This window comes from Talpa occidentalis, unplaced genomic scaffold, assembly GCF_014898055.3.
Source record: "Talpa occidentalis isolate TD23 unplaced genomic scaffold, MPIMG_talOcc4v2.1 talOcc4.9, whole genome shotgun sequence".
NCBI classification, from domain to species: domain Eukaryota; kingdom Metazoa; phylum Chordata; class Mammalia; order Eulipotyphla; family Talpidae; genus Talpa; species Talpa occidentalis.
In genome coordinates, this window is record NW_023605305.1 from 23,389,082 (window position 1) to 23,461,170 (window position 72,089).

Below are 72,089 nucleotides of genomic sequence, written 5' to 3' on the forward strand. Positions count from 1 at the left end.
ATGGGGTCTGAAAGAGCAGACCTAGAGCCAAGAGGTGGGGAAGAGGAAGTGGGGAGAGAGAGGAAGAGAGAGAGAGAATGAATGCAAATAAGGTCTTTACCTGTTCAAACTTTGGCGTGAGACAACCTGAATTTCTGGATTTCAATCACCCCTTAGCTGTTACTTAACCCCGTTGTGTGTCAGCTTCCTTGTCTGTAAAATAGGATTCATGAAAGTGTCCACTTGTAGGGTTCTTGAGAGGATTAAACAAGATAAGCCATGCAAAGCGCTCGGCCTTGGCACATGGGAGTGCTCTGTGGATGTTCTGTGTGATCACCGTCCTTATAGTGGTCCTGTACTGCTATGCCAGGTCCTGTACTGCTATGCCAGGGCATCAGAGACCTGCTGCATTAGGGAGCACACACACCCCTCCCCTGGGCACGTGTAAACAGGGGTTCAAGGACATGACACATGGTGAAGATGTTGCCAAATAGATTCAACAGTTGGGCTCAGGGAGCACTACAGACTCTCCAGAGGCCCTGGATTCTGCCTCTTTCTGCCCCTCAGAGGACCACCCCTAGCCTAGGTCCTCTCAGGTTACTATAACAAAAGGCCCACAGATTGGTGGCTTGTAAACAATAGAAGTGTAACTCTCATCGTTCTGGGAGGTCTAAGACCAAGACGTCTGTTGAGTCTGTTGAGATCCCAATTCCTGGTCCCTGCAGTCATGTGTCACCTAATACTTCAGGCCAAGATGGACCACAGATAAGACAGTGGTCCCAACAGGCCATACCACGCACCTAGGTGGGCAGGCGGCTGTATCCCAACAAAATTTGTGTGATCACGCTCTATGACCTTAGCACAACAGTGAAATTGCATATTCACACCCAGAGGCCACATGTGCCCTGGAAGGGTGGCTTCTGCCTGCACCCTCACATGGTGGAAGGAGTGTGGGGTCTCCCTGGCGTCTCTTCTATAAGGCACCAATCTCATGCACAGGACTCCACCTTCATGACCTTGTTGCCAAAGACTCTGCCTGCCAATACCACCATCTTGGGGATTAGGTTTCAACATTACAATTTTGAGGGGACACAAACATCCATTCTATAGTACCCCATTCTCCTCTCCGGTGTCTGGGAGGAGTGTTGCTTACCTGATGCTGCACTTTCCAGTGAGAGTCGCCTAGCCAGTCTCCAGGCTCAGCCTGGCCTTGGTCCAGCAGAGACTGGCAGAGACAGCCCTTCACCTACAGAGGTGAAAAAACAAAGCACTCAGTAGGGGCCCCACACGAGGTGTGACCATGAGCCCACAACACTGGGGGTGCCTTGAATGCAGACATAAGCATCAGGCAGAGTGATCTGGCCCTGAGGCTCTGCTGACACTGGATTCATATGTTCCGTGCATATCTATGGAAAAGTCAAGGTTAGCATAAGCCTGATGTTGAAGGAGCTCATTACAGCATCTTGTGGAGGGTGGATTAACAAGAAGGGGGTGCCCTGGATGGAGAAATGTGCACCCCGAGTGGGAGGGGATTAGGAAGAACGGTGTCTCTGAACCAGTCTTGTGGAGGTATGCTGGCCCCCCTCCTCCAGGCAGGCCTCAGCCCTGGAGAGCATGGCAGTGCAAAGGGCAAAATGGTTTTTAGAGAGGATGTCAGTGGGCTGATGGGCTGCCCTCCCTGGGCCAACACAAGCAATCCACGCACAGCCATGAGCCATGACTTCGGGAAGGAGTTGTGCTCACTTCACCAGGGCAGCTTCTGAAGGGTGTAAGGTTGGCCCAGGATGGCCTCAAGGCTGTCGGCAGGAGACTGGGCCTCTGGAGACAAGCGACCTTGCAGCAATGACGTTTCTACCCATTAATAAATTAGTTAATTAATAAATGAAATGGACTACCTACCTATTGTGACTGTCAATTTTATGTGTAAAGTTGACTGGGCCCCGGGGTGCCCAGAAATGTGGTCAAATATTATGCTGGGGATGTGAGGGAGGGGGTTTTGGGTGGGGTGAATGTTTGAATGAGTAAATTGAGCAAAGCAGATGCCTCCTCACTCCCCACCCCCAGCATGATGGGCCACATTCAATTAACTGGAGACCAGAATAGAAGAGAGAGGCTGAGTAAGAGAGGACTTCTCCTGCCTCACTGTTGAGCTTGGACCTTGGTCTTCTGCCCTTAGACTGGACTTAACACCACCAGCTCTCCTGGGACTCCAGCTTGCCAGCTGAAGATCTTGGTACTTGTGTGTGTGTGTGTGTGTGCATCCTATTGTTTCTATTTCGCTGGAGAATCCTGATTAATGAGCTTGTTATGTGTCAGGCCCTCTGCTCTATGTTTAGAAAGTTTCAATCAACGACCCCTTTAGCAGTGGACATCAGAGAAGAAAGAAATAAACTACATATCCGAGTGACTCAAGTTGTTCTTAAGCATATGTAAGGTGTCCAGATATAATTTGAAGGGTGGGGATGAGCAAGAGGCTAAGCACCCTAAATAAGAAGCCAAGACCAGAGCCAGTGAAGGGCAAGTTAATTACTCCTGCTGAGATTACATTTAAAGCCCCAGAGTGCTATAGGCTGGGAAACGTGTGTGTGTGCGTGTAGCTGAGAGCTGAATCCAGACAATCAAATGCCAGTTCCGAGGCACAAACTCCAACAGCATAGACCACCTTTAAGAAAAGTGAAGCACAGGCTTGAATTTTCATAAAGGATGAGAAAACGTGCTGACATATCATGTTTATACATGCTTGTCTTTCGTATGTGCACAGAATGGTGTGGATGCAATTACACAAATACCGACATTTGCAGAGATGTTACATTTCTTTAGGAATTGAGTCTTTGACCAGAGCAGAATCCTGGGCCCCCTGTGGCCCATCACACACAGCCCTGTGGTGAGGATGAGCCCGGATGTACCTCTGCAGACAGGACTAGAGCAGACTCCCTGGCCAAGGTGTATCCAGGGCTCTTTCTGTTGGTAAGGCTTTTTACAGAGCCCCGGAAATCAGTCATTGCTTCTCAATCATTAGAAAGCAAGAAGATAGAAGGGCTGGGAAATCCAACACTAACCTCATGAGATGGGTCATTCTCTGAAGTTGGATTTTTGGAACGATCATTAATCCCACCATTTCCTGCTCTTCCCTTAGTAGATCTGGAACCAAAATATCATTTTTGAAGGATGATTTGAAGAACAAGGTTTAGACCTATGGCCACAGTAGTCTCCCCTGCACTTCATTTCGGGTGTCAATTTACCCATCCAGCAAATGGGCTGACCACACTGTGCCTTCCTGGAAAACTTAGGTCTGAATACATCCTCCCTGAAGGTGGAGCCTAGAAAATACAGAGAAAGCTGCGCCTTGCATGTTCAACCTTCTCTGAAACTAACCCATCTGATTAACCCCTCCTCCTCTGAGCACTGGTTAGTGAAGGTGCATAAACATCAAAGCGTTACTTCTGCTGGGACAAAGGGAATGGAGGTTCTCCAAATACCTGGTACACCCCACTTTTATGCTGTTAGTTCATTTGAGTGTTTAATTCTTCTTAGGTTTCTGTAATAAAATACCATAGAATGAGTGACTTGAGCAACATACATGTATTTCTCACATTTCTGAAAGCTGGGAAAGCCAAGCTCAAGGGGCCATTAGATTTGGTTCCTAGTGAAAACTCTGTCCCAGGCTAGCAGATAGTTGCCTTCCTCCTGTGTGTTGACATGATGGAGGAGCGCTCTAGTTCTTCTCTTTCTCCTCCTCCTTCTCCTCCTCCTATCTTCTCCTCTTCTAATGGTTCTAATTCTGTCCCGGAGGCTCTATCCTTATGGCCTCCTCTAAATCTAATCACCTCTCAAAGGCCCTATCTTCCGACACCATCATATTTGGGGTTAGAGCTTTAACATATGAATTTGGGGAGAACAAGATATTTAGTCCCTAAGATTAAGCTTGAGATGCGCTGGCTCTTAGTTCCAGTGCAAGTGGCAATGGAAGGAGGGAGCACTGGACCTGGTGCCCAAATGACGAAATTCAAATCCCAATTCTGCCACTAACTGACCAGGCAACCTTGGACAAAACGTCTTATCCCTCCAGGTCTCTGGTCTGCCCCGTGAGGAACAGACTAATGGTTCTCTGTGTACTACAGAGGGTTGTTGGGAGGACCAACTTTGAGCAGGGGTTTAGGCACATGAGAGGGTTGTGTTTGTTGCTATTTCTGATATTCTCTGTCCCTGGCATTTCTCTTCCTGAGGGAGGAAGTACAGTATGCGAAACGGCCTGCCTGGAAGCCCAGCAGGGACATTACCTAGGGGCCGGGCTCACTGACCTTGAGGAGAGGAGTCAACTTCCAACCACAAGGTCCGTAGAATCCCCTCTTTAGAAGGCCTATCATGAGCCTGGTGAGGACCAAACCAGAGGATGCTGCACTGTCCACTCTGCTTCCTTCCAGCAATCTCTAAGCTCTTGAGCAGCTCAGGGAAGGTTTTTGTTCACCCTAAACCAAAGTACTTTCTGTCTCAGTCTTCTGGTCTACCACACCACATACACCACACCACACCATGCCTCACCACACACACCATACCACACCACACCACACACACCACAACACACCACATGCCATGCCTCACCACACACACCACACCATGCCACACCACATACACAACACACAACACCACATCATGCCTCACCACACACACCACACCACGCCATACCACATACACAACACACCACACATCATGCCGCACCACACACAACACGCCATGCCACGCCACCCACACCATATCACACCACACACACCACATCACACACCACAAACACACACACACACCAGGAAGCCATCTCAGCTCTAATGGCTTAGTTGTTTTTCCAAGAACAGAGAGAATTTATAAACAATTCCTCAGAAGTTAAAGGAGAGAGAGGAGGGGAAAATCTTGTATCTTGCTCAGAATGGATTTTAAAAATCTAAGAGTCAAGCTTTCTCTTCCCCTGAGATATGATTATGATTTCTCTCTTCTCTCAATGGTTTCCTGTGCATGAAATACCCAATGTGGGCCCTGCTTATGCTGTGCTGACAGCTGCTTCTCCTTCCAGGTACAGGTTAGGCCACTCCCGGCTCCTCATGGCAATGCAGCCAGCTGATCGATCCTGGTCAGTGAGCGGTGACCCATATTGCTTCCAGGCCTGGCGATTGACTGTCCAGCTGCCATGGAGTCCCCCAGAACTGCCCTGGAGTGGCAACATGTGCAAGATGGTGGCCGCCCACTGTGTAGACCAGGTCTCTTTTCTTCAGAGGAAACGCCCACAAACAAAGCCTTCTGACAACCCATGAGCCACATGCAAGTGAGCCAAAAAGTAACCTTATTGTCCTGAGACATGAGAGTCTGAGTTGTATGTAACCGCAGCCTAATCTAGCCCAAAGGGGAAAACCAAGCCGGATATCCTGACATCGCGTTACGCCCCCCAGAATCCAAGGCTGCCATGGATGACGCCAATGCATGGCTGAAAGTGTCCTAAGTCTGCAGTGTCCACTTTCATGGCCTGACTTAGAGAGAAGACCTTGCTTCCCAGAGAACTGATTTAGCCTTTGCATTAAACATCAGGCTGCTTCCTCTACCGCATGGCAGGTTTTCATCTCCTCTGAATAATTTTTTAGCAACTTGAGAAACTGCAATCCAAACATATAGTATTTTTGGCTGGAAATTAAAACACGTCACTTTTAAAACATAAGCAGCATGCCCTGAATGTTTATGGTAAAAAGCTCACTCCTGGCCAGACTGCAAAGCTCACATTACTGAGAGGCAAACCCTGGAGCCTGCTAGCAGTTTGCCTCCCAGCTCGTCCTTCCTACACAGTGCAATGACTGTGAATCATTTCTCCTCTGGCACATGGACTCCCAGGCTTTATGGCTGTGTTCATATCAAAGAGCGACAGGCTAGAATTTCCCCCTGCGGCTAGGGGACAGCTGTGGCTCTAAGGATGAGTTCTGGCCACCACGCTGACCCTTTTGAGGAGCCAAAGCTGCCAGTAGAGTTGCCGGTGACTCCCCCCCCATGAAGGCTCCATTCTGGGGCTACCTGCTGGGGGGCACCTTATTCCTTTGTTCACACACTCCTTTATTTCATTTATTTACACAGTCATTTGTTAATGCCTGCAAATGAGCCTGCTTCTGTGAAAGGTGAAGTGAGGGCTACAGAGACTAGGATAACTGTCACTGCTGCCACTTAGGGGGCTGGAACCTAACATTTGAGGGGGTTGGTAATACAGGTCATAAAAAGACACGCCATTTGGGAATTTAAAGGAAGGTCATGCAGCGCTGGGCCCACGAGAGGAGAGGGAAAACTTTGAGCATTTTTGACTATGTATTACTCACCTTCTTCTGCTCCATTTCTCCACATCCTAGGAAGGGGGTGAGCCATAGTTGTGAACACTGAGCTTCAGAGATACTAAGGGCTTGTTTTTCAAGGTCAAGAAATAGTTGGAAGCCTCTCTGGTGGTGCAAGGGGTTAAAACACAGCACTATGAAGCTATCCACAGCCACTGCTGCATGAGTTTGATCCCCAGCTAGGGAGGTGACCCACATGGCACAGCAGACCTCTCCTAACTTGCCTGCTGCTCCCCTCAGCAGTGTATTTCAGTAGATCTGCCTGTTCTGCTCCCCACTCTGTCTCTGGTGAATCATCTCACCCTCCACACCTCTGGCCTGTACCCCAGTTCTTGTATGCATAAATAAATCTTAAAAAAAAATAGTTGGAAGAGTTACATTTCACACACAAGTTCATCTGACTCTAAAAACCTTGTCTGTAAGTAACTTCATCTCTCTAAACCCATCTTTAACGTGGAGATGAAATAGAAGTAACCTCGTGGAGTTGTTTTGAGGATTAAATGAGATAATCCATGAAAATCAAGTTCTTAATCTAGTACATGATAAAACCCTAGTAACTATTAGAATATTATGATTGCGTGCCTACTCTATGGGGCACCTGTTCAGTATTTCACAAGTATTAGTTTCCTTTTGAGGATAAGGCAAGTGAAGCACAGATAAATGAAACTATTTACCAAAGGTCACCTGAAGTTTGATACATAATAGTGCTGGGGATAGGACAGAGCTCACCCTGACTTGACACCAATACTCTGTCTACCTTGCCAAGGTGCCCTTCAAACTAATGCAAAAGATCAAGAACCCCCAAGAGAATGCTCTGAGTATAGGATTTGCCCTGGCAGCTCTGCATCCTACCAACCCTATGACCTTGAGGAGCTATTTCATCTCTCTGCATCCATTCCCCCTTCTGTAATAACAGCACCCACTCCATCGGCTGTTGTGAGGATTAGACAAGACAACACATATGAGGTGCTTAACAAGACATGCCACACGTGGATGGTCTCAGTGAAGGTGAATGTAGATGATGGTGATGAAGGTTCTGGCATTATTGACAGAATCTGTGTGACACACCCATACAAGCTGCCCCCCAAAAAAGGGGGAATGGCATTTACTCCAAGACGATGGCTCTGGCCAGCTCACACTTCTGGTTAAACAAAGAATGTTAAGGATGCAACAAGTTAAGTAACTATAGAGACGATGATGCCTACTAGGATTAGCATGCTAAGAAAATGCATTTTAAGGCATTACTTTCTTTATGTGACTTCTTAAAATGTTGGTTGGCAACAAAGCCAGAATTCTCTTATCAAAATGAAATCTGTAGAATACAATTTTCAGTTCAAACAATGTGGTTTATACAAAGCGCCACCCTTTCAAGTCAGATGAGAAAATATAAAACTGCTTTATAATGGCTATATTGTTTGCACACAAAAAAACATCTGAATCCATGTCTCATGCCAGGCCTCATTTGGCATCTTCAGCAAGAGGGGAAAACTCTCTTTTCTCCAGAGGAAACCCCCCAGGAGAGCTCAACACCACATTAACCATCCTCTTTGTGTCTCACAAAAAGTCAGAAAACCACACCTATCCCTTTACTCATTGGGGTGCCAGGTCCCTGGAAGACAGGACCACATCGGTGTTTTTCATTCCATTGAGTGGACCATGGATTGGTCCCCTCCATAGTGGGTTCAATTCCATAGAAATGTGCTGAGACTCTAATAAATGCTCAGCACTGTCCAGGCACCACGAGATTGCCTTAGAAAGGTGGGCAAGACCTCCCTCGGGACCTGAATGCACTCAGCATCTAATAAGGTGGGAAAAGGCAAGTCGATGAAGGCAAGACAAATCTTTACTGTCACAAGACAATCACGTACACACACCCCACAGGCTTTCATCACCCCTTTACAGTGTGTGCTAAGTGCCAGGCATGGTGCTAAGCTTGGAGCAGAGAAAACCAAGTACTTCCTGTCCTTGGGGAGATCATAGCCCTGGTGCTTCAGGAACTCAGAGGAATGAGAGAGAACATCAGAGTCAGAACCAGAGATGTGTCTGGAAAGGTATTTAAAAGAATGGTAAAATTCAACACATGGCAATGCTTTCTGTCTCAGCACCAGCCCCTAAATTCACACTGCAAGGTCTGATCTCTAAGTTGCAAACACTGACAGGACAGTGATTGGGCACTTGGGGATGTCAGCTCGCAGCCTTCTCTTCTTTCCAGCTCCTGGGTTTCCTATGAGAATTCCCTCTTGTCTGAAGTCTTCTTGGGAGAGAGCACAAGGAGCAGAGGGGGCTTCATCATCCCTCTTCCAGCCCAGGCTCAGCCTCTCTGGAAAGGCTCATCTAGAAGTGACATTGGAAAGATTCCAAGCAGGTAAAGAAGAGGAAGAGTCCCCAGGGCCAAGAAATGGGAAGCCAAAAGGCTTGAGGTGGGAATGAGCATGTTGAGTTCCAGGACCCCAGGTTCAGGGTGGACAGTAGAGAGAGAGCAGAAGGGTGGGTTGGGGCCAGATCTCGCAAAGCCTTGCAGGGATTGGGGTTTGACCTGAAGCTATTCAGGGTTATAAGCCGGAGAGTGGGATGCTGTTGCTTGTTTTGTAAAGCATCCTTCTGGCCGCTGGGTGAAGGCTGGACCGTGGACAGAGACAGTGACAGCTGGGACCAAGGGCATGTCGGTGACTTTGGGGAGGAGGAGCTGGGATGTAATTCGCAGGTAATGTTCATTGGACTTACTCATTGATGTGAGAGGTGGGCGAAAGAGGAATCCAGAAGACTTCTGGGTTAGCAGGCTGAGGAGGCAGATGGACGGTGCAGAGAATGAGTCATCGTGGGGAGCGCTGCAACAGGAGCATCTTTGAGAAGACCACGTTTGGAGGGGGGAAATCAGTTTTATTTTGAGCATTTAAGGTGTGAAATGTCTGAGACAGCCACGTAGGGACATCAAGCAGGGTAATACTGGTATGTGATGCTAGACTTGGGCCGGGGGGGGGGGGGGGGGGGGGCGGGAGGGGGCACCTTCTGATGGCTTTAGCATACAGATGATATTTACACTCAAAGAATGGATGGTCTCCTGAGGAGAGAAAAAGAAGAAAAGAGGTCATAGGGATGACCCCGAGGGTATTCCGACATTTCAAAGTCAAGTCCCCAAAATCCTAAATGTGCCTTCTCCCCACTGCACTGCAGGATAAACCTCTGCAGGAAAAAACAAACCTGGAAGACCACTTTTAACCTAATTTGAATACTGTATGTACATAATTAAAAACATTTGGCCCCAAAGATTAATAACTTCTTTTACATCTTCCTTTGACAGTTGCTCTGATTTGTCGGGCGGGACGGGTGGGGCGGGTGCTCTCCGAGTTGATTAACACCTCCATGTTGCTTTGAGCAAAGTGTGGGGCGGCGACAGAAAATGCCACATTGCAGATGCCTGGCTTGGGGATGGGACTCTGACTTCACGCCTCCCGATGGAGGCTGAGACTCACTTCTGACGGAGGGAAAGTATTACAAAAATATATATGTAACACATATTCTATTCCTGATTTAGGTCTATAATCTTATGAGCCAGACTGTAATGAATAAAGTTATAATTAGCTGTAGATGAAGAACACGCAGCCGTGTTTTCTAGGGTGCACTTTAGGGCTCCGATCCAATCTGCACATTTACAAGCTGTGCTATTTGCATCGACTTCTACGGACTCCACTCAGAGACAGAAGAGGCTGCATTATTGATGACAGTGTGTGCATCTTGCTTATCTCTCTAGTACACCCTGTGGGGTGTAGAAGTGCAAGAGGAGGGAACAGCCAGGAAATCCGGAAAACACTACCCCATCCTCACAGAATATTTCCCCAATTAGCAGCATCAATGTCTAGTCTATGCCAAATTTCTAACATTTCCCCCCTAGTTAGATCTACAGACTTGGACAGGAGGGATATAAATTGACAAGAATTGCCACTACCGGCTGTGTGACCTTAGGCAAGTCACTTTCCCTCTCTGGATCCTGGCTTTCCATCTGCAGAATGAGAAGTTGGGCTTAATTATCGTTAAGGGTGCTTTCATTGGCCAAATTCTGGGGATCTGTGATACTATCCAAAGAAAAACAAATAGGATGGTCACCAGGCAAGTTTCTGTTGCACAGGAGCCTACTTCATGGACCGAGGAACCTGCCCCCACACACCTTCTCTGTTTTATGTGGTGGGATGCAGTATACTGGTAAATATTTAACAACTGGCTCTCTAGTAAAAAAAAAACACCCTGACTTATAGTGTTTGCCAATTTCTGTGGTGTAAATACTCCCACCATGGGGGATTTCAACCTACCAGCAGGATGTCACTGAATACAGAGTTGGGAAAAGAATACAAAGTTGCACATAACAGGCTCTAGTAAGCTAGTTCTCCTGGCAATGGAAGTACAACACTCCAGGTGTGTGCTGGGAGTACCTGGAAGCCACCCCTACACCTGGTGAAAAGATTTTAAGTGGAGGCCAACACCATTGTTGTGGGTAGCTAACAGAATGACTTTGAACCTTTCATTAGTGCCCCTGCAGTGTTGCTCTTGAGATGACCATGGTCTCAAGGTTAAGGGTATAGATTCTTGCCAGACATCCATGGTCCACATTCTGGCCTTCCCACTTAACAGCTGTGTGGCCTCATTCAGTGACTTCATTCCTCCATGAAAGATACAAGGAGGCATATTAGTCAGCTTGGGAATCCATAAGAAAATCCCACAGACTAGTAGCTTCAATGACAAAAATTTACTTTCTCAATTTGGGAGGCTGGAAGTTGAGAGCAGGGAGCCAGCATAGCTGGCATAATTTGTATAGGATCAGTTCTCTGTCCTTATGACTGGATTTAATCTTAATTACCTTCTTAAAGTCCCCATCTCTGACAGTCACATGGCGGGGGTGGCGGTTAGGGCTTTCACTTATGAATTTTACGGGGACACAATTCAGTCCATAGTAATAGGGTTTTTTTTTTTTTTATAAGGTTTGAGTTCACAGATAAAGCATGTCTGGTATATGATCAGCACTCAATAGGTTGTGTGTGTGTATGTGTCTGTATTTTTTAAAAAAAGAACCATTCATTTGCACTTAACAACAAACTCAAAGATAAGACCAAAAGAAGGAAAAGGAAAGCAACTTTGGCACAAATTTTTAAGCCTGGAATTCAATTTTCGTACAAGAGCCTTGACCCCCGTGTCTAACCTGGTGGTGAATTCAGTGCAGCTGTGGGGTAGAAGCTCCACAGTTGCACTTGGTGTTGTGCTCCAGGCAAATCATCAGTTCAGAATTAGAAATTTGAAGAGTGACCTTTAGAGTGCCGACACTTTCATCCCCTCTTCTGAGCTGGTAGCTGGTAACTAGAGCAGCAGAAAGACCAGGAGTACTTCCTGCTTCTCTGACCCAAAATTCCAGAATGTCCACTGCCCACAGAGTTAATCCTTCCAGTTTCCAGAAGAGCCAGGCTCTCAATGGCATCTGAGTATGATGCAATTTGATGTGGCTGCCTCGCCACCCAGCCCACTGACTCCACAAATCTACATGAATTTTGATAAGGAACAAGGCAACGAAGAAAGTGGATGAGAGAAAAGTAAGAGAGTAGGAAATGGCCCTTTTCTTTTTGTAGCATCTCCTAGGTGTCAGGCACAGAATCACATGCCTTGTGTCCATCCCACAGCAATCCTGAAAAATAATCTACAGAATTTCGTCACGTACAGCAATTCAGCTCCCAAATGATCTAAAAAAATTGAGAGCAATCACTCAAATGTGCACAGATGTTTATAGCAGCATTATTTACATTAGCAAAAGATGGAAACAACCCAAATATCCATCAAAGTATAAATGAACAAATGAAATACGTCATACATGTGATGGAATATTACTTAGTCATAAAAAGGAATGAAGTACTGATTCACACTACAAGGTGAGTGAGCCTTGAAAACATTGTGTTGAGGGAAAGAAAGCAAACATAGACCATCACACCTTACCTGGTCCCACTTATTTGAAAAATCCAGAATAGTAAAATCAGAGATAAAAAGCAGATGGGTGTTTGCCAGGGCACAGGGGAAGGGAGTGACGGCCTAATGGGCACAGGGTTTCTCTTGCAGAGATGAAAATATTTTGGAACTTGATATATGGTGGTTGCCACCAGTGTGAATGCCCTAAAGTTCACTTAGTTGTACACTTTTGAATAATTCATTTTATGTTATATGAATTTCACTCAATTTTAAATCTTTCCATACTCTGGGTGTTTTTGAGTTTTTTCTGTGTCTTAGAAAAATTATTTCAGCTATTTACAAGAAGCTCAGAGCTCTACTCCAAAGTAGAGGCAGAAGTTGACCCCCTCCCACTTTTATTTTAGTTTATTTTTTCCCTAATCACCAAGATCCAGAACCCAGGCCTGGCCAAAGAGGAGGCAAAAGCTACAATTATCTTCTCGGTAAATGTGCCAGGAGCTGTAGTGGGTCTCTCACCTACTTACCTCTCACATTTTATCAGACATGGTGCCATGTTTGTGTTTATTACAAATCTGGCTGATTCTCCCAACAGCCCTGAGAAACACATAGTAGGGTACTATTCCCATTGCACAGATGAAGAAGTTGAGACCCTGAGTGTCAGGACCTACCTGGCTTGGAATCCAATTCTGCCCGACTCTGAAGCCTCAACCCTCACTTCACTGGGTGTCCCTGAGGGTATCAGCAGAAATCACCGCACAGCGGCCACTAGCACCAGCCCCAGGAGATGCTCAGCCATGGGCACTCAGCATCCCTGGCCTGTCCTCTCCACGGGGTAGCAGTGCAGCCTGTTAAGTATGAACGTAATCATCCTCCACAATTTGTGACTTCATCTAAGAGAGAAAACTTTCCCAGGCACAGCCCCCTACAGGCTGGGGTCTCCCCTCACAACCTTCAGAAAGGTTGGTGGTGCTTGGCCCAGGGGGTCCTGGCCCTGCATTAACTTGAGGAACCCTTTAATTGCGTTCACCGGGGTTGGGGGGAGGCATCCTCTACAGGATGCCTGACAGCTCACTGTAAAGTCGGGGTGCTGGCTTGAACCCGGTAAAGACAGACCTTTTGGTTTCTGATCCTTACTCCTCTGCTGGGGACCCCCATTATGCTCCATGAGCCTTCTCTTCTCTCAGAGCCTCCCCTTCACGGGTGTGAAAAGAGGCGGGGGTGAACTTCCAACTTGAAAATGTCGGATGATTCTCCCTCCACACCTTAACATTTGCTGAGGAACTTGGCAATGTTCTACCTATAAAGGTGTCCTCCAAAGCCGTGCGTGAATCAGATCCTGGTTATGAAACCACATGTGTGCAAAGTAGAGGGTAACGGTGGAGTGTGAAGAACCAGCTTCCAGTTCATGATAAACTGATAAATGTTTATGGAAGTCAGGAAGGCAGCGAGAGGGAGAGGAGGAAGGGAAGAAGAAGGGAAGAAAGTGTTGGGGGCAGGGAGGATGGAAGCAGTTAAAAAAGCAGGCGTTTTGCAGAGAAGTTGTCGGTTTGAATCTGCTCTTCCGTGCACTGACAGCATGACCTTGGATAAGTCACTTGCCCGCTCCAGGCGTCAATATTCTCATTTGTAAAGTGGAGTAAAAAATAACTACCTCATGGGGTGATAATGAAGATTAATGAAATAATGCATTTGAAAGGCTACTTAATGCTCAATAGAACATAAGATATTAAGAAAAGAGGGAGAGAAAAGATGAGAGAAAAGATGAAAGAAGGTATGGGAGGTGGGGGGCATCCCTGACTGAGCCCCCGCTAAGCAGTGGCCATATATTTTGATCGATATAACCTAAGGAACACAGAATCGGGGAAAAGTCTGTCATAGAAACCGAGAGACAGGGTAGCTACCTCTTTTTCTCTTTTAAAATTTGGAGGCATGAAGTTAAGAGATAGGCATCCTTTTCAGGTTACCCCCAGATTCCAGTTGCCTCTGCTTATGTTGCTTTGAAATACACACCAAGCAACCAGTGCCGTGGGAGAACAGCCCCCTCCACCTGAAACACACACACAGGAAAACACACACACACACACAGCGTGCACACCAGCATCCCCCAAAACTCACTGCACCCCCTCCCACACACTCACTTGCATCCCCAAGGAGCTCTGAGCAGCCCAAGGTCGACTCTCCTGTGAGGATCAGATGCAGTTACTCTTCTATCACTTTCAATTGATTATCTTAGCATTATTTTTCCCGTCCTCCCCTCCCTGCTGATGAGATCCACTTCCTCTCTTCCTCAAAGCCCCCGCTCCTTGCTGGCGCGCCTGGCATCAGGCAGAGTTCATCATCACACAGGGTTATTTGTTCACCCTCCTGGGTCTGTGGCTTCTGAGCTTGGGGAGCTGAGTCTGTTGAGCTCGCCCTGCACCTAGCACCAGCCTGGCTGGAATCAAAGCCTCACACATACCAGTGCCAAGGCGAAATGAATAGTACATAACAATGACCCTTTTCAAAGGCAAGGTCTCAAGCCCTCAGAGTCCTTGAAACAAACCTTGACCTTGGAGGATCCCTCAGCCCTAGTGTGTCTGTGGCCTCTGCGTCCAGGGCCTCTGCCCTCTGACTGCTCTGCAGCCTCCCAGGCCAGGCGAGGCCCACTTTCTGGGTCCAGAACAGCTGCCCCCTTCCTCAGCAGTGACTCTTTATCTTGAATAGATGGGCAGGACCCCACTCAGTGCTCCCCAGCTCAGAGCCTGGGTCTGAGTGTCCGTGAGAATTAGGATCCAGATGCCCATTTTCCTTTTTCTGCCCTTGACTCAGACCTCAGAGTCCCTGGAAAAAATATTTCCTTTTCTACCCTCTTGCAGGGTGGACTGTGTCTCTCTAATAAATAGAACATGAGCCAGAGCCCAGCCTGGAAGAGCTCTGGGGGTGTCAGCGAGCCCAGGAATCTGCCCTTCCTCTCCAGGCAGTCTCCTGCCAGACCCACCCCTCCACACCCCCCTGACACCTCATTAAATCAGTGGAGACATGGCAGAGGCCCGGCCTGGCTCCCCAGACCGGAGCCAGGTCAGGGGTGGATGAGCATGCTGTTGCGGGAGAGCGGTCTGGGACAGTCCTTTTTCCTCTTGACACTACATAATATCACCCAAGGCTCCCCACCCCTCCAGCCTCCAAAGCAGCCAGAGAAACAAGAGCCACTGAACTCCCTCTCTCCTGAACTCCATTACCCCCCTTGCCCCCCTCTCCTTTCCTCTTTTGCCCCATTTTTCTCTCTGTTCATTCCTCTCTCCTCCAAGGCTCCTGTTCTGGCCTTCGTCCCCAACTCCCCCATCGCCCCCCTTCTTCTTGGGCCCCCTCCCTCCCTTCTCTCCTCTCTCCTCCCCCCTTCTCCAGCTCACCCTCTACTTGCTCCCTTTCTCCTCACCCTCCCTCCATCTCCACCTCAGCTCCATCTTTTCAAAGGCTGTGCAAGCACAGACGTCCCCCAGGTAAAGCTTCTCTCCTGAAACCCAGACTCACGGCTGGGGGCCGTCGTCACTGGACCATCTCTTGGCTCTGCCTGGAAAGCCACCAGAATGACAAATCTTTGGACAAATTACTGATTTCTCATCTAATTTACATCCAATTAGTGTGAGTGAAATGAATCATGTGGTCAGCCCCTCAGGGGAAACATTGAGATAACAAATACCCAGGGCTTCTTTCCTGGGGAACTGACGGGCCCTTGGGGAAGTCCATGATTTACCCCTCAGGTCAGAGGCCCCCTCCCTTCCCCCAGGCAGGTTACTGGAGCCCATAGATCAGCCCTGCCCCTCCCCACAGAGACCTGGGGTGTTCAGGCTGGTGAAAAATGGTTGGGTGAGATGAGGATCAGATTGAGTGGATCCCCCACAGGGCAATCCACTTTAGGTTAGAAGGCCTAGAAGAGTCTCAGGGACAAGTGCCACATCCTCGACTCAAACCCACCACCCCATGTGGACCTCAAGAAGCAGGAGGTCCAGGGCTCTGGGGGCCAAACCAGCATTTGCTGCCATTCACTGTGAGGTCCCGTGTTCAGCAGCAGCATGGTGACTCCTAATCTGCCCCAGAAGGAGCCCCAGAAGGCAGGCATTGCTGCGGCCTCCACTTTACAGGGAGGGAAATTGAGGCTCAGAAAGGATCTGCACAGGCTACTCAGCCAGGAAGACGCAGGCAGGGGTTTTTAACCCCGCAGCTTGATGCCAGAGAGCAGGTCGTAACCAATGTGCTCTGCTGGCTACGCCCATTTTGCAGAAGAGGAAACCAGAGTTCAGAAGAGGGAAGTCTTTGGCAAGATCACAGAGCCCTGTTGGCAGGTGGGACATGTCAAGTCCAGTGGGTTTCCTTTTCTGGGGGCTTCATCCCAAGGCTCAGGGTAGGGTCGGGGCCCCTCTGACTCCTGCAGGTAGAAACCCTTTGAGGTGACCGCGATGGATTACCTGGAACCCCCTCCACTGCAGAGGAGAAACAAAACCACACGCACACCTTGCCGTGCCTGGGTCACCCCTCGCTTCTTCGTGCATGAAGAGCAGCAGACGGAATTCAGAAATGTTTTTCTAAAACAAGAAAGATTACTCTCCGAACCGTTTGAAGTGGGAAGACAGGGGCGCGGGCGGGGCGGGGTGGGGGGCACTGGCTTCTTGTCTGAACAGTGCAGGAGCTGCATGTTTGGGATGAGTTTGATCTTCCTGTGTAAACTTGTTTCTAGTCTGCTATTTAAAACCTGGCATATGGATGGGATCTCAGCTTCCAGTACTGGCAGTTCTTAACATTCACAGCGACTAAATAAAAAGGGAATTTTAAAAACCAAATGCAGTTTTACCCCATAACGAGGCAAAGAGAAAACTACTAAGAAGTTAACAACTCCCGAACTTGGGCCCAGCCAACCCTCTAAATGTGGAGGCTTTTCCAAGGCAGTGTGGGGTTAGCAGCGAAGGGACCAGCATTTTCTGAGTACCGAGTGTGGGCCGAGCCTTTTGTGCTGGGGGTTTAACTCCCAGATGGGGCTTAGGGTAAGGGAAGGACCTAAAGGCCTTTGCTGTCAGCAGCCAGAGTCTGCAGCCCAGCTCTGCCGCTCATGCTGCGTCACCTTGGACCCTCTCAGAGCTTCAGCGTCCTCAGCTGTGAGACCGGTCTAAGTGCAGGTTTCGCGAGCTAATGCTTAGAAAGCGGGTCACACGATGACCAGCACCTACCAAGTGTGCAAAGACTGCAGCTTTTATTGCACGTCTACTGGAGCGATGGGATTAACATCCTCATTTTGCAGCCTCTAGGGTTGCAGGCTACGTGGGCCATGGCAGGGGGTGTCCCACCCAGCTCTTGTAAGGGTGAGAAGCTAACCTGGGAATGTGGTGAGCAGAGAAGACTTGGGGTGAGCAGAAGGAGACAACAGAGCCTGGAGAAAAAGGAGGGGGGCTCGGGGCTACCTTGCCATGGGCAGAAGTGGAGTAGCAAGACTCTTAGTGGGACCAACCCCGATTCTTTCTGGGTCCCCATCACAGCAGCAATTAATAAGTGCTTACTATGTACTGGTACTGTTCGAAATGCTTTACACATTTTGGGTCTTTTCCCACACAAACTTCAAAATGGCTCATTGGAGTAGTTATTGTTTTTAAATGGGAAATGGAGGCTCAGAAGCTGAGGTTAGACAGTCAGTGATGGGGTGGGACACCCACCAGGCAGCCAGGGTCCAGCGCCCTATTGAGCGCAGGGGCTCCACAGCACAGGGCCTGGCACCAGGGGGCAGCCTGCAGCAGAGAAGGCAGAATTATACCCAGAGAGACAGAAACTGGCTCCTTTGGTCCATATAGACAATCAAGTCAGCTGCAAGCTTCCTACGAGCTCACTAGACACAGAGGCCCTTAAGAGCCACTTGGGTCTCCATGCACCTCCCCCTCACCCCCTAGCAATCAGACCAAGCACCTGAACTGCCGCTGCCGAGGCCCATTGCCTCACCACCCCACAGAACAGACCACAGGACGTGAGGCCAGCCCAGGGAAAGTGATGAGGGGCTCAGTAGCTTTTCATGTCCTCAGTCTCCAACTCTGACCAGCGGGAAAGTCGAGGCACCGACAGCACACACGGTGAATGAGGACTAAGTAAAACAGCTGGGGCCGCACCTGGCCCAGAGTCTTTGGTTCTGCTATTGCCACGACCAGGAGGGGCGACGTGTCCCGCTGGGCAGTGCTCACGAGGCCAGTACCAAAAATATCGAGCCTGGACGCTTCTTGGCCAGCAAAGCATAGATGAGGCCATGGGGGTATTGGGGTGCTTGATGGGGAATCCGGTGGTCCGGAAAGAACCACAACCCCATGATGTCATGGGTCATCTCTGGTTCAGTTGTCCCCAACCACAGTGACATCCCCTGCTCTTCCACGGCTGCTCTCAGGCACTTCTCATCCGGCTCCCTGTTTCGCCAGAGCATCCCCCCGGGAGGAAGAACTTTGTCTTGACTTGGAGATTTGCCCCAGGCACAGAGGACGCGCCTGCTCGGAGCGTGGGCTTCAGAGCCTGCCACTGTCAAGACTTATGGCTGCGCCTCTCCCCCTCGCTGGGGCTGGCTACATCACTTATCTCCCCGACGCTGACCTGCCAGCAGCTGCAGGAGGCTCTCTCCGGTAAGATTTGATTAATGAGGTTCAGCAGCAACAAATCAGTCTTATGGAGCAGCCCTCCCTCTCTGGACACACTCGCACAACAGCCGCTGCATACAAACCGCAGGCGGGCGGGTGTGGGGCGGCCTCCCAGCCGCCTGGCAGTGCCGGCGCCGCACCCCGGTTCCCAGGCCTCACCTGGCTGGGCCCACCTGCCACCCGCCAGTCCACAGGGCATCCAAGCAGGAGCGAGAGGCTTTGGCTTCCCCCCTAATCTCCAAGATAATATGATTATTGTGATAGTGACATAAGTCTTAATAGCTAATACTATTTTTGGACTTGCTGAATGCAAAGCACTTTGCTTGATGTGATTTCATTTAATTAGTCCTTCCTATGGAGCAGGAATTTTATTATGCCCATTTTATAGATGAGGAAAGTGAGGCGCATGTGGGCTGGCAATTTGCCCAAAGTCACTCTCCTGAAAGGGGGGAGGCCTGGGATTTGAACCTGGACATCCTGGCCTTTAATTACATGTCTTGTGTTTGAAGTCTTAAAATTCTGGAAATTTAATGAAGCTGTGGTCCTTCTCCTTGGAAAGATGCACATTCCTATACACGCATTACCACGCAACTTTAGCATGTACAAATGCACCTACCTTCAACCCCATCTATTCTGAGGACCCTCACCACCCCTCACCCATTCAGCCCTTGATCTTTGCCCCTTCCGCCCCCCACCTCTCATGTAAGCACAGAGGACTGGAGGTTTCCTCTTCCCAGGGCCCATCCCTGCTCCTACTCTCTGTACCAAATGCATGATACCCCCGAGTCCTACTTCTCAGTCTCATCTGCTCGCTCCCATTTGGAAAGCTGGTGTCACTGCAAGGCAGACTGTTTTTCTTTCTAAGTTTCCAACCACTATATGTGCATCACCCCAGCCCACCCCTCTCCTTATCCCGACTCTTATTGGAACTGTTTGCTTCTCAAGCAGTTACAGGAAGCCCATGGCTCTTGGAGGTCTGTCCGCTCCTCGCAGCATAATCTACGCATCCTTCAAGTGGGTGTCACTCCAGCCACCAGTGACCCCACGTCACCTACCAGGGAGCCTTTCTGAAGTGGGCATCCCACTCAGCTGCCCCTCAGGACCCCACAACTCCTCTTGCCACTACACCACCCAGTTTTGATCCCCACCCTTTGCTTGCATGCTGAGAGGGCTGTGGGTCTCGCCCTTCACGCCCCCCCTCTTTACCTTCCCCAAAGATCTCACATCCCAGAAACATTTGTCAGGAATTTGCCAATAGTCACTTTTTCATCTGCTGGGGCAAGAGTCATCTTTGCATATAGATGTTTTGTAATAGATGCTGCATTGATTATGTAAAGTTCTTTTGGGAATCGTCTGGCCATTTCTGGGTCTCACTGACCAGATGGATCCACCTTCAACACATACCTCGGATCTCCTGGGACAGGATGCTAAGTCACCTGAGCCAGAGGCTGGGGGAGCAGAGGGTCCCCAGGTGGCCTCCCAGGCGGCAGGGACAAAGGGTTCTGCCCATCTGCAGTAGACATGTATGGCCATTCTACTTTGGATGGATGGGCTGAGGAAGGTCCAGTTAATGTGTATGACCTGTTCCTGAGTTGGAAATAGTGATGATGAATCTGTCAGTCAACATTTTTTGTGCTTTGCAGAGTACATAGCAAAACACGCTCCTCTGGCTGGTCCCTCTGCATCTTGGCCTCAGAGCCCAGGCCCAGGCATTCTGTCCTTCAGGACTGGATGGCTCACGCTTTGCAGACAACTTGGGGATGATTATAAAACAAATACTCTACCAAACATGCTGGTCCCCTCAAAAAAAGACTCTCCTGCCAGTTCAGGATGTCCCCAAGATTTTGGAGTTGGTCTCTGGAAGGTCCTTTGGAGTTAGTGATCAAGCCCCCAGAAAAGGAAGCCGTTTTGCATAGGTGTGGGTTATGGGCACAGGAGGTCACTGAGGAGCCATCCCAACAGCACCAGGTGGCTGGGAGGAGGGAGGTGCACATGAGCCAAATCCCTGTGGGACCCAGCACCTCCTGTCAGTGTGCCCAGCATCCTGGGGAAATTTGAAGGGACACTGAGGCCATTCAGCAGGGTTGCTGAAGATCTTTGGTCCAGGGCAGGCCAGGCCCTGGGTGGGATTTGCCTACCCTCTGAACTCCTGGGAGGCAGGTGCTCAACTCTTCCTCTGGCCACTTGGTCAGTTCTCAGTCTGCAAGGTGCAGAGAGATCTTCTCCCTGGAAGGCCCCGTCATCTGCAGTGCCAAAGTCAGCTCACCAAGACCTCTGGCTCCATCAGGCCTCTGAGACTCTGCCTCGCGGTACATTGGCCAATTCTGCTGGACCCAGACACCCTGCAAACAACCCCAAGCCATTTACAGTGCTGAGCTGTGGCTGAGCAGCAAAGCCCAGTCAAATCTGCAGGAGACTCAAGGTGGCCAAGCCCTGGCCAGCAGAACTCCCTTCCTGCCTGCCCCGGGGCCGGCATTCCCTATGGCAGCTCCGGAGCGTTCCCTGGAGCCTCCTGCTCTGGCTCCTACCTGAACTTGGCATTCCCATGTGCCAATTAGAGTCACACCTCCCATTTAACCAGAAGCATATTTTCCAGCTTGTTCTTCCACCAGGCTGGGCTCCAAATGCCTCTTGTGGTTGTTTCCCGAAATCAAATCCAACCTCAAAGCATGAAGATTTGCCATTATTAAAGACGAGCAAAAGCATATGCCCGAGGCTCTGGAGAGAATTTCTAATGAGGATTCCAAAGATCACAGCCGACTCTCGAGCTCTCAGAATCCGATGGGCCCTTAACAGTCCTGGAGCTCCTAATTACACTCCCCGCGCACCTCGCGGAGCCCACCGCCAAGCCTGCACCACGCGGCTCCCGCCACAGCGGCCTGTGTGATGTAGAGGTGGCGTTTAAAGTGGGTGTATAAAGGGAACAGCCAGGCACAGTCAAAATTACCCTTACAAATCCCTTAGGAGGGAGACCAATGCACCATCTCAGTGAGACCAGCACAGCAGGCTTCCCTCCAGCATTGGAACAAATCGCTTTTCTTTGGGTTAAGCACCAGATGAGGTTATGGGCTTGATTCGAGGGACCACATTCCATGACGGATGCGTGTCTTTAAACACCAGAATCACCCTCCGGGTGATACTCAGGAAAGGAGGCTCCGAGAACCAAAAGCCACTGGGGACAGGAAAGGATCCATCTCCCATCTTGTGCTTGCTCTGGGGCACAGTTCCTTGAGTGTAATGGGGGTCGGAATCCCCCACGTTATTCTCCACACGCACACTTTGTGGTGGTTGTTATGCTGTGTGCCTATCCACAGATGAATTCAAGTATATGAATGCAATCTCCCTGGAAGACTCATCCTCTGCATTATAATATGTTTATATCTTCCAAGGCTACTTCTGCATTCTAAATGCCACTTCTTCCAGGAGGTGTTCCCTGATTGCTCAGCTGGAAGTGGTGTGCCCAGCCACGAACGCTCAGGACCTTCTCTATACCCATCTCAAGGCCAACGGCACCCTGTGCCTCTTGTCATGGTAACTATGTCATGTCTTATTTTCCTAAATGTGTCATAAAGTTCTTAAAGACAGGGACCCTCTTCTGTTTCTCCTCTAGGGTTCCCACAGTACTTGACCCAATGTTGCCATTTAATCTTTATCAATTCAAAGACTAGATGTATGCATGAATGCATGCATGAATATATGAACTACAAAATAGCTTCTCTTGGGAAATGAAAACATTTGCTGATCCAGAAATGGTCTACCCCTGACTCAGGACAGGATGAAGTGAGGATTTCCAATTTGACCTGACCCCACAGATATCACACACCTTTGGGGAATGTGTCTCTGTGCCTTTTCCTCCAAACTGCCTTCCCCCAGGCTCCTCCCAGTCTCATGCACCACACACACCACATCTGCCTGGCCACCAGGGCGGAAGGCTTTCCCAGAGCCACTTCCCCCGACCCAATAGGAAGGGTGGACATTAACACCCCCATTCCATGTGTAAAGAGACTGAGGCTCAAAGAGACATACCTGGTCCACAGTCATGGCAAATGAACAAAAAAGCCTGTTTTTTTTTCTTTTTCTACTTTCTGTTTCTTCTATGCCCCCTTTAGATAGAGAGGCCGTTCTGTGTATAATAAGTATCTGATTATTGTGGGAGCCTCACCCCTTCCAGACCAAGGAGAGGCCAGAAGACAGTGCCAGTCCCTTTGCAGTACACGGCTGGGAAATGATTTTGGAGGCTCCCTGCTAAGAGCTGAAGTCCAAAACACGCCAGGTCACCTACCTGCCCCCTCTGCCCTGGACTCTGCCCAGGACTTCCAGGACCCTGGTGCCCAACTCTGAAGCAGACAGCACCGGTTGAGACCCTCTCCATTTTCCTTCCCCCCATTCCCCTAACGGTTTCAGGTCCCCCAGGAGGAGGGCACAGCACGAGGAATGAGGCTGTGGGACTAGCTGAATTCAAATCCCAGTTCAGCTTCTCTCACACCTGTCTGGCTATGGGCAAGTCACCCTCTCTAAGCTTAGTTTCCTCATCTGTAAAATCAGGATCACAGTGCATCAAAGTTCAGCTGACATGAAGCCTGTGACAAATGGTAGCAGAGGTCTCAGCTTAGACCTCATTTAGAGAAATTCAGATCAAATCTGAGGGCATGCCACATATACAGCAGTTAGAAGCAAACTTCAAAGTCAGACCCCACGGGTTCCACTCCCTGCTCCTGCCTTTATTCACCCATTGTGTGTCTCAGGGAAAGTCATTCACCATTTCTGAGCTTCAGATTCTTCACCAGTAAAATAGGAATTAAAAATAGTTCCTAACTCGTGGGCTGCTTTGCAATGAAAGATAATTCCCATTAACAGCTGAGCACAGTGGCTGGCACTGAACTGGTACTCACTAAATGTTAACCATTAATTACTGGCCATTGTGAAAATGCCAATGGATTGGTGGGCAGGTCTGGAAGGAACTGATTTGTAGGAGGTTTGGACTTATGAGGAGGGAAACAAGACTCTGGGTGCTGCTCTGTCTGGTGTCTGAGTTCTGCTGAGAATTGACAGCAAATGAGTCTTTCAGGCACCTGGGTACAAAGTGAGATGCAGGGTGGCTAGTGCAGCAGCATCTTCAGACATCTAAGATAATCTATTTGTTGAGCAACTACTATGTTCCAGCCTGTTCTTAGTGCTGGGGATTGAGCAATGAACGGGAGACATGCAGCCCTGCCTTCAGAGAGAAAAATCTAGTGGTGTTTCTAGGCCTGTGCATGGGAGGTACCTCCCTGGGGGTGATTTTAAAGGTCTTGGGGTGGCCCTGCAGTCTAGGCAGGGTGACATGCTGGTGCGACCAGGTCCAGCCTTCAGACCTTCCTGGAGCAGGAGGAAAATATCAGGGTACTGCTCACAGTTACTCCAGGGGGCTTCCAGAAACAACAGGAGGAGATTGTGAAGGAACACGGAGGGAGCACGGGAAAATGAATCTGGGACTCAGGAAAGTGGTTGAGAGGCCACTTATTTACCTAGTAGCCAGGAACATGCAGGGAAATGGAGGTGAAGAACCAGGTGTAACAATACATCCTCCATAAGAAATAGCCATGCTCCTGGCCTGGTGTCCCCCAGGCACGGGCTTGCTCCATACAACACTACCCTCTGCACACGTGGGTTTAAAACACACTGCCAGCACATCCCTTGCTCCTGCAGAGGGACACAGCACAGGCACCTGGCAGGAAATGCCTCTGGGGTCCTGCCTGTGAGTTTCTGTCAGTCCCCATCTCTGGCACCCTGTGGCTTTGGGACCTGAGAGATCCAGACTCCTGACAGTCCCTAGGCCCGGGTCTGCTGCTTAAGTAGTTGTGCCATTTGGTCAAGTTCCTTCAACTCTTTGAGTCTATACCCCTTTTCTGTAAAACAAGAATGGTAAGCTGCCCTGTCTCACATGCTGGCTGTGCTGATAGCCCAAGACCAGCCATGTCAAGTCCTTACAGCTGGCACAGAGCAGGAGCTTCAGAAATATGAGCAGGTTGCTTACACTCCACCCCACAGACTGGGGTGCACTTCACCCCACTGTGGGTCTGGGGCCTGCTGGCCACACAGCAGCTCTGCCCACGGGGCTGGGCACCTCAAACCCAGAGGTCTCGTCCTCCACCTTGTCCACCCCAACAGGCCTCATTCAAGACTCCAGCTGTCTCCCCACCTCCCACCCCTCCTCTCTTCCCCAGCCTTTGTTATCTCAACTACTTTAAGAGAGTTCTCTCTTCTCCCCCTGACTCCTCTGATGCTAATCTCTCTCCATAAATCATACCCTCTAATCTTTTCATCACCTTTCTCTGATTAAAGCAGCCTGGGGGTTGGGAGCCACGATGATCCTCGGTGACTAAAGCGCTTTGATGTCCAACCCCAGGCCCGAGGCTGTGGCACTGGCTGGCGGTCAGGCTCCCCTGCCCCGTGGATGTCCTGGCCTGGCCCATGCCTGCTCGTGGACACGTCCCTGCGTCCCTGCGTTGTCCTGGGCTGCTAGCACAGCCGACACCTCGAGGATTTCACAGATCTCTTCATGAATATTTCTCACTACATACTGGATGTCATTATTCTATTGAGAATCAATTAGCCCAAATGTTGTTATGACAGCTACAGAAAAATGATATTTTTAGCTTTGCTTTATGCTGCTCTGTCTCTTCACAGAATTATTGAAAACCTTAAAAGTGATCTAGTGGCGACACGGGCCCCGTGGCAAGCCGGGAAGCGATTGATCTGGGAATGTGGAATTATGGGGAGTGCAAGGCTTTTCTCAATGAAGCAGGAGCTCGGCAGACATAACTTTCAGAATGGAAGGCAACGCGTGACCTGGGGCAAGATACTTACTCTGTCTGGACTTCAATCTCTGCATCTATAAAGTGACAGTAATTGTCCTTACCTCTAGTGTTGAGATGAGCATACATGGGACAACGCACAGAAGACACTCAGCAAGGGATATGCGTGGCAGCACCACGGCGAGCCCAACACGTCAGGGGCACCACTGCCGAGTAGCTAAGCAGGGGCCTCTGGGATACAGCTGCCAGGGCTCAAGTCTCTGCTCTGATGCTTTGTAGCTGTGTGACCTTAGACAGGTCACTTAACCTTTCTGTGCCTCCATTTTATCATCCATAAGATGATAATCAAGTGTTGTGAAGAGTGAATGAGCTGATCCAAGTAAAGCACTTAAATATCCCAGCTGGCTCAAAGCAGCATAAGCTCTTTTCAATGGCGGATGGTTATCCTTGTCCTCTGCTTTGTTCAGCTGACCCTTGGGCCTAAAATTTTCCCCCATCCTTGCGTATTCAAATCTCTATTTTAAAATCTAGCTCGACTGTCACTCCACTGCTATGCTCACAGGCAGGTTGGGATGCTGGTTCCAATCACCACTGGGTGGCCAGGAGTTGGGCAGGTGACCTCTCTGTCCTAGCTTCCTCAATGGTAGAAAAAGGACAATAGTTTTGTCCCCCCTCGGATGAATGGCTAGCCCTGTCCTGTTCTGAAGTGGATAGACATTTCCACCTTCCATACCAGGCCTTCTTGGGCAGCTGCTAAAATTCACGTGCACACTCCTCACCTCAACAGGACAGTTCTGCAGACTTACCGTAAACAAGGAAACAGCTTATGGCAAAAAAAAAAAAAAAAAATCCTCTTTGGCATGGAAGGAAGAGACAGTTCCAGGAACCCCTGTAGCCTTGAGCTCGGCCAACAGGAGCCCGTGTCAGGGAGGAGCCCGAACCCACCTGAACATGTCTGCGTTGGCCACAGAGCCCCACTCTCCCATCCAGAGGTGCTGACCAGCTGGAATTTAACAGCATTTGATTATCAGCATCTTTTAGCAGGGAAGTGACCAGAGGAGCAGATTATAGAAACTTCCCATGGGGATACCCCAAAAGTGTCTTGTATCCTATGCCCACTGGCCCGGCTCTGCCTGAGTCAATCCTTGCTGTGTTCTGAGGCTCAGTGCAAATCAGCCTTTATGAATGTAGCCTCCACAACCCCTTCACTTGACATTACCTTCACCCGCTCCCCCATGGCCCCCTTCACACCATCTCTGGTTGCTGCTGCAGCCCTTGTCATGGTCACTCCCTGACCCCAGCCTCTGTGTGCAACATTGTCTTCCCACTGGGCCCTGAGCCAGCAGAGCAAGCCAAGACTTGGCTCTAACGGGCTGAGTGCTTTCAGTTCTGTCTTCCTTGTCTCGTCACCACACAGTGTCCCTCCTCAGAGACTTGTCAGTCACTGCCACCCCCTCTTTGGCCTCTAGAGGAGCACCCTAGCCAAGCCTGTGTTCAGGATCCTCCACACTGCATAGCCTGGGGGCTGTTCACACCAAGCACCATGTGGACAGCGCTGCCCCACTTGGCTGCCATACTGTGCTCCTGGCCTTTTAAGGACTTTCTTTGATTCTGGACTTTTCAAGGGTGTGCATACCCATGTACTTCAGTTAGCATAATTTCTTGCTGTAGAAATATTTGGGGAAAAAAAATGTTACAAGTTGACTTTGGAAATTATGTGGCTAGGAACAACTGATTTCTGTTTGGCTATGATTTTTCAGGGATCATTCTTGAGGATTGTTGAGAAAAGAGACAATCAAATCTGCAAACAGATTTCAAATGTAAAGCTCCTTTGATGACTAGCCATGATAAAAGTTGATCTCGTGTTTTAAAGACATTTAATTAAACATCTTCTTTTTTTATTTTGCAGCTCTTTTTGCATTTTAGAGCCAATAATAATTCTTATAGAATTCAAATATTTTCCTGGGCCTTAGACATGAGCAAAGGACCTTCCCTATTCCTTCCTAGATGACAGAGACCAATCTGTAACTTTGAAAGAGAATTTGCTGAAGGATTGGTGATAAGAAGGAAGCTATGTGCACCCATTTATTTCTGCATTCTAAGCATAATTATTTTTTTTAAGATTTATTTATTTATGCATACAAGAGCTAGGGTACAGGTCAGAGATGTGGGGAGTTCGAGGATTCACCAGACATAGTGGGGAACAGAACAGGCAGATCAACCAAGGTACACTGCTGAGGGTAGCAGCGGGCGAGTCAGGAGAGGTCTGCTGCACGATGTGGGTTGCTCCCTGGCCAGCCAGGAATCGAACTCATGCTGCAGAGGCTGCAGATTGCTTCATAGTGTGGTGCTTAACTCCTTGTACCACCAGGGAGGCCCCTAAGCATAATTATTAATAGCTCCCCTTTTATTGTCCAGGGCGTGCCTACCGATCGCACGGTCACCTTGGAAGGGAAGAGGCTACCTTAGAGAAACATATGGCAGACCGTCTGGGTTCCTTTCAGGACAAGCTTGCAGTCTTTCTCCTGAGTCCCTCCCATGTGCTCCAGGGAAACTCATCCTCCACCCTCATCCTCACCTCACCAGCTCTAGGAATATTCTAAGCATCCAGAACAATCTGGCCCTCACGCAACAGATAGAGAGCTTTTCCTCTCCCCCGCCAAATGCGGGCTTGCCAAGGTCCTCATTTCCTGCACAGGAATGACATCTTTCTTAGAAGACTGACAATGCACATTTTCATTTCCTTTTGCAAGAACCCCACTCCCACCCACAAGGATTTGCTTTGGCCCTATGCCCCCAACAATACAATCGCAAAATAGTTCCATGTTGATAAATATCCCAGCGTCTTAATCTAGATATCTTCAAACCATAAATCTTTTATGGAACAAGGCAGAATCACAATCAATCGATCTGTTTTCTCTTTTAGCACCAATCAGATTGTATTATGATTGTATCCATGGGACTCCCTCCCTGAGTTGTGTGTTCTGAGAGATGTGGTTACCTCATTCATCTTTCTGCACTCCCAAAGCCAGTTCCCAGCCTAGCACACAGAAATGCTAACTAAAGCATGAGCGGATGATTAAATATGACAATCACTTTCTGTTAGATTGTGAGCTCCTTGAGAACAAGGACCGTGCTTGTTCATTTCTGTCTCCATCATACTTTGCAATGGTCCATGGCAGCTCTCTGGAAGACAGAAGCTCACGGATGGGTGGATGGGTGGCAGGGTGAGGAAGGAAGGAAGGATTAGGTAGGGAAATCCTTAGCCTGTGAGATTGGTATCAAGGGAGGAGACAGAGCTACTTTGACCTCTAGGACTTTTTCAGGCCCCAACTTCAATTCCCATGACCTCCCTATGGCTCCCATCTTGCAATTCCCAAGAAAACCATAAGTATCCTTCCAACTCCTTCTACTAGGCGCAGTGTGAATGGATCTCTCTTTCTTCTAACCAAAGGAGCATGGCTCAGCTTTGACTCTTCTCCCAAGTTGAGGAGTAGACAGGAACTGACACTTACCTCTTGCCTGTGGGTCTTAGGAGGCATGGCATATTTATTTCCTCTCATGGCTTACCCCAAGATATTGCTAGAAAGCTGGGTGTTATCAGAGCCTTGCTAGCTCAGATCAGGTTAATAAGCCTGCCCTGGGAAGTTCCTCTGCTGGTCTGTGTTGGGGCTAAAGGGACTTTTAGGAAGAACTTGTCCCTTACCTTTGAAGCGTCTTTGGGCTCCTAGTATCACCCTCAACAGTTGCTGTGTGTGGTCCAAGTAAGCCATCCCCTGTTCTGGGCCTCGATTCACATCTGTAAAATGGAAGGAAGGCATTAAGCCTTTTCTTCTTGAATATATTGAGCTATGTGACTTGTTAAGGTCACTAACATAAACCCATTGCAAATTTTCCCCATCCTTTGGATGGGATAACTAAGTTTTGAGCTCAAAACTGTTCATGCAAAACCTCCGCCCTTTACTGGCTTCCACAAAAGCACAGAGAACATGTTGTGATTTTGTCATTTTCTGAATATGTGTGGGTCTCATGCTCCTATAACTCATGTTCTTCCTGTCATCCAGAATTCCTCCCCCATTTTCACATGCATAAATCCAGCCCGGCTTTCTAGTCCAGTCTTCTCCAGGATACCTTCTCTTCTCCCCTCCTGCAAAGCTAAACACCTCCAGGCCTGTGGTTCGGGCCCCAACTCCCTAGGCTGATGGGATTTCCTCTGCAGGCTGGTGACTTCCCAGGGAGCAGAAAGGATGGCTCTGCTCACCCCTTTCTGTCCACAAGGGGCTTTCAAGGGGTTCTGTCCATAGTAGACACCACTGAGTGTTGAATGGCGCCGACAGCTTGGCAGGGACCTTTATGATGTAGTAGAAGGATCGTTTATGATCTAGTAAATGTTCACAAATTATTTTTAGACTTTCCAAAAAGCAGACCACAAAACAGAAAGTGTTATGTTTTGAAAGTGTGTGAGATGTGTGTGTCATATATAGTCATTCGTGGTGGCAGGATTTGGGGTGACTTATTTTCTTCTTTCAGCATATCTGTATTTCTAAATGTTATAATGTGAGCATGTATTACTTTCAAAAGGAGAAAGCTGTTTAAAAATAAATATGTAAGTGCTAGTCTAGTGATGAAAGGACAGGGCTCCAGTGTGCCACCAGACTCTAATTTGAGCTGGATCTTGGAGCAGAAGTCATCTCCCGGCAGCCAGGTGGCCCTGAGACACGGCCACTGCCCCGGGAAGCCCAGAGGCACCTCTAACTGCAGGACTGTTCCAAAGGAGTTTGCTATGATCATTCGACAATCAGGAGGAGTCCTAGTGGCACTGCTTTTGCTGACAGCGATGAGGACTACCCCTCCATGGACACCATGGACACAGCACTTTACAGTTTACAAAACATTTTTACATACCACCCCCAACAGTTGCTGTGTTGTCTTTTTTTTTCTTCTCAATCCTGCAAAGCAAGTATTAACATTTCCTACTAACAGATGAGTTATGGGGAGTAGAGGGACAAACTGAAGTCAGGGTCAAGGTCATAGAATTGGCAAAGGATAACACCTTTCGATAAAGCTAAGACCTTCCTCTCCCCCCACAAAGCGTACCATTCATGGCGCATGGATCAGACAGGCTGTCTGGAGTAACAAGACATCCACACATCTTTCCGAGTCTGAGTGATTCAGTCTTGAGGGAGTTAGGGCTGGGGGAATGCATATTTTCTGCCTGTAGTCTGCAACACAGATGAGCCCTCCAAGAAGTTCCCTCCAGGAGTAAACCAGCTTGAGGTGCCCCCTTAAACCAACCACTACCTGATGCTTGGAAAGCCTCTGTACATGGCAGAATTTCTGGGGCCGTGGGCTTGGGGCCAAGGAGATGAGGGGCAGGCAGTGTCTGGAGCAAGGTTGGGAATTAGAATCAGGGTTCTTGGAGTAGAATCAGGACTTAGCTGTACTCTAAGGAAAGACAGCAGGGACCCCCCAAAGCTCGGATTCCTCATGAACAGGAAGTACCCAGAAAAAACCCTCTGACCTGTCACAGAAAAGCCCCCATTAGTAATTGCTCAGTGGCTCCCACCGTTTCACCAAAAGGCCTTTATTTCTACTCTTCTACAGACCTTTGATAGATTCGTTGGGAGGATCTAAAAATTAATAACATTTTCTTTATAAAATATAATTACAATGAGAAAAAATAAAATATAGTATACTAAGGAAGATATTAAATATTGAGTTTGTATATAACTTCTAAGTTAAATCTTTTCAAATGTTTTAATGAGAAACGTGAGTTCGCTTTTGGAAGCATTTTTTAAATATCAGGTTTTACACTGGAAATGATTATACACAATTGATCAAATGACTCCACACAAATCAACAAAAATTTAATGAGGATCTTTTCAAGTTCCTGACAAGCACCATGAATGAGAAACCTTGTTGTCTTGTGGCAGCGATAAAACATTCAAAATCATTTTTAAACAAGTATTCACCACATGATTAAAAATATATTTACAGAGTCAAATAGGTCTTTTTAACTGACAAAAGTTACATTGGAATTTCTTGAAGCAAATGGGTGTACTATATAATCCAACTTGTGCACAAAGTACTTAAAATGATACATCTTTCCTGCAACCCAGGCAAGAGTGTCAGATAAGCCAGGCTGCAGAGAATGGAGTGTCTCTAGTGGATGAGGCGAGGAAAGACAGAAAGACCCCACTGCTGCCCAGTCCTTGACCCCACCATGGGCGGTGACACCTGCAGACAGGAACACACACTCCACGAGCCCCTTGGTCACCATGAAACAGTGGTGCGCCTGGAAATCAATAGATAAAGTAGGTGATGTCCAGGTAGAGGAGCTTCTTTGACAACTTCCAGCTTTCCAGCTCACTTCACTCCACCTGCAAGAATGTCAGGTTGCCTCTACCCATCCACCCCACCCACCTCCAAAAAAAAATAAAAACAACTTTCCCAAGGAACGGGCACAGGCTTTATCCCTGCCAGAAACAACCAGCCCATGACCTCCAGATGCCCCAGGATCACCTGAAGGGGGCAGTGGGGCAGCTCGGGCTTAGAAGGTCCCATCTTCTAAGAGGGGTTTGAAGGTCTAGAATTTTCCAGGAGGAATTCTAAGCCAGCTTCAAAAGAGTGGTGGAGAGTGGAAACCAGGGGAGCAGAAGAGAGAACAAAGGCCAACTGGGCTAAGGCCACTGGGGCCTTCTGCCTGGCTGGTTGCCCCAAAGTGTCACGGCTGCATAAGGCCTGGCCTGGCCCAGGGGGGACCTGGGAGCTCTTCCCTCTCCTCTCCTACTTCTCCAAGGACCCTCCGGAAGGGCCCTGAATGTACACTGAGGCAGATTAGGGAGAAACCAGCCCAGCACGAGGTGTCCACCCTGGAAATGTGAGGCTTGACCTGAGACCTGCATCTTTATTGCTTCTATTGAAGCAGCGAAGTGGGGGGGGGGGGAGGGGATGGAACAGTTGGGGACAGAGAGGACTGAGGGAGAGGGAGTTTGGGGGAAAGAAACAGATGTAAAGGCAGGGATGGGGAGAGACAGGACTGACCTTGGAAAGAGAGCTGGGCGCAGAGAGGCTGAACGGGAAGGAGCCCACAGGACAAAGGACACGGGTGCACTGGAGGAAGACGGAGGCAGACAGAAGACAAGGATGGGAGTGTGGAGAGAGGGGGCGTGGGGGCGGGGTGGGGGGCAGCAGGAAAGGAAAGAGAAAGCGGAAGCCGGTGAGACTGGGAGAGAAAGTCAGGATCCCAGCCGGCTCCTCAAACACAGGATGCAAGCGAGCGCCCTTTGGAGAAGGCGCGCTCAGCGAAACGCTAACTCCACTGGTAAGTGCAAATGTAAAGAGGCCCTGAGAGCACTTTGTGCAAATATCAGGCCGGGAAGTGCAGCGCCCGCATAGCTGCCCGACGCCCCGCGCCCCTGCGCCCAGGCCTGCTCGCTAATTCACTTTGCCGGCACCTCCCGGGCGGGGTGGGACTCGGACTGGCACGGGCAGCCGAGAGCACAAAGGGCGTGGAGCACCGGGGAGGGCCAGGGGCCGCCGTCCTACTAAGGGAGCAAGAGACAGATCAGCAGAAGCAAACGGTGCGGGTGCAGGTGGAGGCAGGAACAGCAGGGATGGAGGTAAAAGGACTTGCAGAAGACCTGAGGACACAGCGGTGGACGAGGCTGTGGCCTTGAGTCCTAAGACTTCCACCTGCATGCGGCTGGGAGACTACGTCTCCTCCTCCAGGGCATGGAAATAAAACCTTTCCTGTTTGCCTCAAAGGCTATTTGTGAGGCTGAAATGTGAAGGCGTTTGAAAGCCATGAAGTTCATAAATGGTAACTGATGAGATAATAACAGCCAACACTGTGCAAGTGTCTGGCACTGTTCTAGAGTCTTTGCAGACATTTGCTCGTGGAATCCTCTCAACACCTCCACTTCTGCCCATTTTGAAGGTTATAAAACTGAGGCACGGAAGGTGAAGTTACTCATCCAAGGTCACACAGACTGTAGCTGGCTGGACAGCCTGACAGCGTGGCCGCACAGTCCATGCTACTCTCTAGTTGTTGTCTTGCCCAGTTAATTTCCACACTTTACAGGTGAAGGAAAGGCGGGTCGGGTGGAAGCAGGACTTGACTCCCATGCACGGAGGAATTGGTGGAAAGACCATGGACTGTGGGGGGTGTAGACTTAGTCTTATTCTGCACTGTGTCATGTTAGGAGCTGATTTCCTTCTCTGTGGTCGAGAATATTGACCAATTCCACAGCTTATTGTAAAAATTATGTGAGGAAAGGTGTGTGAGAAACCTGACGTGTAGCTGGCACTCAGTAAATCCATGTGGTCAGCATTTATCAAGCAGCATGCGGAGCCCTGAGGGGAGAGCAGTGAGGAAGGCAGAGAGGAACTTGCCTCGGAGATGGATCCCAAGTAAATAAATCATTTCAGATTGTGGCTCGGAAGATGGGGAAGGAAATTAAAAAAGTGCTCTCCTGGGCTCATATAGTGAAACCCACTTGGGGAAGATCTGGAAAGGCTTATCTGAGGAGATGACAGTGAAACTGTAAGATGAGACGGAGCTAACCAGGACAAGAGCTAAAAATCATGCCCCAAGAGGGACCGTCAGTGCAAAGGCACTGCGGCAGAAAAGAACTTGGTGCAATCTAGGATTGGTCACAGTAGCCAAAGAGGGGTTCAGAGACGTCAATAGGGGCCTGACCTCACAAGGGTTTGTAAGTCATGGATCTTATTCCAAGCCCAACAGAAGTCATGGAAGGATTTTAAGTAGAAGCAACAGGATCCAATTTACACTTTTAAATATCACTCTGGCTGCCAGGTGGAGACTGGAGAGGAACAAGAGTGAAAACAGGAAGTTGTTAGAAGGTGAATAGCCAGGTTTGAGCCAAAAGGCATCAGGACAGATGGAAAGACATGGATGGATGCAAGAAGATTTTAATACAATAGGAATGCTAACTGCACCCACCCTTTTATCACCAACCAGCACCAGGTGGTCTCAGACCCAGTTTGTAGGTTCATTCGAATGGGCTCCACCAGTTCCCCTGTGGCCACAGGACTGTTGCCCCAGGAATCTTTAGCTGACTCTCCTGTTCAGCTGCTTCCTTAGCTGATTTGGGGGTGTGGTGCAACCATCCCAGATCAGGTTAGATTCGCCATCAGTTCTCAAATCCACCTGTGAACTAGCACAGCAATGGGAAGGATGAGGCACAGGAAGGCAAGGCTGAGACCACTATCAGAGGGATGACCGGCTCCATTCTCCCTGAAGAAGGGAGGCTTATCATTGCAGAGGTATTATCTTTTCTGCTGAGCAGCTCCTGCCTCTGCCTCTCAGGCCCAGTGTCTTCTGCCAGGCCCAGCATGACGTCGCCTTTTTACCCTCACTTCTAGGCCCAGGTATGCAACTTACACATGCACACGTGCTCCTTGGGCCCAGGTCCATAATCCTTGGAGGAGTGCAAGCCCGCAGGTGCCAGCCACAGAGGCTAGTGGCACGAGGGTGTAAAAACACCTGAATTTTAACTCATTTACCCTACAGGGGGGCAGGCTGGCCCACTGCCCTGTAAAAGACTGGGAAGCAACGGGCAGGTTTTGGAGTCAGTGGGCACTGACCCCAGGACCCAAGGCCAGCACCTCACCCTCATCCTCTCTGCTGTGCTGGGTCCACAAGAGGGGATGAAATGATCAGCCATGGTCCCAGTCTTCCAGGTGGAGTTTTCTGGGGCACTGGTCACTCTAGAGGAGACCTCAGGAGAACAAGCTGAGGATTATCCTGTTGTATTTCTTTAAGTATTTGTTGTTGAAATGGAAGTTACAATCCAAGCTCATTTGAATAACAGAATCATAGGAAAAACACCCTCTAACCACAAAAATGAATATTCAACATTCCCACCTTATCTTCTATGCTATGTAGGGCTGTTTCTCAGCTGCATGTTAAACGGCCCCTTCATGTGAAGCTGGCAGAGTGGTGGTTTTGCAAGACAGAATGCTCCTGGGCTAAGGAGCTAAATTCAGAGCCTAAGTCATTCTGGGCCCTCAGAATTTCAAGGCTCTTAGGGGGACAGGCCTGGAGCCCTGGGGAAGGTAGGAGAATCCAGCAGATTGACTCAAGATGGTGGAGGGTGTTGAGTGAGAACTGAGTGGTTCAGAGGCCAAGCCTGTCCTGGTTCTGGTGGGGCTCACAGGGAGCCCCCAGAGAGGAGCCTCCTAATACAAGGACATCTCAAATGGCAGTCCTGCTAAGTGGTGGGCTTAGCAGTGGCACTGCAGAAACCCCCCACTGAAAACTGGGGCTTCCCTGGACCTCTCTGACCCTTGGGAAACACTGAAGACACTGATGTTTTTTTCACTCACTATCTCCAGTGAGGCTGAGCTCCTGGGACTCAGCTACCACACTAGACACACCCCACATAGGGGTTCTCAGAACACAGGGGATCCCTTCTGTCTCCTTGGCTTTGTGTTTGCTGTGCTGACCTCCCTAAATGTCTTTCCTCACACTTGGACTCCAGTGGTTTCCTCTCGCAGGTTTTAGTTACCACAGTCAACCACAGTCTGAGGATAGGATGTACAAGAAGCTATTTTGAGAGAGAGACCACACTGGCATAGCTGTTATTACAGTATATTGTTACACTGTTCTATTATTAGTTATTGTGGTGAATCTCTTACTGTGCCTCATTTGTAAATAAAACTTTAGCACAGGTGTGTATGTATAAGAAAACACATAATGCATATAGGGCCTGCTACTATCTGGGGTTTCAATATCCCTAGGGCACCTTGGGATGTAGCTCCCCTTGGGAGAAGGAGGGGCCACTGTACGCTGTTCTGCAATTACCTGTTTTCATGTCCTCCACCCAACTATCCTGTAGATTCCCCAAAGGAATCTCTGCATTTGCACGCTTGGTGAGAATCCAGCAGAGCCCAGTTCAGCCTGGGCTCATAAATGCACAAATGAGACACAGTGGCTTGGGATGAGCCAGTGGGTGACACAAAGCAGAAAAAGAGGGAATGTGTTGGGTGACAGAACCAGGTTCTCAAAAACTCTGACTTGCTGGATCGGTGGGTTTAATCCAACAAGAAGACTTCTAGCAGAAATAAATGTCATGCCCTGTGCTTGTATTAGGCCAGCGGTCTCACAGTGGGCGCAGGGGAGAGTAGGCAAGGGAGAGCAGCGGAACCGAGGAGCAGCCTGGTCTGATGGGCATGGGCAGACTGCCATAAGAGCCAGAGTCCTCGTGGGCAGGGTTAATAGACACATCGCCCCAGGAACAAGGGGAAATCCCCTGGTAAGTCCAAACGAGACACTCCAAATGGTAGCACATGAGGAATGTCTCAAGGGAATACAATTAAGACATGAAGGAGCTTGTTTCAGGGCTCCAAGGGATTGGTCAAGAGAGACAGGGACAGATGGGTTCTGTGGGACTTCAAGAGGCAAAATAACCTGATGGTGGGAAGCGCATCATAAGGAAGAAACAGGAAAGTCAGGCAGTATCACCTCAAGTGGCCTGAGCTCCCCACCCACCAGAGGGAGGACTGGCCACTTGGCAGGGGTCCCGTGGGGCCTGTTACTTCTCAGCTTCGTTTCCTACTGTTCTCCTCCCTGCTCACAGTGCTTCAGCCACACTGGCCTCCTTGCTGCTTCCCACCCACACCCAGCACAGCCCTCCCCAGGACCTTTGCACTTGCTATCCCTTTTGCCTGGATCTTCTCCCAAATATTTTCAACCCTCCCTCCCTCCCTGCCTTCAACCATATTTCTGCCCACTTGTCATCTCCAGAGAGGCACATTCCCTGGCCACCCCTCTAAATTTAGTATCTGTTGCTGTCTGCCTCTCTGACTATACGGTAAACTTATGAGCAGAACCTTTTATACTTATTCATTGCTACAGCTCCAGGGACTGGTGGGAGTAGGGATTCAGTAAATATTTGTCAAATGAAGAAATGAATAATTTCACTTATTCTCCATCATAGCCCTTGCTCCTCATGGAAAGATGTAGTGGAGAAAGATCCCTCACCCATGGCATGTTTAATGGACAAGTCATGGAGACGAAGAAGAGGAGAGAACTCACCTGGACTGGGCGCTGTCCTGCCAGGCACTGTGCCAGGGGTTTCTTATCCATTATTTCATTTAACCTCTGCAACATTGCGGTGAGTTAGGATTATTTCCCCCAAATCTCAAAGTTCAAAGTGTTATGTAGCGCTGGACTCATGGGATGCAAGTCACTGAAACAAAACTTGCTAATGGAGGCAGAGGGGACTGAATGGAAGGCATGGCATGATTTGCAGGGTGGAAGAGACAGTGGAGAACCAAACTTCAGAACAGAGGAGAAGCAGACGAGGCTGGCCTTGGTCACAGGTGAGGAGAAGTTGGCTGACAAGCTCCCTGTCCAGCATGGGAGATGGAGTCACCCAAGGGAGATAGGTGACTGCCAGGCAAGTGGGGCATGGACTCTGGCAGGAGGATGGGGGTTGCAAAACAAGGCCAGGCCCTCACAAGCCTCAGGCCCAACTGCCCAACTCGCAGAAGCTCAGACAGGCCAGATGCTCTCATGGGTTCAGACACGGGCCTCCTGGCTTTGGGTTTGATGTGAATGTCAAGTCTCATCAGGGCTTGGAACCCAGGATCATTTCCTTCAAACAAGCCCTCAGGAATGGCTCTTGTTTTCATCCTATTTGCAGGTCTTCGCATCACGGTGGACTTTGTCTAACAGGCCCTGATTCTGGGCCCTAAGACACACCCACAGAAAGGCTTTCGTAACTCTTTCTCCACAGCTCCGATGGCCACCGGATCTCAAGTGAGAGCCAGCATTGCCGACTCCAGGAAGTGGCTGTCATAACTAATTTATTTTCATGTCTATTCCGAAGCCCTCCTGGGGTGGTATAATCCACAGATACAAGCCCGCTTCACCTCTGCTAGAAGGGTTTAAAAAATGAAATTAGACATGTTTTTGAGGCAAAATCTCTCACAGTTAACTCCCTCGTTCGGCACAAATTCTCTTAACATTCGTGACCAAAGGAGACTCCTCCAAACCATTTCCTGTCATCTCCTATGAGCTGTCAACTTTGATTATTCCTTTCCTGGTACTGTGCCTTGTCTTATACTAAAAGAATAATAAATACCTCCTTCCCCCTTCCGGAATCTAGGACTCTAACACTTTTTATTTCCTCCTTTACGTCAAACTTTTCAGAAAAAGCACAAAGGTGGTAAGAGCAGCTTTAATCAGTCACAAGGGAAGGAGACTGAGGCTGCTTCTAGGCAGTGACCCAGAAACTGGCTTATTTGTCCACCATTTGGAGAGACCTACTATGTGCCAGCCTGTCCCCTGTCCCTGCCCTGGTCCCCTGCCCTGAACCATTTGCTGTCAGCTCTGGCACCCATCTGCCTGTCGGAACTGCTGTGTGATCCCCAAGGAAGCCAGGTTAATTGGGCTCTTTTCAGCCCTAGTCCCAATTGGCCTCTTTGGCAACCCTTCTCCCCCTGCTTTTCATGTGTCTTTCTCACCAGCTGCATGAGGGGAGACTTTCTTTTGACCATCACTGACCTCAGTATTCAGAACAGCCTGGGACAAAGCAGCACACAGTAAAGAGCTGTTGAATGAACAGATGAAGGAATGAATAAACGGATGAGCAAATGAAGCCCTCATTTTCTTGAAACCTTTTGAATCCCGATACGCCAGCATCTCTGAATTCCAGCACAGTGCCTGGCACATAGTCAGTGCTTCGAAATGTGTGAGATGTTTGTATTGAATTCTCCCCCCTTTCTCAATTCTCCTTGCCCTGCTCCCCCCGCCCCCAGAATTTCTTTCTTTTCTTCCTCCCTTGTGCCCCTCATTAAATGTCTGCATTCCTTGGGGTTCTGTCCTTGTTCCTCTACTCTTCCCACTCTGCAGAGAAAGTGCTCCAAAAATTATCTCATCCACTCCCACACTTTCAACTTCCATCCCCACACTGATGCATGAAGCCAAAAGTGGGGGGAAGAAAGGAAGAAAAGTAAAATTGTGGAGTTGGAAGTCCTTAGGCACCTCAAAGCTTGGCAGGTTGAAGGTGTGGCAGAATAATAGATTGAAATTTTCATTTACATTTTGTTTTCCCTGATGTAGAAGAATCAGAGAGCTACATGTATTTTATTCTCTATGATTTTTCCTCACCAGTTCTAAGAAAAACCCAGGACTTCTTACCTTGAGGATGTTGGCTGGGTAAGCAAAAGTAGCCTCAAGTGTGGCACTCACCTTGGACAACATAAACTCATTGAGAAAGATTATTCTAGAGCAGTATTTCTCAACCTCAGTATCCTTGATATTTGGGGAGGGGTCACTCTCTGTTGTGTGTCACAGGAGGTTTAGTAGCATCCCTGGCCTGTAGATACCATAGAACCACACCCCCCCCCACACACACACACACACATGTTGTGACAACCAGTTACTCCTAAGGGCCAAAGTTGAGCCCCTAGTTGGAGAATCACTGTGCTAGATTATCCAAAAGCAAACAAACAAAAGATAGAGAGGCCCCATGGAAATTGACAAAACTGGAGCTTCCTCTACACTGGGAAGGGGGATGTTTGGGGTTCCAGGAGCCACAAGGAACACTTGCCTCTGTCTTCCTGATGCTTTGTGAGCTACAGTTTCCCAGAATTCACTGGAATAGCATTGTCCCCAAGCCTTCCAAGTTAACATCAAGGTATAGAGTAGAAGGGAGACTTGACGCCCCCAGAGGCATTTGAGGTGTTGTGTCCTTAGTACTATTCAGCCCTAAACATCTGCTTACATACTTCCCCATCCTTCCATGCATGGGTTCATGGACCAGGGAGCCTTTTCCTCCTGTTGTGTCCTGAGCTGCTCTTGGCTGCCCCCTTGCTGTCAGGAGGCCCTATGGTAGCTTGACACCCTGCTATCAAATCAAATCAGTGGGAAGCTGAGTAATTAATATTAGAGTAACTTAGGACAAATTGCCTAAATAGCCCCTGATCGCTCTGGTCATGGGCTAAACCCCAAATCAGAATCCTCCCATGTCTCTGCTGATTATATCAGACATCTTTCCTTTGGCACATGGAAGGCAAACACAGAGGAGTCAATTGTCCAGTCTCGGACAGATCTTGTCCCGGTTTTCTTTCCTGACCCCACACCCTCCATTCCCCACAGTCCCAACACGAGGTCCTAGAAGGCAGGGTGGATGCTGCACAGATGGACTGGTTGGTAATATAATCCCATAGGTTTGAAAATTGTTGAACCGTCTGTACTGATTAATGGGTTAGTGTCAACTTGGAGAATAGTTTAACAACTTCTCTTAATGTCTGTTTTTAAAATCCTAAATCAGCACACACTTTTGGGGCAGCCTCTGCACTGCATGCTGCGCACAGCACTTCCTCAGATCTGATGCCTCTGTGACCTGGATAAAGGCATCCAGGGCTGATGGGGAAGGAGAATCAGCACACAGAAAGAACTCACTGGCTGGAGTAAGTGGGTGAGATGGAGTGTACTGGGACCCATTGTGGGCCTGTGAACAGTGAACAGAGCAACATAAAAGCTCCTCAAGTCTCCCACAGCCACGCAGAAATGCTAAGTAAAATGCAACATAAAGATTCCGAATATAGAGCTAAGCTTAGAAAAAAGAACTAGAATTCCCAGGAGTCAGATAAAACAAGGGACCTCAAAGTCAAAGCAGTGGCAGAACAGATACTATGGTAGCAACAGGGGTCTTAGACCTAATGACTGGGGAGAGGCAGGGATGCTTTTAATACTCACAGGGGCAGCACAACCTCCAGCATCAAGCTCTCACAAGGGATCAGGAAATGCATTTTCCATCAGCCCAGAGGAGCATCAGGGCCATGGATGGAAACAAATTTCAAGTCATCTGTAAGAATTCCAAATTCCAGATTACTGTCACATGGTAGGTCTGAATTTAGATTCCCTGGATGGTTCAGGAGCCCTGAGCTTGGCTGAACCCCCTCACCCCACCCTCACCTCACCCCCCCACACACACACACTAACACTCTCTCTCTCTCTCTCTCTCTCTCACACACACACACACACACACACACACACACACACACACGATGATTTGAACCATCATTAAGGACATTCCATGAAGAATATCCATCAGCTAATAAATTACAGTGTCTTCTTACAACAGAAAAGTATTATGCAGCATTTAGAGTGAATGATTTATCACTATCCACATTAATGTGGATAAACTTTTTAAAAAAACATAATTTTGAGTAAAAAGAAACAAACTGCAGAAGGATTATGCTTGTTTATTTTTGCATTTGGATCACATTGCCTGCTTCCTCATTCCCTCCCCCAAAAAGAGCTATTGGGTTTGGGGATTTTTTTTTTAGGATCATGTTAAGTTTAAATATTAACTTAGGAAAAAAATGAAATTTTGAGGTCAAATTTCCCCATCCAGAAATACAGACAGACTTCTCATTTGTCCAAGATTCTCTCAAGTGTCCTTCAGAGGTAAAGACTTTTTGGGTTTTGTTATTTTTTCATATACGCCTTGGACATTTCTTGTTTATTACTCAGTACTTTTGCTTTTGGTTGATATTGTAAATACACTCATTTCTTCCATTATAACCTCTAATTGATTGTTTTTAAGTGTGTGAAAGCTAATGTTTTTGTATCTTTATCTCATATATTGCTAGCTTATTGATTTTTCTTATTCTTAGCAGTAATAGAGCATGTCTTTCTAGGTCTTTCAGGTATCTGATTTTACTCTTTTCCTAACTTTATTCCATCTATTCCTATTTTACTGAATTTTTTTCAAAATCAAGAATTTATCATTCCTTTTCATAAATGAATCATTTCAGTATGATGAACCATTTCAATTGACTTATTAATGTTAAGCCATCCTTGCATCCCTAGAATAAGTTTCACTTGGATGTAATTTATTATACTTTTAAATGCTGCTAATTCTGTTTGCTAACATTTTATTTAGAATTTAATTTTTTTATTCTTAAGTTAATCTGGCCTTTCCTTTGTGTTCAATCTTCTCTGGGATTTCGTACCAATGTATTATCTAATTCATTTTTTAAGATATGGATTTTCTTCTTTTCAATTTCTAGAACAGAAAAATAGAATATTCAAATTATTTGTCCTTTAAAACAGATAAAATTCTCCTGTGCTCTTCTGAGCTACAGCTCTTTGACAACATTCTCCATTTTTCATGGATATCAATACATGTCAAATATTTTTTGTTTTCTGGAATCAGTTTTGTAATTTAGATTTTCTTGGAAAATTCCACAATCATTCTGGTTTTCAAATTTGTCTTCATAGATTTGAGTAAACATTTCTTATACTTAATTTTGTTTCAATGTTAATTCCTCATTTTTTCTTATTCTCTATGTGTAAATTCTGTTTTTTTATTGGAGCTTCAAATTTATCTTTCTTACTACTGTCTTTTTAAATCTTTTTGGATTTTAGTTATGCTACTGTATTTTCTACTTTTTAACTCAGTACATCATTCAAGTTACAGATTGTCTTTTTGCTTTCCTTAGGCTGATTTTGTCCTTCTTTTCCTAACTTCATAGGTTGGATGTTCTGCTTGCGTTCCTCCTTGTTGGCTATAGGTGGGCATTTAAGGTTGTACTTTTCCCTCTGCACATCTAGCCTGACTCCACAGCACCCCCTCCATGCTGCAGTGACTATCTTTTTTCCAGTCATGTTGTTTCCCACCTTACTGCATTATGACTGGAAAATGATGCCTGTATTATTATCATTTAAGGGGGAAACTTATTAAGGTTTAATTTGTAGTTTTAAATATTGTCAATTTTAGAAATGTTCCAAGGACACCTGAAGAAAGACTGCAGCAGAGGAGTTCTCTCTCTCCCTCTCTGGCTCTCTCTAGCAGGTAAATATATATATATATACACCTTATTAATTATATTTAAGTCTTATTTATTCATATTTACTTTTTAGCCACTTAATCTGGCAAACAAAAAACCCCAAATTTTCTTGTAAATATTGTATTTCTTGTGAGTATTGTATTTCTTGTAAGTTCTATACTTATGCATGTAGATGTCATTTTATTTGGTTTGTAGTTTGTAGCTGTTCTATCTTCACTGCAGTTAAGTATACAACATGCCCGTCAGATTGCTAGTATATACATAGACATGTGTCATGTTATTAGAAAGTTCTCGCACCTCATTTAATAAATTTCCCCAAATTCCTCTTTTACTGAAGTTAAAATGGTAACCTAGTGCCAAGACCTTATGACCTATTAGTTCCTGGGGCTTTATCAAAGCACCACAAACTGAGTGCTTTGCAACTGCATACATGTATTGTCTCACTGTTCTGCAGGATAGAAGTGTGACATCAGTTTTTTGGCAGGTCCTTGCTTCCTCTGATGGCTCTGGGGAAGAATCTGTCCTTGTCTCTTGTAGCCACTGGTTTCTGCACCTGCCCTTGGTGTTTCTTGGCTTGTTGATGTGTCACTGCGGCCTGGCAGCCACACGGTCCTCTTCTCCCTATGCGTCTTCCACTGTCTCCCCTGTGTCTCTGTCCATCTCTGGGTTCTAATGTCTCCCTTTTGGGTTAGGGTCCACCCAAATGACCTCTTCTCCGAAGATTTTTTTAATGTCCCAGCAACAAGTCCTTTTGTATCAGAGGAATCTCCATAAAAAGTGGGGTCCATCTTTTTTCTCTTTTCTCTATGCACCCTAATTCTATTAAAGTTCTTCCACACTAAGAGTTTCTTTTTTTGTGTGTGCACATGGATGGCCAGACCCCTTTACAGTATGCAGGTTTGGGGGCCCCTGGGTACCCCTAGTTTTGCTGTTAACACTCTCACTGCTAAGATTTCTCTGTTCAGCTTTTTGTCTCTTCCTTCATTGAGATCCTGCTTGGTCTCAGCTGACTTTGGCAGCCCTTTCACATGAATTAGAGTCTGGGGATTAAACCTGCCATCTAGTTTCACTAAAAATGAAGTTTAATGGCCTTTTTTTTTCTCTTGCACTTGTTGCTTTGTGATGTTTTCCAAGAGAAGAGAACATGATGCTTTACATAACCACGGATCAGAAGTCTTCAACTGCTAACTAGTGTTCAGTTCAAATTACTCTTAAAAGATTGTTAGACCAAATCAAATATATCTGTGGGTCACATTCTGCCTTTGGTGTGGCAATGTAAGGCTTCTTTATTGGGGTGTAATTGTCAAGCTCAAAGCTCTGGAGAGAGCCAGGCCCTACAGGGTAGGCTGATGGTGCCCCATCCCACCATCAAAAATGAGATCTATCCATGCGGAATCTGTGCCTGAGACCTAAGTCAGAAAAGGGTCATTGCTCTTGCAGTTAGACTAAGGATCTAGAGATGAAATCATCCTGAATTTTCTGGGAGGAACCTAAATCTAGTAAAAAAAAAAATAATAATACCTTAAAAGAAAAGGAAATGACACACAGAGGGTAAGACAATGTGAAGACAGTAGCAGAGATTGAAGGGGGGTGTCTACAAGCCAAGGAAAGTTGTCGGTCACTGGAAGCTGGAAAAGGCAAGGATCAAATTCTCTCTTAGTGTTTCTAGAAGGCACCAACCCTGCCAACACCTTGATCTCAGAGTCCTGATTCTAGAACTGTGAGAGAATACACTTCTGTTATTTTAATCCACCCAATTTATGGTCATTTGTTACAGCTGCCACAGGAAACTAACATGCTCAGTTGAATCTTACCTCCACCAGCTTCAAGATTTGAGAGTTTAAGCAAATCTCTAGAATGCAGTGGAAGGAACAGAACCAGAAGAAAGCATGACTGGATTCAGTTCTTTGCACAGCTTATGACAGGACAGCCCCAGTACCTCCATGCTACATGCTACATGCTACGTGCTGCTGTTATGTGCCTCTGTGGCCATAGAGATCAGGGCTAAGATTGGGGAGCAGGTTGACCCTCAGGTAAGGGAAAGTCTTACCAAGAGTGAGAATAATCCAGGTGCCCAGTTCAAGTGAGTGTGGGTACCCTGTCCTGGAGGGGTACAAGGAGAGGTGAGGACGCTTTGCAACGGGAATATTAAGAGCACAAGCCCAGAGTCAGAAAGACCTTATTCTTGCTACTTGCTGCTGCTGATGTTTGGCAAATTAATTAAATTTTCTGAGTCTCAGGATTCTCTTCTATGCTAAAGGGATAAGAGCGCTGAGAGTTATTGTGAGGATTACATGAGAATTACAATCGTAAAAGCACCTACTATGTGCCAGACACTCTGCTAAGCACCTCTCCACGTGTTAACTCATTTAGTGAAGCTTAGTGCTGTAGCTGGCACCTAAGTGCTCAATAAATAGCATTTATTATGATCTTGTTGTGGTGGTTTTAAATGGCTCAGTAGAGTGTTTTTGACCTGGAAGTGTCTTGTGGATTGTATTTAGGGACTCTACAAATGCTGTCAAGGCAAAGGCGCAAGTTGGTGTGCGTGTGTGCTTTTCTGGAGGGTGAATCCACAGTTGATTTCTGAAGCTCAAAGGGAGCAGTGACCCAGAAAAGCAGAGAATATTTGGGAATTGGGCTCTGTGGCCTGTGAGATCCCTTCCAGCTTGGAACTGAATGAGATGGAGCAAAGGCTGCTGCCGCCAGATGTCTGTACAGGACACAACAAGCCTCCTTCTCTGTCTGATGCAGGGACCCTGCTGTCGCCCACTGCATTCTCCCCTCTGCTCCCTTCCATTTTTTAGCTACAGGGAAATTTGGGTGGGGGAAGCAGCGAGGGAAGAAAAAAGAAATTTGCAATTTTGATGCACGGGGGCAATTTCTACAGACAATTCCTGGTGCCCGTAAACGCCCACCACCTCCAGCGGCTCCACCTGAAGCCCGAGGAGCATCATTTTCCATTCTCGTCTCTGAGATAATAAGTTGGAGAGAAGCTTCATATTTCAAATCAAAACTATTTTCCAACTAGAGGAAAGTGGAAACTTTTCAGGCAAATTTCATATGCAGTAACACAATTTCCTCCTGTTCCATTTCTTTTTTCACCTAATACATGATAAATATTCACGATCTCCTTGAGGAAACACAAGTAGAGAACTGGGAGAGGGCGGCGTCACGGCTGCTGGGTGGAGGCAGCCAGGGGTGTACACAGAGGTCCTTCTCCTGCCTGGATACTGGTTTCAGCTCCTGGCAGTCCCACCTGTCTCTGGGAGAGCCCTGGCTCCATTAAGAATTAGCCCAGGCAGGGCTTGAGGTGATAATTAAAAATTATGTATTAACTTAATGGCGGTCCTCAAAATTGTCCTCAGCTAAAAACCATGTTCATTGGGAAATGACTTGAAGAGGCAGTTGGGGTAGAAGATAAGACCCAGCACAGAGATTATTGGATTGTTCTAGTCATTGGAAGCCTCCATTGAGTATAACCCCTGCTGGGGGTCTTAGGTCAGGGGGCTGGGATAAGAGAACAGAGAACCCTTAGCACAGTATCAGTGGGCTCCAGCAACAAGGCAGGAGGTTGATGACGCAGAAGAGTGGCCTGTGCCGGGGACACAGCACAGACACAGGAAACATCGTTTCTGCCCAGGGATAAGGATAAGCAGTCCCTCTAGGACCCACAATTCCACTCCACTCAACCAAGAGAAATGAGTACTTGTGTCCATATGCAGGTAGGAATACTCACAGCCATTTTATTCATTAAAGACTCAAATGAGGAAACTCCAAATACCCATCAACAAGTGAATGGATAAATGCCTTGGGTAGAGACATACAAGGAAAAATGAAGCAAAAAACTAATAGACACAATGTGAGTGAATCTCAAAACCAGTGTGCTGAGCAGATACAAGAGCCCATACTGCCCGTAACAGGGACAGGCTCGTGGTTGGCCAGGGCAGGGAGGCAGGCATTGATGGCGAAGAGGAACAAGGGTGATGGGAATGTTCTATATCTCAAAGGCGATGGTAGTTGCATGAGTGTAGACATTTGACAAAACCATCAAATGAACACTTATTGCACTGGTTTGCTGTTTCCCTCAACTAGATGGTACTTGATCTGGATTGACAATATGCTGAGATCTAAAACAAGCCAACCACGTAGCAGAAAATCATCCCTTATTGAATGAATGAACCAGACCTTTCTTAACCATCTTTCCTTTCCTTCTCCCTACTCTTCTTTCCCTGCAAAAAGAGGGGAATCTTTTGATGTCAAAAACATCTCTCTGAGATGTAGATCCACTCCATCGCAAAACAAGATCTTTTCTTCTGAAAATGAATAATAATAATAAAATACTTTACTTCTCAGTTTCAGTAATTTGCCTTTGGGTATAATATTCCAGGGACACTAAATGGGCATCTTGCTACACACAGGTAACTGACAACCCTTTAAAACAAAGAACCGTGTTTCCAAGGTGACTTTAACATCAGAGTAGGGACTTAAATCTGCTAGCAAGTTTTAAAAAGTACAGAATCTCTCTACAATATTTTCGTTCTGCCTCACTGATCGCCCTTCTACATGTATATGTATTTATTTACATAATTGGAATTATAGAGCATGACAACATATAGCTCAGTATCCTGTTTTTCTCTTTTAACATTAGAGAGTAAGTCTTCTTCCACACCATTAAAAATTCCTGGAAAATATAATTATTAATAACTGTGGAATGTTATATCATATAGATGTACTATAGTTTAACCACTCTCTTTCTGTGGAATATTTAGATTGGCTCCTCTTTTAAAAATTTCAATTATAAATAATGAATGTCATTGTGTATCAATTTTAAACTGAATTCTTGAGTGTTTCCTAGAGGTGGAATCCCAGCTCCAGAGGATAGGAGGTTTTGTGGTGCTTGATACATAGTCCCAGTTTGTATTTTAAGTTTTCGATGTCTAGTCCTGACTTGCTTTCAGAAGAGAGCTACCAATTTAAATCACCAACAATAGAATCTGAGAATTGCTGTGTCACTTCCTCCTAGTGGGCCCTGGGCATTACCGGTTTTTAAATCTTTGCTGATTTAGTAGCTTAAAATGCATTTTGTCTTAATTTATATATCTTTGATTACTGGTGAAGTGGAACATCTTTTCACATGTTTATTGACTATTTGTAGTTCATCTTCTGTGAATTGTTTATGTTATTTTCCCATTTTGTAATTGAAGTGTTAGTGTTATCTTAATGATTTGTCAGAGCGCTCGGTATATAACAAGGATATTAACCCCTTTTGTTATACTTGTTGAAAATCTTTGTTTTTTAGTTGGTTAGCCTTTAATTGCATGTATGTTGTTTCTTGAAATATGTAAATTTTTAACTCTCTCTGTCCTTGATGAGATGCTTTGTTTAGAAGTCCTTCCCCATCCCAGGTGGGGTTAGAACCCTGCTGAGTGCCAGGCACATTGCATAAATTATCTCCTGCCATCACCACGTTGTCATTTTTCATTATGTAAAATCTCAAGCATCCATAGAAGAAGAGAAAATAAATAGATTGATTCTGGGATTTGCTTCAAGATAATCTGAGGGGATGGGGAAGGAGCAGAGGAGGTCCCAGATCCCCTGAGGCTGGCCAGGAGCTACTGATCCTTATAGCTGGAGACTCTTTACTCTCCTAAAACAGAATGAGCTGACTCACCAGCTTAGGAGCCACAGGAGAGCCATTTCCTGACCCTTTTCCTAAACAGGCACTGCCCTGAGAACCTTGCATCAGATCTTTGAACCCTGCAACCACCCAGGGAGGAAGGAATCACTAGTCCCATTTTACAGATGAGGACATTGAGATTCTAACCAATGACTCACCCAAGGTCACATGTCTAGGAAGTGCAGAACCAGGATCTGAACTCAAATCATCCTGAACCAAGTCTCATGTTCTTCCACTGGGCTGTCCTCAGCCCTTAGAGGCAGGAAATCAAATGGATGAGAAAATGGACTTCTCTTGTAGAGCCTGGCTTATTCCCAGGCTCCTCGCAGGCACCTAGGAGAGATTAGAAATTACTCTACTTTTTTAACTTAAAAAATGTAATGGTTCTTGTTCAGTTGATTTATGGATCAAGATTCGGGCCTGTTGGGCCTCCCCTGGTGGCACAGCAGTTGAGCGCTGGGTTGCAAAGCTGCCCACAGCCTCTGCAGCACCAGTTCGATCCCCGGCCACCAGGTGAGGGTCCCACATGGTGCGCAGACCTCTCCTGCCGCCCGCTGCTCCCCTCAGCAGTGTACTTCATCAATCTGCCTTCTGCTCTCCCCTCTAGCTCTGGTGAATTCGCTCACCCTCCCATGCTTCTGACTGTACCCAGTGCTTGTATAAATAAATAAATAAATATTTGAAAAAAAATCCATTTAAAAAAAAAAAAAAGATTCGGGCCTGCTACTCACTCATTTCCTCAGTCTATAATTTTTGATCACCAACAGTGTTCCAGGCCTTGGACTGGGACTAAAACTTAATTTAAAACAAAAAGACAGATGAGTTAGAAGATCCCAACATTACCAATAACATTATGGGCACCCCACCCAAAAGGATGCCCTGCACCTTGCATCACAGTCATTTGGGCAAGAGCTTTCTTATTAACACAACACTTTCACTCACCTGCCTCATGTATTAGTCAACAACAGTTGTGATAATGCCACATGACAAACACCCCCTAATTTCAGTGGCTTACAACAGCAAGCATTTGTTCTCCCCCATGTCTGCAGGTTCCCCCACCTCCTGCACTAGGGGTTCTTGTCGCTATCTTCTTAAGTACATGGGAAGTTTACCTGAGGATAAAATCTCATGGGCACACCCAGCACCCAGGTTCTGATGATACCAAAAGCATGTCCAAGACAAGGAGCATCAGGTGAGTTTGTAACCCTGATAACAGTCCATCACTCACGGGTCTTTCTGAAAAGCTGAGGCAGATGGGACTAGGGGGGCAATTTCCATCTTCCTCTGTCTCACCAGAACCCATGTTGGGGTATGAGAAAGGGTTTGTGATGGGAAGGACCTCGACTCTGCTCTGATTTCTTTAAAAAAAAAAAAAAATCACTCACAGCCCTGGCACTTAACTGTTCACCACATATCACCAGTGGGTCACCTGCCCCCAAGAACTCCTGAGTCCCCAGCAGCAGGTGAGAATGCTACAGTGCATACTCACTAAGCATCTGCTATGTGCCAGACCCTGGGGAGATGTGTTAGGGCCACCATTATTGTGTGTGTGTCAGGGGTTGGGGAGAGGCCAGCAATAAATATATCTTTAAAAGATGATGTTAATAGGTGATGTGATGGTGCACTAAATTGAGGGAATAAAGCACAACAGTGGGTAGAGTGGAAGCAGGCAGGTCAGGGCAGGCCTCTCTGAGTGCCACAGGTGAGGAGCAGCCAGTCTGGAGGACGAGCACTCCGGGCAGAGGAGCCTGCAGGGACAGGAGCAGGCTTGGGGCAGAGAGAAGGCCGCCAGAGTGCAGTAGAGTGAACAAGGAGGGTGGCAGTGAGAGGGGGGTGAGGTGGAAAGAGACTGCTTATGGAGGATCTTGAAGGTCTAGAAGAGGCAATGGAGTTTCCACTAAGGACACTGGAAGATGCTGGAATATTCCTTGGCCAAGTGACACGGCCTGCCATGGTCTCTTTCATGGTCCCAGTGAAACCAAAAGCGCTGACTTATCTGGCTGACCTGGCTCTTTCTTTCTCCAAATAACACCTTTAGGAAGATGAGGAGGACCCTCCAAAGAAGAGGCAGAGTCTCTGATCCCAGAATTCCGTGGAGTATAGACACTGCAGTGTTCTTCCTTCCAAGCCCCACTGGACTTCAACACACACACACAAGCTAACCCCGCGTGGGAGACTCGGGTGGTGAGCATAGACACTGGGACCCCCGCCCCATGCGTCAGCACCCCTAGGCCATCGCCAGGCCCCAGTGTCCCGTATCCTGTGGTTCTCCACCAGTGATGCTTCGCTCAAGAATCACCACGCTTCACAGATCCTGAATAGCTGCATCTCCTGAGCCCTGCAAAGCTGTCAGTAAAAGTCGCCCATCCCATTCACAAGGGCGGAAACTGAGGCACAGAGAAATGAAACCAGAGCCGAGAGTCACAGAGGCCTAAACGACAAGGTCAGGAATTAAATGGAGGCCTCTTGCGACCTTGCTTCTGTGCTGGCTTACCTCTTTCTCACTATGGCAGTCAAAGGCTTACCCCAGACAAGCCACTGGTCAGAGGCTTCCCACATATTAACGTCAAAATCAGGGAGGTAATTGTTGTTATTCTCATTTTGTAGACAAAGAAACTGCATCATAGAAACACTGAGTAACTTGCTCATGGTCATAGGAGCTAGAAAGGGCCGGCTCAGGATCTGAACCATACTGTCTTTCCCGCTCGGCTGTGTTGTATCACACTCATTTGTGAAAGGAGGGGGAAGTTGTGCGTGAGCAGTGTCCTGCGTGAGTATGTGCGCATGGCTGCATGGTGTCCCTGAGGCACACCCATGTGCATGTACACACACGGGTGGCGGGCTCGTCTCCCTCTGCGTGAGGCTCCTGCTGAGCACCCATAGCTGTGTTCTGGGCACACCTCATGTGCATGCATGAGTGTCCTGCCATGGTTTCAGGTGTGTCTTCTCTAAGTGCAGGTGCATATGTTTGGTAGTGGAACCTGCCCGTACTGTGCCTCTGTGGTGCAGGTGTGTGTGTGTATGTGTGTGCAGGTATGTGTGATCTTGAGCCCTTGCAAAGAGATGTGTTTTCAATAGCAGGTGCAGCAGTGTGTCTATGCCCCCATGTCTGTGGCTATGTTGGTGTGCCCAGGAATGCCAATGCCCTTGGCGCCTATTCTGCCTGTTCTAGCACCAGCCAGGGCACCCCTGTCATCACCAGAGACTCAGCAGAAAAGCAATTCTGAAAATGGAAACATTGCTATGTGTTTGTTCCCGAAACATTGAATTCTTTCCCCCTTGGCTTGTGTTTAGAAGCTGCCTACAGCATCTTGGAGAGGTGCCGGGTGCAACCCAGGGAAGCCTGCAGGTGGCCTGTGCTGAAGGGCAAGGGAAGGTCACTTCCAGGTGAGCTCCTTAGAGGCTGCCACTGCCGGCAGGCTCAGGAAGGATGGGCCACCTCCCTCCCACTCTGCCCCAGCCCCTAGCCTGGACCCACTTCCTCTGCCAGGGGCTTCCAGAGTAAAGGTGGGGGGAGGAGAGGGAGGGCTCGGCCAGGGTTGAGGGGGGACATAAAACCCTCCTGCTGTGTCAATGGGCTTTGGTTTATAATTCCACCACCTGAATGACGTGTACCCCCAGATATGAAATCCAGGATTTGTACTGTCCTTCCAAGAGGCGTCTGGTTCAAGCATTGCCATAGCTATTTGGCCTCGGCTCACACAAATCCATGGATGAGCAACACGCTACCTCCTGAACCCTGGTTCCCAGGGGACAGCTGTGAGGGAGTGAGGTCACCCAACATTTCCTGACCTACTATATGCCCAGCACAAAGCCAGCTCACGGGAAACAAGAGAAATCAGACAAGACTGCATCCTCCCGGAGCACATAGCTCAGCAGAGGCACAGCTACATTTGCTCCTTCCCACCACCCTCTTCCTGCCTCAGCAGCTGCTCCACCAGTGGCCCACCCTCCCCTCGGGCCCTGCAGAAGGGGCAAGGTCTTCTTCCTCTCAGCAAACATTTCCCTTCCTTCCGCTGCTCCTCCAAAGTTGGAGTTATGTCTCCACTCCCCTCATTGAATCCCTGGCCTCCTTTCTGCCCTCTGCTTCCCAAGAGAAACCCCTGTAGCATGAGGTATTCACCTCAGGCTCGCCCAGGCTCCGGGGTCCCGGCTCTCACACTCTTAGGGTGGGTTGCTCTTCATCCAGACCGCACCCCCAGGCTGCAACCACCCAGGTCAGGCTTCAGATCACCTCCCGCCCCCAAGCCCACCGGGCCTGCATCTGTCAGGAGCACCAGGCCTCCCCCACCCCCCGCAGGCTCCCTGCAGGGCCCTGAGGAGCCACTTGACTCTGAAATTGGTTCCAGGAATACTTTTGCTCCCATTATTATACTGCCTTCCCTGATACCCCCTCCCCCAGCACTTTTTTTTATACTAAACTTTCTCTGAATTCACCTGATTTTTCCCATCTCCTTTACATTCTTTATGGCAATGGAGAAATAATCACCGCTTCTCCGGCAGGGTGATGGGAGTGTGCAATATTAACTGTAAATCAGGCAGAAATTGGTGGAAGGGGAAGGGTTTGATGAGGTGCAGAGACATTATATCATTTTAAAGCACTTTTCTGGTCTCCAGTAATCCCCATGTAAATGAAAAGGAGGCGACGTGCCTCTCTCAGAGGTTGCCTGTAGGAATGCAGAGAAATTGCTCCAGGAAGGAGGACACAGGGCAGAGGAAGGTTGGCTGGGGGCAGCCCAGGGCAGCAGAAATGACCAGGGCTGTGCCCCCAACCCCTTCAAACCAGCCTGGGCATACACCTTCATCTTATAATCCTGGCAGTGCTGTGACTTCTTGGAAGATGAGGACTCGAGGCTACCAGGGGGGCACTAGGTGCTGTTTGCCAACTGGCAGCAGGGCTATTAAACCAACCGCATCCAGTGGACTCAACCAGAAGGAGCCTGGAATGAATGGGGACCTGGGGATTTTTCTGCTGTCATAGTGACTGGGAGGCACTACAGAATATGGTAGAAGCTGGGGATACTGAACACCCCATCACACCTAGAACACAGCGTCATTGCAAAAGGCTGCCCTTCCTAAAATGCCACTAGCTCTCCCTCTGCAGTCCTCCTGCAAAGAACATGATTTCCCTGAAAAATGACCATCCCTCTAGACCCATCCCACTGGGCCATCTCACCAGAGAAAGTTCATGACCTGCTGGGTTTCTTTCACATCAAGTCAATTAGTCTAGGCCTACTGACTGATGGTTTAACTGAATTCAGTGACCTGTGTTTCATTCAATCCACAGTGTCATTGATTGTAAAGGAACCATTGCTTCATAGACTAAGGGGAAAGTGCTGGGACCTAATGCCTTATCATCCTTTACATTCTCCCTTTATACTTAATGAAAGTGTTCTTTCATGCTGATTTAATCATTATTATAGATCAAGGAATACTATAAGTGCAAAGAATATTTTAAGTGCAATGAATTGCTAAGAGTATTCCTAACCACCCTCTTCAGGGTCTAGGTCTCTGATCACATTGCAGAGTGCACAGTGTCCACGATCTCCCCAAGATCATCCCCTGAGACATCAGGAACATAAGTGATATTGTACTTCTTCAGTGGGCTCTGCTAGTGTTTCTGGAATTTTCTTCCAAGCCATTTATACCTTTTTTGCTTTTGTGAATCTGGCTCTTTCTTGATCTTCCCAGAAGTTGTCAAGTAAGTTTCTCAGGACTTATTCCCTTCTTCAAATGGCTGTGGAATATTCTGCTGGTGCTACTGGGGCCGGTGAGGACACAGCATAAGCACAATGATCACAAATGCTGGGGGGAAGGGAGTGGCCATCAACACTGCTGTCTGAAGAGCAGTGACTGGTAGGTGATGAAACAGTCCTGATGGTAGAGGTGCAGACTGGGAAGAAATCGATATCTCAGAAATGTGATGTTAGAAAATCACCTGTCTGTATGGAAACAGGCCCAGAGCTAGCATGCATGGACACGCTAGGCAGCTCCCAGAGACCATCTCTGCAGACATGCCAGGGTAGGGCATGTACCTGGGCTATTAGGTCGGCAGATTTAGCAAATGAAAATATAGGACAAACCTTTCAATTTGAATTTCAGATTAAAAGCAATACAAGTATGCCCAAATATTTCACAAAACTACCCCACACTGAAAAAAAGTGGGGGAGGCCTCCTTGGTGGCTCAAGGGGTTAAGTCTCAGTGCTATCATGTTATCACTAGCCACTGTCACCTGAGTTCGATCCCTGGCCAGAGAGCTGACCCACATGGCACAGCAGACCTCTCCTGTCTGGCCTGCTGCTCCCCTCAACAGTGTATCTCAGTAGATCTGTCTGTTCTGCTCCCCACTCTGTCTCTAGTGAATCCTCGCACCCTCTGGCCTCTCACCTCTGGCCTGTACCCCAGTTCTTGTATGCATAAATAAATAACATCTTTTTTTTAAAAAAAAAGTAGATTATCTGAGATTCTAATTGAACTGCACATCCTGTCTTGCATCTTGCAACTGGCTGCAGCAAGGCCAATGTGTGGAGTCATGCCAGGATGCCAGGCCTTAGCCCCGCAGGACTCTGGTTGCCCTGCTGACTCTCCCCTCATGCATATGAGCTCAGGGCAAGGGCAATGCTGGAATGAGATGGCTGGTCGGAGCCCTCCCAGCAGTTTTATAGCCAGCCTAGAATCATCCTCGGTTTGGCTCATTTACCACTCATCCTGCACTCAGTCAACGATGAGGTTGGGATAACAGGGAAGGGTTGGACCAGGTCCAGGCTGGGGATCACAGTCAAATACAAAACAGACCTTCACAATGCAGGATCAGGCTCCAACAGAGACACCCAGCTTTGAAGCATCCAGCATGGAAGCAATGATAATTGAGGACTCAGGAGGCTTCCCAGACAGGATGCAGCTTAGGTGGAGCAGAGAGGTAGAAAGAGGATTCCAGGCAATGGAACGATTTGTGCAAAGCAGCATAAATATGAAGCTATCAGAGGAGCTTTGGGAAGAGAGAGAGGTCCACTGTGCCTGGGTCACGAGGTGCATCAGGAAGAATGGTGAAATAACTAGTCTGGACTCCCAGCTCTGTAACTTCACATTTATATGACCCTGGACATTTTGGTATCACTCTGACCCTCAGTTCCTTGAAGATCAAACAGGCAAGTACTCAGCCTCAGAGCTCCTGAGCACTAAACAGTACAGTGAGTAAACCCCCTTGAGGGCTTAAGGACTTGAGGGATTTCAGACACGAGATGCACATGATCAGACTGTTTTAATAAATAACAGTGGGGCCTCCCTGGTGGTGCAGGCGGTTGAGCGCAGTGCTGTGAAGCTGTCCGCAGCCTCTGCAGTGCCAGTTCGATCCCCACTAGCCTCAGAACAACCCACATGGCAGGGCAGACCTCTCCTGTCTTGCCCGCTGCTCCCCTCAGAAGTATATTTCACTCATTCTGCCCATGCTGTTCCCCACTCTGGAGAATCCTCTCACCCTCCCGCGCATCTGGCCTGTACCCCGGTTCTTGTATAAGTAAAATAAATCTTTAAAAAAAATGCAATAAATAAATAACAGCAACAATAACAGTTCTACCACTGATGGCGTACTGATTGCATGCTAATCACTTTGTTATTAAAAATCACGATAACAGAAGCTACCATTAGGTGCCACATACTGCATGTGACACTGTGGCACTGGGTGCCAGTCATGGTAATAAGCACTAACGTGCTATCTCATTGGGCCTTCACAGCATCCCTCGGAAGCTGGTTCTTATTACCCCCACACCATAGATAGTGAGACTGGTACTTGATGCCATGACCAGACTTACCCAAAGTCACACTCACGTGGGTGGCAGGGCCAGGACCAGGATTTAGGCCCCATGGCCATCTTTTCCTGAGTGACTGAAACTCCTAGAAAGCCACAGAAGTTCCCTGGTGAAGCATAATTCTGCAGCCTTTCCTGGGAGAAGCCAGAAGCCTTGCTTCTCCAAGCACAAAGAAAGACTAGAATCAAAATTCCATGTGCATCCTAATTTCTGTGCATATTTTAAATGACGAATCAGGCTACAATTAGAGAGCCCCTAACCAAAATTCAAGCCACATGTAAACAAGCTGTGGTCAGCATCCACCCAGGGGTTGACTCAGCTCAGAGAACCAAGTCGCAGTGAGAGGGCCTCTGAACTGGGGGTCCCCAGGGTGTGCAATGTAAGGGACTAAAGGCAGGCGCCTGATTTCTCAGCCAAGTGCCTGCAATTACAGCAATTCTCGGCGCTGCAGACTCCGGGGAAAGAGTCATCTGTCGTTTGGCTAAACTGATTAGGAATCACTTTCCCTGTTTCGGCGACATTCCTGAATCTCAGCAGTGAGTGGAGTTAATGCCCAAGCTTCCAACTCAGCATGGATCTTAACTCTTCCAGGGTCATCCCAGATGCCCTTGGCAGCCCGGGAATCTTTGTTTCTCCTCCCTGCCCTCTTGCCAGGTTTACCAAAGCACGTGACTGGGATAATAGCAGTGTTAGCCTTGGACAAGTTTAGGAAAGACAGTTCAGGACTTTCTCCCCAGCCCCTTCTGGGAAGGTGGCGTCTTCCAGAGCTGGACTGGCTAGATGCTGGCAGGTGGCCCATCGGGTGCCAGCATTGAGATGGGGCCCTGCTGCCCCAGCCTCATGGTGTGGCTGTTCCTCTGCCATGCCCAGTGCTCTTAATAGCCCTTTTGCACAGGTTCTCACCTTTGTTGGAATAGTATTCAGTTCTTTGTCAAGTAGCCTCAAAATCTCAGTGGTTTAACGCAACACACATTTATTTCCAAATTCACACACCTGTAAGTCAACCTGGATTTGGCTAACTTGGAGAGATTTGGGCAAGCCAGGTTGGACCCAGACATCAGGATGGCATGTCTCCAGGCATGCCTCATTCCCGGGCCAGGCCACGGAAGCTGTGGCCCGCTGGAGCACGCTCTTTCCACAGCTGACCACAGGGGCACAAGAAAGCTGAGGAGAAGCAGGGGTGCGTCTTAGGGTCTCAGCTCCCAATTGACACACAGTCACTATTGCCCACGTTCCAAGGCCAAAGCAAGTCATCTGACCCAGTTCATCCCCAAAGGGGCAGGAAGACACAGGCCACCCACTGCAGCTGCAGGAACTGCAAAGTCACATGATAAAGGGTGTGGGGGTGTAATTCTAACCCAGGGAGGGCTAATGAGCCAGAGCAACAAAGACAACAGCACTTGGGTTCTCACTGGCACTCCTGCCCCTGACGTCTGCTGCAGGGTCAGCCAGCACACTTAAGAGTGCAGAGAGGCCGGTCACTGAGGCTGCCGATGTACACACATCTGGAGCTGCTGGGGAACAGTGTTCCTTCTGGAGAGCACATGGGTCTCTGCTGTGACCCTGTGACCTCCCTGGAGTCATGAACACAATGCCAGGAGCCTCTGGATTTGCAGGACAAAGCAGCAGGGTTAGCCCCCTTGGCTCCAAAGGAGCCAGTCTTCTGGGAGATGGATTCTGACCCTCATCACCAGAGCCTCGCCTGGTTCCAAGAGCACTCCTGTGGCTCCGGCTGCCAAGATGCACACAGCCCACCTCCCTACAGGGATCTGCCAGAGTCTTGGCACAAGCCAGAGGGGGCAGGCAGGGCTTCTTAGCAGAGCCCCCTTGTGTGTACATGGGGAAACTGAGGGTCAAGAAAGGAAAGGAACCACAGAGAGTCAGAGGCAGGACTCCCTGACTCCTTCCTCAATACTTTCCAATACCCAGGGGACCCCAAGAGCCCAAGGCCTCCCAGTCCCCTCTCCCTCACATTTATCTGCCACTGTCCTAGACTCTCAGAGAATCTGGGCAGAAGCTTCTGAGTCAGCCATCTGTTTCCACTTGAAAGGAACTGCATTTTCCCGGGGAGGTTGAGTAGGGGACAAAACCTGGGACAGGTGGACAGGCACAGTCAAGAAAGCCAGGACCTGTGTGAGGCCAGCCTGGGCCGGGCTGACGGAGAGGCCTGTTAGCTTTAGCTTCCAATTAGCACCCTTGGCTCTTAGAGCTGCTGGCTGAGAGGGCTGCTGAGCAGCTGGAAGGGAGCAGGCTGCCGGTCAGCTGCTGAATGAGCACTAATTGGGTGTCAAGCATGCCAGGGCCCAGCGGCTCCCCTCACCTCCCAGCAAACTCTGGGAGACCACCACAGAGAGCCGAGGGGCGGAAGGCCGTTAATTGGTCCGGCCTGCCCGGCAACCCCTTGCTCCACGTCCTGATGCCCTGTCACTCAGTTCCCTTTGTCTTCTGTTTCCAGGGCTGGGAAGAAATTGCCCACATCTGCTGAGAAGTTTCCTGCAAACCTCGGGGTGGGAAGGGGCTTCTTTTAAAAGCGCCTCTAGCAGAGACGTGTTGGCGCTCTTCCCATAAGTGGTTCCTGTTGTCCTGACAGTGGGGGGCTGTGGGGACAGCCCTCCTACACACTCCTTCACACTCCTGCTTGCCTGTATTTTTAGACAAGAGTTTCCAAGTCACCCAAAAGCTAATGAAATGCTTTTGTTGCCTTTTGCCTGGCAGCATCACTGTTCACATGGGGGAGAGACTATTAATAAGACTTCATTTTTTTCCACACTTAACGAGAAGAGACTATACTTACCTTAGAGGAAGCAGGCCGGGATTTGAAGCAGCATGTGGGCCAACACACAGATGTCAGGTGACCCTCGTTTTTTAAGTACACCCCACACAAATGAAGGAAGTCTGGAATTTCTTGCACAGGTGTGGCTGAGGTGGTATTTTGAGATGTGAAGCTACCCAATCTGTGGTTTTGCTTTCCTTTACTTTCCCAGATCACTCCCACCCCCAAGCAAGGCCTCAGCACCGTGCTCACTGCAGTAATCGTCTGCAAATCTCGCTTGTTTTTGAGTTCCATAGGGAATGGGACCGTCTTGGGCCTGGACAAGTGTCTTAGCCAGGAGCAGAGGGAGAGCTGTGCTTCTCCCCACGCCTTCCCCAGAGGGTCAGACAGAACCCGCAAGAGCAGAGGACAGAAGGGCGAAGAGAAGACCCTTTCTGTTGGCCCTTCTGGGAAGGTCACCCAGGCAGACAGAACCATGAACAGTCCATAAATCACTTCCCACCTCAAACATTACCTAGAAGCTGCAGAAAGCCACTCAGCCAGAGGAGGGTGCTGTCAGGACCAAGAGGGGGCAAAATGGCCAAGAGCACCATCCCCTCGCTCTCCCTCCCATGCTCTGCCTCTACCTGAGAGCCCAGAATTTCATGTCTTTCCTGGGAGCAGGATCCCAAAGGAAGACTAGGGTTGATTGCACCCCCCCACCCCCCACTCAAGCTCTATGAATTGAAAGTTCAGAGTCAAAAATTCAATTTAGTAATGGGGGGAAAAAAACTTAAGGGTAGTATGTCTTACACAGCTGAAGATGTAGACATAACCTCTGTGGTCCTAGGCCATCCTTAAATTACCTTCGCGGAGAAGACTGTCTTCACCACAGTCTAAAATAGCCACCCCCTCTATCCAGTCTCTATCCTCTTAGCCTGCCCTCTCTCCATGGCATTCATCATTACCTGACATTACACAGCTATCTGTTTACTCACTCAGCATCCTTCCTCGTGAGGGCAAGGATGTTGTCTGTGTGGCTCACTGTTGTACCTCGAACGCCTGGAAGAGGGCCTGGCACACAGGGTCTCCAGGAGCAGGTAAGGGAGCGACCGACTCACTGCGTCCTCCCTGGTGACACCTGCTGGCCAATGGGATATTGCAGCCCAACTCTATTCAAGCTGCTTCTCCAGGAGGAGGGAGTGCTTGCCAGATACTGTGAGGGATGGGATCGAAAAACTCTAGGCATAGCAGAAATATCTCTGGACTTGAGAGGCACTAAGTTGGGCTTAGAAGAGGGGTTGGGATGGAGTATGAATCTAGTGAAGGAAAAGGAAATATAAGGTGGGGACTTTGATTCTGTGGCCTCATTCTGCAAAATAGGCATCTTCCATCTAATTTTCCTATTTCCTCTCTTTGATTTCAACTCACTTCCCTCAAATTTGTAGTGAATTTAAGCACCAGGTGGGGAGAGAGAAGATAAAGAGCGAGGATAGTGCAAAAGAAGTATAAGCGACACCCCTCCCCCACATCCTGACAGAAGGATTTAAGACCCAAAGAAGGAGACAAGATAGAATGAGTTTGGCGTGACCTCCTCTCACATCTACAGAGCACCCAGGGGCTGCCAGATGCTTTCCCACACATTTCTTCAATGGTCCTCCCAGGAGCCATTCCAGGTCCCACTTTATCGATAAGGAAATTCAAGCTCAATGAACAGAGTGGCTTGTCTAAAGGTCCCCCACCCCCTAAAGAATCGTTGCAGGGCCAGGACTCACACCAAGTCTTCTCTGATGTCAGACCTCCGGCATTTTAGTTGTCAGACCTCTTAGCAATCTTAGCCATAGTTTTTGCTAAAACTCCCCCTTAGGAGATGAGGCATATGCTAAGGAACACTCAGTAGACCACACAGCACCAGCATCCGCGACTCGGGGACCCCAGAGGCAGAAGAACTAACCCTATTCTCTGTAAAGGTTTTACTACAGTTACCTTCCCATGAACAATATCACTTTATGGAGGGAATACTGATAATGTGGGGGAACTTTGGGCTCTCCAGTAGGGGTCAGAAAGCCAGGTCCTCCCCATCAGGCATCCACACCCTGGTCTTTGTAAGAGGAAACTGCTGACTGCACCCCTGGGAATGTTTGCCCCAATTCATTTTCAAACCACTTGCAATTATCAAACTGTGCTCCCTCGAGTTGACCTTTAGCTGGGGAACAGCTATATTTAGAGAAAACCAGCCCTTTGTAATTACCCCCACTCAGATTACTTAAAGGTCGGCTGCAGATGTGACAGTTTGATCCGTGGGAAGGTCTGTTTCCAGGATCCCTGGATAATTATTCAAACCAGACAATAATTAGCAAATGCTTTCTGCAAATGAATCCATCCTGTTGTTCAGCCCCCGAAAGGGAGCCCAGAAGGCTCACCAGGCCAGAGTTGACCCCTATAGATACAATAACAACAGTCCTCTCCTGCACAGTTTACAAAGCTCTTCAAATCTCACCTCCTGTCACCCTTGTATGAGCTAGACATCCCTCCATGATAGATGAGGAAACTGAGGCTCAGAGAGCCCCAGTGGACTTGCCCAGAATCACATAGTTGAACCAAGATGTAAGCCCAGGTCTTCTGACTCCAAATCTCTTGCTCTTTCTTAAGAAAATACCTCATTCAGCAAATATTCATTGAGTCACTATATCAGGCTATGGAAAGGCCAGGGAACACCTCAACATGGTCTTCAATGATCAAAAGTATGGGCTACTACAAGTGATCTAAACCCTAGTGTAAGGTAAGGTAAAAAGCATCAGGCTTTTCTGCCCTCCCGCCATTAGGATAGATGATGGAACCCTGCAGTCCTGAATGCATGCCTGATGGCGGGCACCTGGAGTAGGGTGTGGGCATAGGTAGATGGGATTCACCTGTCCTAAGACTGGGCTTTTAAGGATGGTGTCACAGGGACGCCAGCAGAAGCTGAGAAAGAAGCAGAGGAGCAGAGAAGCCGAGAGAGAAGCAGAGCCATGAAAAGAGCAGAGAGAATGTGAGAGAAGGCCAGAGAGCCCAGAGTGAAAACTTGCTGGGGGTTGGGAGGACTGCCAGCCTCCTGGCCCCTCCAGCGCCCCTGCCTGCTGTGTACCTGGTAATCCCAATAAAAGCCTGCAAAAGCCACTGGGGGCGCCAGGACTCCTTTACCCGGTCTGCTGGATCATAGAAAACCTGCACTGTGTCATTCCTGCCCCCTACACCTGGGGACTCCTAGAGCCTCTCCAGTGAGTGTCCATAAGCTTTCCTGCAAGGAGAACTTGGGACATCAGAAGGAAGAGTCCATCTACCTGAACAAACCAAGGAAGGTTCTTGGTGCAAATCAAGACAGTGGACGAGACGAATGTTCCAGATTGGGAGAGGAAACACACAAAATAGTTACCCGGCAGCCTCCATTAACACTTGCAAAGTCATGAAGTAATGAAAGGTGCATGTCTCTGCTCCAGTGTGAAGCGGGGCTGAGATGTGAATGACACTCCTCAAGCATGCTCCATGCTTCCTGGCGTATTTAAGGATGCTCTTGGAGTCCAGAGCTTACAAGAGGCTCAAAGAAGGACAGAGTGGGCAGGTAGGTCCTTGAAACCCAACTTTCCTCCCATTAACACCTCTTTTACATTTTGAGCTTCCATTAAATTAAAAGTCCATGATTTTTAAATGTACAAACTACTGATTTATAGACTAAATCGTAGTCATTGTGATTAAAGGTATTTTTAAAGAACCATGAGTATTGGCTTCACAATGTCTTAATGATCAGGAAAAAAAAGAAAAGATAATCATCAATAGTGTCATTAAATAAACTATTTCAACTGACTGGTCAATCATCAGATTCTAATGAGATGACATAATGATTAAAAACAATATTAATATTGATAATTGACAGCTATTTAGGGTTTACTGCATGTTAGGGTCTCCTCTGACTAATTCATTTGCTTGTCCCCACAACACTGTGCAGTGGGGGCTATGGGACCTAAAGTCATCCCCATTTTCTAGATATAGTAACTGAGGTCCAGAGACTTCACAGGTGATTCCTATGGCGCCCTGCACTTGTCACGCTGAGCAACACCTGCATAAAAGCTAGTGCATAGACTTGCAGAGAAACAGCAGCGCAGCTGGTGTGAGAAATGGGGGAGTTCTGGCCAACATCAGTGCCATCTCAGGCCCAGAGGGAGAAGCCACCAGATGGATGGGAACCTGGACACCTCTCATGTCTGGTTGTGACCCACTGGTGAGCTGAGGCTGCACTAGTGGCTGCTTGGGATAGTTTGAGTGACTGCTGAGTCTCCTTCTAGTTCAGAGGTTCTGTTCGGTTTCTATGTTGTGTATTTGGAGATGGAGGATCTTTTGAAGAACCCAGATTTTGAGATATCACGCTCACGAGAACACACAAAGGTAGAGAGCGGTTGGTGACGGTAGCTCCCTCATGTTATCGATGGAAACACCATTGGGGAGATATTAACACCTCGTGCAAATGGGAGTGTGAGGTTTGCTTGTGCTGTGGGGCCGGGGGGGAGAGAGAGAGAAAGAGAATGGCAAAGTACTAATAAACAGGATAAACTCTGCCATAAAGACATTGTGTAATTCTTTAGGGAAGATATTTATCCAACACTTCAGATGCATTAATTTACCTACAAACAATATTTATTTTCCCCATTTATTATATCAGATTTCCATTCTTCTATTCATAATGCAAAATCCACAAAACCCTGCCCCATCTTTATGCCTTTTTGTCAGCTGAAACTTGCTTAGAGTCTGGCCCCAGACTGGGCTCTGGAAACATGGGAAAGGGCGGGCATGGAACCACCGTCTAGATCTGCACCCTCTGATACTGTGACCACTACCCACATGTGGCCATTTAAATTTAAATGTATTAAAAGTTAATTACATTTAAAATTCAGTGCCTCATGTTCGAGTGTTCAATGCTTGGACAGCATCGTGTCCTCGAAACACAGAGCAGACAGAACATTTCCATCATCACAGAAGGTTCTAGGGGAAGTGCTGGGAGCTGTATCGGGTGGGAAGCAAGCCTGCTTTAATTACTAGCTGTTCTGTATGGTAATAGTGGCCTGTCTTTCTAAGTAGTTGGTAATTCTGTTTTGTTACCCAATGCACTCTGGCTCAGCTCAGGTTAGTCTGAAGCATGAGGTAGAGGACTTCTCAGATACATTCAGAGCTTGGTAGCAAGAGAGTTTTTGGGGGGACCTAATGTATGGATACAACCAGATGGCGATTTGCAGCACACCTGCTCATATTGAGCCCATATTGAAGTACATGTCCACGTAGACTCACACACACACACACACACACACACACACACACAGGCACATTAACATGCATACTCAGACACACTCTACACACGTGACTTTATATGCAATTATATCCAACTATTGCACACAAACACACACACAGGGTTTACACAAATGCGTCCTGCGCTGCCGCTGGCTTGTCACACATGATTGAGTTGGCTACAGTTAAGTTCTGTGGCTTTCTGCTATCCTGATATGATACAGAAACAGATGGGCCAATTTTTCTTGCATTTTCCAGATTCAAGATAAATGCTCAGGAGCGCCCCGTAACCCTGTCCTTGGGAGCCATGCATTCATTTGCCATTCAGTAAATGTTGATTGAGGGCCTCGAAGTCGATAGAATCGCAGAGGAGGGCTGGGAAGGAAACCACCAAATGCCACTGTATCAGACACACAAGCCAGGGCCAAGTGTCCTTGCACAGATTGAGGAACCAGCGCCCACCACCCTGGGGCCTACCCACCCACCATCTCCACGAGTCCCTGGCAAGGATTCTGGGCTGTATCTGAAGCAGGTGAGGAGAGGGGTTTACATCTCCAGGGGACCCAGGTGGTGTGGATTGGAGGGGTTCAGAGGCAGAAGAATCTGCTGGCCTCAGCCCAACCGGCTCCTTTTCTTGCGGGCATCTTGGACCATGCCTGCCTGCCAGCACCTGCTAGCACCAGCGAGAAACAGGTTCAGGTTCCCACTTTCAAAATTACCCCACTTGATGCCACAGCCCTCTGCCGAACCCCCAGCTCTTGTCTCAGTTCTCTTGGTCACAGCAAAACTCCCACAGCACCATCTCCCCTCACCACATTCGCTTCCTCATCTCCTCATCACAGATAATTCTCTGCAGTACATCTGACACCCTCCCCCCCCCCCCCCCCCCCGCCCCAGGCTCCCTCACTTGATGAGGCTGCTCAGCTGCTCCGGGGTCACTTCAGTTTTCTGCTCCGCCATATGCTAAGCTCCTGGGGCAGTGCTAAAAAGTGGGGTCTCAGGCCCTGCTGGTCTGGCACAGCGAATTCTCTGGAGACACCATCTGGTGATTCCATGAACCCCCTGGTTGGGGGCGAAATTATGTACTTCAGCAAGGAGAAGTCCAGCTCACCCCCCAGTCTGCATGTGGACCCCAAAGTTTCATATTACTGTCCTGGTACACTGAACCAGAGGCAGTAGAAGAAGTAACTGGTGGATTCAGGGAGGGTTGAAGGTCTTGCTTTGGGCTGAATTGTGTCCCTCCCCCAAAAAAAGATTTGCTAAAGTCCTAGAATACCAATACCCCAGAACATGACCTAACTGGCGAATCAGTGGCTGCACACAATTAGTTAAGATGAGGTCACATAGAGCTGGACAGTCTTAACCCACTAGGATGAGGGTCCCTATAGGGAGAGGGCGGGGGCAATGCAGCTAACACCAGGGACCCCCGGGACCACCCGATCTGGGAGAATGTGGCCAATTCTCCCTCAGAGCTCTCCGATAGAACCAACTCTGCCGCACGTTGATCGTGGACTTCTTGCCTCCAGAACTGGGAGACTGCAAATTCCTATTGTTTTAGGCCACCCAGGTCTCTGTTAGGCGGCCCCAGAAAAACTCAACTGGTCCTGCTCTCCATTTTTTGAAAGGGAGCTAAGGGTTAGGGAGGCTCCACCAGGGGCAACATCACCTGAGCCTCTGGCCCCTGCACCAGCCCTGCAAGGCAGCAGATCCCATAGGAACACAGGAGCTTCAGAACCAGCCAGACCTGGGTTGGTGACCTGAACACCTAAGCTACTTCCCCTTCTGGAACGCATGTCCTCCTCTGTAAACTGGGATTCTCTTTGGAATCACTAGTTCATAAACGTCATTTCACCAGTCTGACTAGAAAATAAGGTCGTGTTGAAATCTCAGGACCAGATTCTGGTGGCTCCAAGTCTCACCAGTCACCAGTGTGACTGATGGAAATGAGTCTCCCCAAAGTGTCCCCCAATTTTTTCTAGGAGTTGCCAAAGAGAAAATCACACATTCCCACACAACCAGACAGCTGCCCTCACCATTTGGCATCAGCCCTGTTCTCCTCCCATCTCTACTCCCCTCGTCCCTGCTTCCCACCACACTCCCACCCCTGCAGGAAGCTGCTTGAAGAATCCCAGTGACAGGGAGTGCCGTGTGCAGCCGCCTCGGCTCTCAGCTCCTTCTTTGTCTGCCCCGAAGTCTCACCCTTAGCGCCCTCCCTGGGGCAGCCTGTGCCTAGTGACTGAGCGAGCACAAGTAGGAGGGCCTCGCGGTTTCTGCTGGACATGGACGCTATGATTAACAAACTCATCTCAGAGCTCCCATCAGGTTGGCCAAGACCTGGCTGGGCTTGCGTCCTCGCTGAGCTGCCTCCCCCGCCCACCCAGCTTGTGCTCTTTCTCCTTCGTAGGTGTTGATCCTAATAACACCTGTTCCCAGCACCTGTTCTGGAGAACGCAACCTGTCACAAGAAGCCTCACCTGCACTGTCCACCATGAGGTGGCCGTGGGCTCTGCCCACAGGCTACTCCGGATGTTTCCAAAGCCACCAACCTTTGGGATGCTGGCAGAGATGGGGAGAGCCTTACAAACTCTCCCTGAATTTCTGTCCATTTCTGCTCAGAATTTCTTACCTAGAAGCTTCCCCAGGTGTCTCATGAAAAGAGAGCTCTGTCCGTGCCTGGCATTCTCCCCCTGATGAGAGTGCTCACCCCTAAGGGCTAGATGGGAAACAGTGCACATCATCACTCCAACCTGGCTCCCCAACACTCTTCTCCTCTCCCGCTAGCAAATAAAGCTGCCATGCAAATCAGTGGTTATGAACCAGGCCCAGGGTGGGAGGAGGTAGGTGGAGAGAACTGGGGGAGGAGCAGGAGCGAGCCCTGTCTCGCATGTAAAACACCTAGCCCTGAGCCGGGCCACAGCGAGTGTCCAATAAATGATAGCTATTATCATCATTATTATTATTATGAACCACGAAGCTATCACCAGTGTCGGTCTGCTGGCAGCAGGGGGCATGAGGACTGGGCTGCTCCCTGCTCCAGATCACTAACCCAGGCTAAGCGGTGGTAATTATGACTTTGAGGAATGCTAGTAACCATGCCAAGTTCCAGAACAGCAACAGCCATGAGCCCAGAGGCCTCCGGCTCAGCGCTGGCTGCACTGCTGAGCAGAGGCTTACACAGGTGGCTGGGTCGCGAGGTGTAGGACACCGTGGGGAAGACTGTCCCTCCTGTCCTGGTGGACACACAGCGGGAGAGGACCCAGCACCCACATGTGAAAGGGCCCCAGGGTCCAAGGCTGTTACTGGGCCCTGCCCCAGTGGACTGGGCCCCCCAGGAAGTCCTGTGGCTCGTGAAGGGCCTCTTTGGTCCTTGCTTCACAGGGACCCCAGACTTCTGTGCAGTCCGGTCCCCTTGGCCAGGGCATGGGGGTTGCACTATGCTGTCAATTATTTTGCCAGGAAGTCAGCACAGTCAGCAAAGTCCTCCAGGGCTACCTGTACAGGTGGCAAGAAGCTCAGGTGTACCCAAGGAGGTGATGCCTTGCTTTTTAGAAAACGTTCAGATTTCGTCCCCCTTCATTCACCAGAAGCTTACCCTGGCCTTTCCCTGAATAACCACTGGGCAAGAAGACTGGCTAGGGAAGTCTCAGCTGTTACCCAGAGGGTAGCTAAGACGGTATCTTTCCCCGATTCCCTGTGCTCGCTGCCTCCCCAGGGGCTGTAGGACACGGTGGCTAAGGGCAGGGCCCAGCAGTGAGCTGGAAGTAATCCCCCATCTCCCACGAGTTTGTGTTCATCAGGCCCCCCCAACCTAGGATGTGAAGGTGGGCTCTCCCCAAAATTCCTCTTGGCCAGAGGCCTGAACTTCTGCAGATGCTTTTGCTAGGATCTTCAAGCAAATTCCCTTGTCCTCAGGATAAAACAATGGGGATTTTTTTTCCAGCTTCTATGATCAGTTACTTCCCAGCAAATCCACACCTCTTGAGGTCCAGCGCACTAACCATCATGCTCCTCCTGCCTCCCTGGAAGACCCTTCTCCCCTGCCCACCAGACTCCTGTCACTGGTCAGCGCCTGTCTCGAGTATTGCTTCTTCTTTGTAACTGCTCCCCCATCCCACCCAGCCCCCACCAATTTAATAGCCGTTCCCTCCTCAATGCCCCCACGGCACCTGGAGCTTCCTCCTAACTTTGGAATGCCTGTGTCTGTCCCCCCTGCAGACTGCTCCACAGTGGGGGGGCTCTGACCCTTTCATCTATGGACCTCTGGCATCTGGCAAGTGGAAGACATCGCTCAGTATTCAGTGCAGTGGCGGTAAATGAACACAGGTGGGAGGAAAAGAGAGGGACTCAGAAGAAGCTGGAAAGAGGAGGAAAGAGGAGAAAGAGAGGAGTGTGAGGAAAGAAGCCAGGGAGGGGGCATGGGAGAGAGGGAGGTGGAAAAACGGGGAGCATGTGCACAGGTGTAGACCTGATCCTTCCATAGCTCAGTGGGCTGCTCCTCGTACCCAAAGACCTGTCTTGGGAGACACCCAAGTGGAGGTGAGGGGCACAGGTAAGAGCGCCGTGAGGGATGTACCCCAAGAAGGTGCCATTGGTGTGAAGTGGTCCCTAAGCCAGGCCAATTTCTAGCCAAGTCCCTGGACTGAGCTCCATTTATTCTTCATGATCTAGTCTCCATTTTCCAGTCTGGCCGTGACCCTGACCCTAACCAAGCACCCCTCTGGCCTGCAAGAGGTATACTGCCTTTATTCATCCTCTAGCCTATATGGAAACGCCACAGAATGTTCTCTTAGTACTGGCTCCTTCTCTTACTCCCCAGTCATGTCTGGCTTAAATTTTTAAAACCGTAAATTTGGTGGGAGTGAAACAACATCAGACCAATACCTGAATCACTGGCCCCTGTACTGTCGACGTGCTCCAAGGCGCGACCCACACCTGAGTGCCGGCCTCACCCCGCAGCTCACAGCGCTGGTGCTCTTGGACAGCCTGCACACTCCCAGCCCCTCACTCTTCGGAATCTGCAGGCTTGTCTATAGTCAACAACTTGAGTCTGAAGGTACCCCTGGCAGAGTTTAAAGGTACCACCTCCCCAGAGGGGAGATGGTCCTGTTCCCTGTCCTGCAGAGCCTCACAAATGCTCCCTGGATCATGAATGAGTGAAAAAAATAAATAGAGACAGGAATGAATGGGTGTGTGTAGGAGAGACAGCAGATGAAGGCATGAACGAAGAAGTAACTGGGGAGAGAGGTGAGCCCTTGAGCACTGGTGGACACGCAGATGCCCAGAGGTGTGGCTGCGCCATCAGTCCTGGGAAGCAGCAGCCATAGCCTCTGCCAACACTTCCTTTCTCCAAGATATGCATGATCTGGCCTTTAGAAAGGGAGTTAAAGCCTGGCAAGGGAGACAGTGCATTGCCCCTTTTACTATCATGCAAACCTGCCAAGATTTCAGGATCACTTTCTATCTCAAACCTTCCAGGACAGCCTGAGATTTGAGATCCAAGAAGACACAGGATCCAGGGGGCAGAGGTGAGCTGCCTATTGATGGGGGTTCTAAGCAGCCCCTGGATGTGGTAAAGATGATCCACTCCCCAACAGGCAGGGTCCCCATAAATCTCGTGTAAGTGCAAAATCATCACCCAGGGCTCTCTCCCTACCTTTCCTCTTGGGTGACACTCAGGACCTGAAAAAAGAAAGCAGCCAATAAATAGTAGGCACATGCCGTGCTGACATGACAGCTGGGATTGCCAAACAGCAAAGTTCCATAGCATCCCCTCCCCCCAAGCCATTAATCATAGTTACAATTTTGTATTTTTTTGTGGGAGTAGTTGGTTCAAGTCTGGTTCCCGCACTAAGAGGCTGATTGGTATTTCTCCTTATTTTAGGATGTAGATTAGGACAGAGGTTACAAACATAAGCTGAATCCACATTCTGTCTCTTCCACTATACTGTGTGACGTTGGGCAAGTTACTTAATCTCTCTGTGCCTCAGTTTCCTCTTCTGTAAAAACAACAGTAATACATAAAGTATTATTTCATTATTAAATGAAATAATTTAACAAATGCATTTTGAACTGTGCCCGGCATCTAGTAAACAACCAAAGCTGTTATTATTTTGCCAGTTTATTTTTATAGAAAAAACTATAAGAGTCACTATTTTTCCTTAGAATTTTGTAAATATTTTCCATCATATTTGAACATAATTTGAAGATAAATCAGACAGTAATGTGAGTCTCATTTATTTTTGCTTTTTCTGTCTGATACTTGTAGGATAATCTCTTTAATTTTGACCTTCCTTCTATGTTTCTTCTCAACTATCGGTAGATATTTTTATTTGAAGATGTATTTATTTTTCTCAATTCAAGTACATCTTTTGCCTAGTAGTTTTTTGTTTGTTTGTTTTGGGGTAGGGGTGTGTGTGTGTGTGTGTGTGTGTGTGTGTGTGTGTGCTTTACATTTTACCTCCTTAATACTCTCTGCTTCTGGGGCTACCATTAAATGGATGGTGGATTTTTCTGGGCCCTACCCTCCATATCTATTTTTGCTTACAGTTCCTCATATTTTTAAAAGTTTTAAAGGTGCATTTCTGCTGCACTTTCTTATAATTTTCTGAGTTTGGGAGAAGTTTTCATATTGGTTTTCTATTTCTATTTTGCTTTTCTGAGGTAGAAAGGAATGAAAATCATACCTTTCCTTTCTAAGAACTTTTTATTGTTTTCAGGTTGATCTTTTTAAATCAACATAACAGCATTTCAGTTCTCACTAAAAGTATAATTAAGAGAGCTTTTTAAAGTTCTTCCCTATTTCTGGTGTCGGACACAATTTGTGCTGGAAGTTCAGTCTGGTCCTTTAGTTCTTCTCTCTGAAACACTGTCTTCAGAAAACCAGTAACTTTTCACCATTCATTATACTTGCTAATGACATGTATAGTTGGTTCACTTTGGATATTTTGTTGATGCTTGATAAGTCATACCTCATCCCAAAAGTGACTGAGG

The 72,089-nt window shown here is 48.2% G+C and overlaps 1 long non-coding RNA gene across 1 annotated transcript; it reads left to right on the forward strand.

Moving 5' to 3' along the window:
• Positions 1–32,926: 32,926 nt before the first annotated feature.
• LOC129145169 (uncharacterized) lies at positions 32,927–52,013 on the forward strand. Its single transcript, XR_008550339.1, has 4 exons — positions 32,927–33,037; positions 43,476–43,550; positions 50,272–50,414; positions 51,261–52,013. It is a non-coding gene; the product is annotated as an uncharacterized LOC129145169 (long non-coding RNA).
• Positions 52,014–72,089: the final 20,076 nt, after the last annotated feature.